The sequence below is a fragment of the Pempheris klunzingeri genome, chromosome 14 (genome assembly GCF_042242105.1).
Source record: "Pempheris klunzingeri isolate RE-2024b chromosome 14, fPemKlu1.hap1, whole genome shotgun sequence".
NCBI classification, from domain to species: domain Eukaryota; kingdom Metazoa; phylum Chordata; class Actinopteri; order Acropomatiformes; family Pempheridae; genus Pempheris; species Pempheris klunzingeri.
This window is the reverse complement of record NC_092025.1, coordinates 5,518,798-5,590,886: the sequence shown is the minus strand read 5'-3', so window position 1 is coordinate 5,590,886 and position 72,089 is coordinate 5,518,798. Positions and strand designations below refer to the sequence as shown.

The 72,089-nt window shown below is 42.5% G+C and overlaps 2 protein-coding genes across 4 annotated transcripts; one reads left to right on the top strand and one right to left on the bottom strand.

Annotated features, from left to right (window-relative positions):
- The first annotated feature begins 27,729 nt into the window (after positions 1-27,729).
- amot (angiomotin) lies at positions 27,730-55,829 on the top strand. Its single transcript, XM_070843618.1, has 13 exons — positions 27,730-27,791; positions 33,851-33,911; positions 35,401-36,415; positions 39,382-39,982; positions 40,268-40,412; positions 44,732-44,824; positions 45,007-45,152; positions 49,173-49,322; positions 49,491-49,687; positions 51,663-51,791; positions 52,840-53,078; positions 53,243-53,497; positions 55,398-55,829. Exons 2-13 carry the CDS (start codon positions 33,851-33,853, stop codon positions 55,526-55,528), a joined length of 3,162 nt encoding a protein of 1,053 aa, XP_070699719.1. The 5' UTR covers positions 27,730-27,791; the 3' UTR covers positions 55,529-55,829.
- Positions 55,830-60,150: 4,321 nt separating this feature from the next.
- On the bottom strand, positions 60,151-70,077 carry LOC139213544 (mitochondrial fission factor homolog A-like). Of its 3 annotated transcripts, none has more exons than XM_070844270.1 (8): positions 69,989-70,077; positions 69,014-69,192; positions 67,560-67,684; positions 67,065-67,171; positions 64,556-64,753; positions 62,402-62,485; positions 61,174-61,243; positions 60,151-61,073 (listed from the first exon to the last, which is right to left on the bottom strand). In XM_070844270.1, the coding sequence occupies exons 2-8, from the start codon at positions 69,186-69,188 to the stop codon at positions 60,942-60,944; spliced, it is 891 nt and encodes a 296-aa protein (XP_070700371.1). In that variant the 5' UTR covers positions 69,189-69,192; positions 69,989-70,077; the 3' UTR covers positions 60,151-60,941. The 3 variants fall into 3 exon arrangements, with proteins under 3 accessions (XP_070700371.1, XP_070700370.1, XP_070700372.1); XM_070844269.1 differs by having other exon boundaries at positions 69,014-69,228; positions 69,989-70,066; XM_070844271.1 differs by lacking the exon at positions 64,556-64,753 and having other exon boundaries at positions 69,014-69,228; positions 69,989-70,066.
- Positions 70,078-72,089: the final 2,012 nt, after the last annotated feature.

The window sequence follows — 72,089 nt, the reverse complement described above, 5'->3', positions numbered from 1 at the left end:
ATAACAGACTAGGAAAAATACACATGCTTTGGGTCAGAGAATTAAAATTGGAAAGTTGTCAAAGTTATGAGAATCCAGTGAAAACTGGAACCAGTGCAGTGATGAATCTCCAAACCTGTGCTGAGTTTCAGGTTGTCATGGATGGATGGAGTTCAGCATCTCTTCAGTATCAGAAGGCCTACACTATAAAAAACCCCCACCAATGTCACTGAAAGCCCAGATGTCCCCACTAGCTCTCTGACTGATAAGGTAAGAAAGTTCTTTGAAATCATCCATGGTGTCTGGTCAGCCCTGTGACCTTTGCCCTTTGCTCTGTGCTCCAGGGTGCAGGTAGGTGATGCTCTGGAGTTAAAACCTTCCTGGGAGACTGACAAGAAGAAGTATGCCTTTTAGGGAAATCATAATGCAAGGAGCAGCTGAGGAGATATTTTTTCTACAGTTCTGTTAAACCTGTTGGCAGAGGGGGGAAAAAAGTTGCATCTGGATATCTGGGCTAAGCCTGTGAAAGTTTCCATAAGTAGGAATGTCAACATTTCAGTGAATGTCATTAATATAGTACCACCTATAGTCTAAAAGGTTTTGTTACTGTTTGTCCCTGCAGAGAATTCCGTTACGGGTTTGGATGTTCCAAAATCCAGCAACTGGATGCTTCGTGAGTCCACTGAACATCATTGAACTCCCGAGGTTGGATAAACAAAAGAAAGGAAAAAATCAGAAAGAAATGTCATGATATTCTCTTGTGATCAGAGATAATCTGGCACCAAGTATCATTGTTTTAATAATGTTTGGATTATGGATTTTGCATTATGAGTACTTTTGTTCAAATATGGTCCTTCCTTTATTCCAGACATTTCCAATATGAACGTTGTGGCTCTCTGGCGGTTGAGCATTTTGATAGTTTATAGCTGAGCTGAATCAAGTAATCAATTAAAGGATAAATAGATGGACAGAAAATCAACCTCAACTACACTCAAAATCAAATAATCATTTCATTTACTTTTCAAGCAAAAATGCAAAAAAAGATTCTGATTCATCCAACTCCTAAAATGTGTGGATGTGCTGCTTTTCACCATTTTATATTACTGTAAACTGAATTGCTTTGGGTTTTGGACGGTTAATCAAACAAAATAAGACATTTGGAGATGTCAATTTGAGCTCTGGAATCATTTTGCAAACATTTTGTAAACCCAATGAATAATCGATTAATAAACTGAGTAAAACTGAAAATACAGTTTGGACACACCTTCTCAATGGTTTTTCTTTATTCTCAATATTTTCTATATTGTAGATTAATATTGACGGCATCACAACTGTGAGGGAACACATTATGGAATTATGTAGTAAACAAAAAAGTGTTCAGTAAACCAGAATCTGTTTTATATTTTAGATTCTTCAAAGTAGCTTTGCACACTCTTGGCATTCTCTCAATCAGCTTCATGAGGTAGTCTTGAAGCTCACTGAGACTTGATTGATTCTGTTTGTCACTGAATGAAAATAGTCAATGTTGAATTTCCCCTCCCCCCACCAGTAAATAAAACAAACAAAAAAAAAACCAACAACGACGGACCAAAAAGACATCAGACATGGGATTCCAAATTTCCAAATCCAGATTTCTTTTCATTTCATATGATAGGTTTTCACAGAGAAGCCAAACAGATAGCTTTTTAAGCCAGTGACCAACAGAAGAACCGTTAACATCCCTTCAACAAAGTGAGAGATCAAGCATTTTGGTTATAATACACCTACAGAAGAATAGACAGTAATTTTCTTTTTTAAGAATTTTAAGAATATACCATTTAGGGAAATTTGGGACGAGAGAAACAAATTTTATAATTTTATTCCAGAACTTTTTTCATCTCATGGCAATTCCATAAACAGTGAAATAAGGTGCCCTACTCTGCATTGCATTTGACAAAGATGTCCAGAATATTTAGATTAATCTAATTCAATGTAATTGGAGTGATATATAATAAGTCAAGTTAACGTCTCCATTAAGGCCTCTCATGTCCAGGATATTCTTTATGAGTTTTCACCAGTATTGGATAAGGGTGTTTGAGTCCTAACAGTGCAATTATTCACTAATATGTTTTCTAATATGGAAAAAGCAAAGGTTGGCAGAGTGTGTCTGTTCATAAATAATGCTCCTTAAATGTAAATATTTAGTGTTTCTGCTATACCATATTTATTTTTAAGTACTTCACGTCCTCAATGGAGTAACGCTTACCAAGATCTTTGAATCTATCCCAAGGATGGTTTATCACTGGATTTAATCTCTGTACACATCAGACTTCAGATACGCTACAGACAGTTGTCACCTCCAGAAGTTCTCCGACAACACTGCCATCATGGGATGTGTGTCAGAGGGGAACGACTGTGAATACAGGGCAGTCATCACGGACTTTGTCGACTGGTGTGAGCAGAATCACCTCCTAGTCAATGCCAGCAAGACAAAGGAGATGGTGGTCGACTTCCACAGGAAACCTTCCAACACTGCACCAGTGAACATCCAGGGACTTGACATCGAGAGAGTGAGGACATACAAGTACCTGGGTGTTCACCTAAATAACAAACTGGACTGGACAGACAACACAGACTCTCTTTATAAGAAGGGTAAATGGTAAATTTGTATAGCGCCTTTCTAGATATTTCAACTACTCAAAGCGCTTTACATGACATCCTCATTCACCCATTCACACATCATTCATACAGGAGGAATGTAATTTGGAGGAGACTATTCTTTCATACTCATTCACACACTGAAGCCATGCTTCAGGAGCAAGTTGGGGTTCAGTGTCTTGCCCAAGGACACTTTGACATGGAGCTGGGGATCTAACCCCCGACCTTCTGATTGAAGGACGACCCACTCTACCACTGAGCCACAGCCGCCCCTAAGGGTCAGAGTTGTCTATACCTGCTGAGGAGGCTACGATCCTTTGGTGTGAGCAGACCACTGCTGAGGACCTTCTACGAGACTGTGGTGGCATCTGTGCTCTTTTATGCAGTGGTGTGTTGGGAAGGGGCTGTTCTGAGCGGGACAAGAACAGGCTCAACAGACTGATAAAAAGAGCCAGCTCAGTCTGTGGCTGCCCCCTGGGCTCCATAGAAGGTGGGAGAGAGGAGGATCTTGGCCAAACTGTCCTCCATCATGGACAACACCTCACACCCTCTGCATCAGACTGTGGGGGCCTTAAGCAGCTCCTTCAGTGACAGACTGATACACCCTAAGTGTAAGAAGGAGCACTTCTGCAGGTCCTTCATTCCGACTGCAGTCAGACTGTATAATGCTGCATTATAGCCTGCTGCACCAATCACAATCACAACCACCACTAAATGCACTTTATTATTACCCAATCATGGACAACTGTGCAATAATCCATAATCCATAACACATAATCCATATAATTTCCATAGTTTCCATCCTGTTGTTGTTTCTTTAGAATTATTGTTACTGTGTATATAATGTTTATTTTGTGTATATAAGGTTTTTCTGTATATATTATGTTTATTTAATTTTCTATTTCTTTAACTGTGTGCTTTGTGTCTGTCCTTTGAGCTGCAGTAACAGCAAACTTTCCCCACTGAGGGATCAATAGATCAGTTGTATCTTTTATTTTTATCTTTATCTTTGTTTAGATCTGTTAGACACAGAAGGGTATCATCATCATATATTGTAATCTGATGAATTCCAATATAAATTGAGGGGCGTGATCTTACCGCTACTGGAAACAGTTCCAGGGCACCCCTGATGGTATGTTTGGAGAGTTTGATTGGAGTTGACATTTAATAGTTGGTGCAGACTTTTGCTATAGTATCAGTACAAAATATCTCAATCTTTTTTTCCAAAGTAGTTATCAAACCCAAAGTGACTTTATCAAATACTTTGCCAGCATCTAATGACAGACTGGAGAATTGCTGAGTGTTTTGAGGCTACTGGTGTGGATGAACTCTCAGACACTGTGACATCTTGCATAGCTTTTTGTGAGGCCTTGATGGTGCATTGTCATATGCAAAACAATTACAGTCAATGGCAATGAAAATCATCTGTCTAAAAAAGAGAACCCAAGACAAAATATAACATAGCAGAGAAGAAGAGAAGCTTGAGACATGGCGACCATCAATGGTGCCATCTTCTCTAGTTAAGTGGTTGTTCATGTCAGTGGATGATGCAGTTAACAATGGACTGCACTACATCCTGCAACACCTCACCTCCCTAGGGACATACACAAGGGTACTGTTTGTGGAGTTTAGCTTGACATTCAACACCATTATCCCAGAAGTCCTCCACTCCAAAATCACTTAGCTCACTGTGCCAGCCTCCACCTGTCAGTGGATCACTCACTTCCATAACTAAACATTGCTGCAGACCCATACTACTCTAGAAACAATCTATACTGATCTATACTAATCTGCGAGTACACATTTACCAAAGTAACTCTTTTCTTTGTTTAGTTTGAGTCCTGACTCCTGGATTCAATTCAATTTTCAATTCAATTTTTCAATTCAATTTATTTGTATAGCCCAATATCACAACAGAGTTGTCTCACAGTGCTTTACAAAGTTCACTGAAATAAACAAGTGTAAGCAGGATTGTCTACTGGACTGCTGCAGGTTTTTGTAGTGTGTAGCTCTGTAATGTGCGTAGACCAGTTTGTTATCCATTATCACAATTTTGCTGTTGTGGACCTTCAGCAGGTTGTTAATTCCAAATGAAAGATCTTGGAGGTGGAAGTTATTTTGAATTGCAACCCCTGGAAACAGAAGCGGCTGTGGGTCAGTGGTAGAGTGGGTCGTCCCTCAATCAGAAGGTCGGGGGTTCGATCCCCAGCTCCTATGGGTCAACATGTCGAAGTGTCCTTGAGCAAGACACTGAACCCCAACTTGCTCCTGAAGCATGGCTTCAGAGTGTGAATGAGTATGAAAGAATAGTCTTCTCCAAATTACATTTCTCCTGTATGATTGATGTGTGAATGGGTGAATGAGGATGTCATGGAAAGCGCTTTGAGTAGTTGAAATAACTAGAAAGGCACCTGCCCTGGAAGTAATGAAAGGTGGTTAGCTAGTGGGATTTGCCAAGGGCCAGAGGATGCATCCAATGTGGAAAACATTTTTGCTTAAAGGTGGGAAACACAAATATTTCCCTCTTAGCTGTTTTGTTCATTTACTTTAGATCATGATTTTACCATTTTCTTTGTGGTGGGGACCAAATGGAGAGCATCTGTGTTGGACTCTATGTCCTCACTGGCTGTGTGTCCAGTTACATCTTAGGTATTCAATTTTTCAATTCAATTCAATTCAATTTTATTTGTATAGCCCAATATCACAACAGAGTGTCTCATAGTGCTTTACAAAGTTCACTGAAATAAACAAGTGTAAGCGAACAAACAATCTAATAAAGAGTCCAGCAGTCGATGAGGCCAATGGATCAGTCCAAGGCATCACCTGCCCTTTATGACCCTCCTTCTTCGGGAAGGAAAAACTCAAAAAACTCAAAAAAGAGTAGGTATGGACGCATGGGACTGAGTCTGCTTTATTGGTGTGTTACTTGATTAGCTCAGACTAGTGGGCAGTCTGGACGGTTTTATCTACTGTCAAGTTGCTTTCTATCTGCCACTTTTAAGAGATATCATGATCAGCCTTGTTAGAAAGGCTCTGGAGTTTAACGCACCGTTATACTTTCTGTAATGTGCGTCTTAAGTTGTATGTTCCTTTAAGACCGGGGCATTCTGGGAGATGTAGTTTGGGAGCGGCGTAAGCTCTCGTTATGCGAGTTAAGTTTCGTTTTCATGTAGTCCGGTCCGTGTTGATGTTGGCGTGTGAGTTGAAGCGCCAGTGTGCGTTAATTGATAAAAGTAAGTGTCATATCAGTAGTTCATTAACAGACAGGCTCAAGTTGTGTTTGTTGTCAGTCATGACATTATACCTGTAACGTTGTTATCTGTAAGATATGTGTGTCTATGGGCGCCGCCATTATGTTGCGCGATGTAGCCCGATGCTATGTTAGCATGTTGATGGGGCACGTGCATGTGCATTGCACTCATTGTTTGTTTACTCATTTACAGAACCACACAAATGAAGAACAATGTATTTGCATATGTAAAGAAGAGCAATACATTTACACACACACACCAACCTGCCTGTTGTTGTGGCCTGTAATCGCCTGTGCCTGACCTCAATATAAATCATCAATCCAACCCATCCTCTCTGTGTACTGTATCCTGACCGATGCCCCGGGGGCGAATAAAGCATATATAAATCACCATACAGTCCTTTACCCTAAGCTCACCAACATTGTGGTCCTTCGAGCCGGATGCTCTATTTACCCCAGGACAACATGGAGTTTGAAGACCATCGCGGAGCAAGGCCTAAGCGTCAGACACGCCCACCAACCTACTTAGATGACTATGAGGTTAACCTTGGCAGGCACAGGCATGAAGAAGAGTGGTCAGCAGAGGAGGGTGCAGCCAAGATGACCGCCCTCAACTCCTCTCACGTTCCACATATGGACCACCGAAGGAGGGATGCTGCTCGAGATGAGGCGGACCTGTACTACCGAGAGCGGCAGATGTACAGTCCGAAACCCCAGCTAGCCCACCTACAGTATCCAGAGCAGGACCCCAGAGAGAGGATGCGAGGACCACCTTCGCTGCCTCACGTAACCCAGGAAGGCTCTCTAAGAGAGGACCTCAGGGCAATAAAGCGAGAGAGCACCATGCTACGACAGCCACAGCACGACATGCATGCCGAAGTGGAGGGACTTCGTGGTGTTCAGGCTGAACTGAAAAGGCTAGCAGACACAATAACCAGCCTTCAATATGCTCCACCGAATTCCAGCAACCACATCGACGAAGCGCCCGTCTCCAGGGAGGATGGAGAGGACTGGCCAGAACCCCCACCAAGCGTGGACATCGGGGACTATGAGGAGCAGACAGATCAACGGACAATAGATAGATTGGATCAGCTGATGCAGGAGCTACAGCTCATAAAGAACCAAACCAGAGCAGCTAGTCGCAGCAAACCATCGCAAATGAGGCAGAGCAGTCACCGCCCGCTAGGTCATGAATCTCTGTCGCCGAGCAGGGAGCCAGATGACTACAGCCGAGAGCGGTATCCATCCTACGGAGGACGCTACGCACCTCAGCCAGCTCCAACCCCTTTCACGCCTACTGCACAGCCTCTAACACAGATGGCGATGCCCTACGTCTCGGCTTCACCATGGCAGCCTCCGCACCAGTACCAGCCTGTGGCCCAGCATCCACCCCTTAGGCCAACATGCTACTATACAGCTTATGGTCCTCAGCTTCCTCCAAATCCCCATCAGAATGAATACTCACAACCTCTACCTCCACGAGTGCCATCCTATACAGCAGCATATCAGCCGCCTCCACCAGCAAAACCCCCAGGCTACGCACAGCAAGTTGCATCGATGCAGGGACAGAACCAGTGGACCCGTGACCCACCAACTGCATCTGAACAGACTTACAGGGGGCCACGCCCAACATTACCCAACTTCAGCCACAGGGACCCCTGCGAGTGGGCAAGATTGAAGATAGCCCTGGAGAACCTCTTGCCGGTTGAGGGGACTGAGCTGTTCAAGTACCAGATCCTGGTAGACCACCTAAAGCTCGAGGAAGCAAGGTTGATAGCAGATTCCTACCTCAACTCCCCCATGCCCTACCGTGACACCATGTCAGCCCTCAACGAGAAATTCGGTCAACCACACCAAATAGCCCTCAAGAAAATAGCCAGTGTCCTAGACTCACCCGATATTCGCCGTGGTGACACTGCAGCCTTCGAGCGGTTCGCCCTCCACGTGCAGTCACTGGTTGGGCTCCTGAAGACCTTAGGCACTGAAGGGGATGCAGAACTTGGCTGTGGATCCCACGTAGTAAGACTGCTAAGCAAACTACCTCCAGAACAAAGAGCAGACTTCCGTCGATGTACCCTCAGAGAGCCAGGGACCGTCCCCAGCCTGATAGATCTCGCTCAGTGGCTACAGTATGAATCCTGGTGCCAGGACTTCGACGGGCAAACGTCATCCCGAGGGCCGAAAGAGAAGCCAGCTTTCCGGTCAGAGAGTCATCAGGGACGAAGGTCCGTTTCTGTCCTCCACGGTGCTAAAGAGAACACCACTACCGGAGGCTTCAAGGGGTTGAAGGGGAGAGCCAAGCCCTACTGCCCCTACTGTGAGAATGAGGAACACTTCCTCAGCCAGTGTACAAAGGTTACAAAGCTGTCGAGAGAGCAACTCACCGAGTGGATAAAGGCAAACAAGAGGTGCTGGCGCTGCGCAAGGCCCCACCAAGCCGCTCAGTGTGACTTAAAGAAACCCTGCAGTCTGTGCCAAGGTAAACATCTACTGGTTCTGCACGAAGTTAACGACAGATCAGCTAGACCAACAACAAAGGAGGAGAGTTGCTTGGTGAGCTCGACCAACGAGATCCTTTACGTCAACAGGCCACCAGAGGCCACTAGGGTTCTGCTCAAGGTCGTCAGGGTGCTCCTTCGTTACGGCAATCGCACCATAACAACCTACGCCATCCTGGACGACGGGTCAGAGAGGACAATGCTCTTGGCAGCAGGCGCAAAGGAGCTTGGTCTCCAAGGCACACCTGAAGACCTGCATTTAAGGACAATACGGCAGGATGTTCAGACTCTTCGTGGATCTACCGTATCCTTTTATATCTCACCTGCTGATCAACCGAAGACTAGCTTCCTAGTCTCAAGGGCCTACACTTCAACGCGTCTTGGTCTGGCCGATCAGTCCTATCCAGTGGACCGTCTACAGAAGAGGTACTCCCACCTAGTCGGCTTACCCATCAAATCCTTTCAGAACGTCAGACCTCTGGTGCTCATTGGCTCAGATCATCCACACCTGATCACCGCCATAGAGCCAGCCAGACTGGGTCCTCCAGATGGGCCTGCCGCTGTTCGGACCAGATTGGGCTGGACCCTTCAGGGCCCTGCGAGGTTCTTACGGCACCCCCTACGACCTCAGCAGTGCCTGGTGACTTCAGTCTCTCCACAAGCTTCAGAACTTTTTAAGCATGTCGAAAAGCTGTGGCAGCTTGACACTCTCCCATACAGGAGTGAGAAGATGGTAACTAGGTCGAAGCAAGACCAGGCAGCGGTAGGACTGCTGGAAGAAAGGACCATCCGAGTGGAGGTATCAGGAGTCCTGCGCTATGCCACGCCTCTCCTACGCAAAGGAGACATGCCTCGTCTTCAGGCCCCCAAAGAAGCTACCATGCCTAGTCTGCGGAGCACAGAACGGCGGCTAGCTAAAGATCCAGAGCGGGCCAAAGCCTACAGCACAGAGATCCAGAAGTTAGTGGATGCAGACTCCGTCACTAAGTTAAGCACTGAAGACGTCAATCAAGGGGGCGAAGAGTGGTACATCCCTCACCACATGGTGAGCCATAACAACAAAAACAGGATTGTATTCAATTGCTCCTACCAGTACAGAGGTCAGAACCTGAACGAATCACTGCTGCCTGGACCCACTCTGGGAGCTTCACTCCTGGGAGTGCTCCTACGCTTCCGGGAACACCCTGTTGCCCTAAGCGCAGACATAAAGGCGATGTTCCATCAAGTCCGGCTCCTCCCCGAAGACCGTTCCCTCCTACGGTTCGTGTGGCGCGACTTGACCAGGGATGACCCTCCAGCAGTGTTCGAGTGGCAGGTTCTACCATTCGGCACCACCTGCAGTCCCTGCTGCGCCACGTATGCCCTGCAGCGCCATGTTGCAGACCATAGTCAGCAAGGGGACAACGTGATGTTCTCTGTCAAGAGGTGCTTCTACGTAGATAACCTCCTGCAGAGTCTGCCGACGCCGGAGGATGCCAGACAGCTGGTAGACAAACTAAGAGGACTCCTAGCATCCGGTGGTTTCGAACTTCGTCAGTGGGCCAGCAACGTTCCCGGAGTTGTGGAACACCTACCAAAGGAGGCCAGATCTGACAGTCTTGAGCTCTGGCTCGCTCAAGACAAAGCTGACTCCCCTGAATCCACCCTAGGACTCAGCTGGCACTGTCAAACCGACACAATAGGCTACAAGCATCGACCTATAGAGTACGGGGTCCCCACAATGCGGAACATCTATAGGGTCCTAGCCAGCCAGTACGACCCCTTGGGGTTCATCGTACCCTACACCACTCGAGCCAAAATGCTGGTCCGACGCCTCTGGGAGAAACAGAGAGACTGGGATGATCCTCTACTCCCCCAAGACCTTCTACAAGCCTGGAACGACTGGATGGAAGAACTACAGTTTCTGCCTCAAGTCACACTGCCACGAGCGTATGTGCCGGTTGCAGTGGACCAGGCCAGTGTCACCCGTGAAGTCCACGTGTTCACTGATGCGTCTGAACAAGCCTATGGTTCTGTGGCGTACTTGAGAACAGAAGACAGTCAAGGCCAAGTCCACTTGTCCTTCCTCCTTGCCAGGTCCAGAGTTGCGCCAAAGCGGCTCCTCTCCATACCCCGACTTGAGCTGTGTGGAGCGGTCACCGGAGCTCAACTGGCCAAGCTCCTGGAGAAAGAGCTTACGCTGAAGGTTGACCAGATCATCATGTGGACAGACTCCACAACAGTGCTTACATGGCTACAGTCGGAGTCCTGCCGGTTCAAGATCTTCGTCGGGACCAGAGTGGCAGAGATACAGGAACTGACTAGCCCACAAGCCTGGCGCTACGTGGATTCAGCTAGGAACCCTGCCGATGACATCACCAGGGGCAAGACCCTGTCAGACCTCGTGAAGCCTAACAGGTGGAGTCAAGGGCCTCCGTTCCTTCTTCAGCCTCCAGAGGGATGGCCTGTCAAGCCCAACAGCGAGCCCGCTGAGGACACCTCTGAGTTTCGGAAGTCTACATTCTGTGGTGTCACCTCTACCACCCTCAGCACGATAGGCACAGAGGTGAAGCAGTATGTTACCTGGAAGGAGCTGTTAGAAGCTACAGTACAGGAGCTGCATGGGGCGGCAGAGCAGACCGGCACCTGTACAGCAGAAGATTACCGCGAGGCAGAGATTCTCATACTCCAACGAATCCAGCACGAAAGCTTTCCAGATGAGCTACGGCTTCTGAAAGCCGGCAAACCTGTCTCATCCAGCAGCAGATTGCTCACCCTGTCACCTGAGATGGATGAAGAGAACGGGCTCATCCGAGTAGGGGGCAGACTCCGTCGTGCTGTAGACCTTGAGGAGACCGCAGTACATCCTATTGTCTTAGATCCTGGTCACCCATCTACCAAGCTACTAATCCAAGATTTTGACAGTCGCCTGCACCATCCAGGACCAGAAAGGGTGTTTGCTGAGATTCGGCGTTCGTACTGGATCTTACGGGGACGCGAAGCAGTACGTCGTTACCAACACACGTGCGTTGATTGTCGTAGATGGAAGGCCAGACCCTCTGTACCTAAAATGACAGACCTGCCACCTGCCCGCTTGCGTCTCTTTAAGCCGGCTTTCTTCTCTACAGGGATGGACTGTTTCGGGCCACTTCAAGTTAAAGTGGGAAGGCGTACGGAGAAGAGGTGGGGGATCATATTTAAGTGCCTTACCAGTAGAGGGGTCCACTTAGATCTCCTGAACACCATCGATGCTGATTCCTTCTTGATGGCTCTAAGGCGATTTATCGCCCGCAGAGGGACCCCAGCTGAGCTTTACTCTGATCAGGGAACAAATTTCCGGGCAGGAGAAAGGGAGCTTAGAGAGGCGTTTGCTGCACTGTCCCCAGAACTGCAACAGCAACTTGCTCAACGGAAGATCGGCTTCCACTTCAATCCGCCTGCATCACCCCACTTTGGAGGAGCCTGGGAACGGGAGATCCGTTCTGTGAAGAAGGCCCTATACACTACAGTGGGAGCTCAGCCAGTCCCAGAAGAAGTGCTACGGACTGTGCTGATGGAAGTGGAAGGGATACTTAATTCCAAGCCATTGGGGTACGTCTCATCTAACATCGCTGACCTAGATCCGGTGACACCCAATGTATTGTTGATGGGGCGGCCAGATGGATCCCTACCCCAGATTGTGTATCCAGAGACCGAGCTTTTGAACCGCCGTCGCTGGAGGCATTCTCAGATTTTGGCTGATCATTTCTGGTCCTGTTTCCTGCGGAACTACCTGCCCAGTCTACAGACTCGCCAGAAGTGGCACTCTACACCAGCCGATCTTGCAGAGGGATCCGTCGTGATGATAGTGGACCCTCAGTTGCCTCGGGCTCAGTGGCCAATAGGTCATGTCATTAAGATCCATCTCAGCGCTGATGGTCATGTCCGGTCTGCGGATGTGAGAGTCGGCGATCGTGACTACACCAGACCAGTGGCAAGGCTGGTAGTCCTGCCGGCGGTTCCAACCGGCAACGAAGACGACAGCACAGACATCCACGCCACCCGGCAGTGAGACGCCAAAGGACCGTGCTGCCTTTCTATGGAGTGAATGTATTTCATACATTCGGGGCGGCTGTTAGAAAGGCTCTGGAGTTTAACGCACCGTTATACTTTCTGTAATGTGCGTCTTAAGTTGTATGTTCCTTTAAGACCGGGGCATTCTGGGAGATGTAGTTTGGGAGCGGCGTAAGCTCCCGTTATGCGAGTTAAGTTTCGTTTTCATGTAGTCCGGTCCGTGTTGATGTTGGCGTGTGAGTTGAAGCGCCAGTGTGCGTTAATTGATAAAAGTAAGTGTCATATCAGTAGTTCATTAACAGACAGGCTCAAGTTGTGTTTGTTGTCAGTCATGACATTATACCTGTAACGTTGTTATCTGTAAGATATGTGTGTCTATGGGCGCCGCCATTATGTTGCGCGATGTAGCCCGATGCTATGTTAGCATGTTGATGGGGCACGTGCATGTGCATTGCACTCATTGTTTGTTTACTCATTTACAGAACCACACAAATGAAGAACAATGTATTTGCATATGTAAAGAAGAGCAATACATTTACACACACACACCAACCTGCCTGTTGTTGTGGCCTGTAATCGCCTGTGCCTGACCTCAATATAAATCATCAATCCAACCCATCCTCTCTGTGTACTGTATCCTGACCGATGCCCCGGGGGCGAATAAAGCATATATAAATCACCATACAGTCCTTTACCCTAAGCTCACCAACAAGCCTATTAGCAGTTTGTCATAGATTGCTTCTCCTTTATAGCTCCAAACTCGGTGTTCTGCCAGCTCATATAATCCTCTCACCAAAGCTTCCAACGACTCACTCTGCTGCGAGCCCGGATGTACACTTGCCTGCTGGTCTGGAGCATTTCTGTGGGGTGCTTCATTCACCCAGTCAGCTCCCAAATGGTCAGAGATAATAGCAACTTCAGATCTTCAGATGTAGGTGAACTGAAGACAGGTTTTGCATACTCTCCATCATGTAAAGCAGTGGTATATCCTGCATCACACATTCTCATTTTGTGGTGATGTGAACACAAAAAAGCCTGTTTAGCCAGCTGACAAAGTAAAAAAAAAGGCTTTAGAGCTCTGAAGTCTGACAGGCTTTCACTGACAGGGATTCTTGGTTAGTGGAATACATACCATTGTATGTGTCTTTAACTCTGCATTAATAATCATTAGTAGCTCTACAGCAGCATAGCAGCCCCTCTGCTTGAACCAGATAAACTTACTGTATATATAATATGGAGATCATGGGAAATGTATTACAGGCATCAAGGTGTCCAGACAGGGGCTTGGCTGTGATTCCCCTTTAGTCAACTGGCTAGTGCTTTTGAACACATAGTGTAGTTCTACTCTGGAGCAATATTCAATCAATTGGCAAATTCCGACATTCCAGAAAGTACTTAAAGGCAGCAAAGGGGCTAACAGAATGCTCAAATTCACAACTCCCCTTTGTCAATTTCATTTTACACTCCTCCTCCTTCTTCTTCGACAGTCTGTCTCTCCTTCTGAGTTCCTGGCTGTGAATGGACAGGCACAATAAACCAGATCAACGCCGTATCAGCGACTCACATCACATCTGTACGGTTCTGCCCCTCATTCTGAGAAAAACAGCCCAAAAGCCAGCGGCGGAAAATGAGCCTGTCTGTGTGAACACATCGTCTTATTTCATGGCCATCATCTACTACTCTATGTGTTTAAACCTAACCCACACTTTAGATCAATATTCCTTACTTCCACTGGCTGCTCTGTTCGATAATAAATAGATTTATTCGTTTAAACACAGGCCAGAGGAAGGGAGGAGGAGGGATTTCCTTGCTCCAGAAAAACTTTTTCCTCCAGTTTCCATTAGCTGGAGGAGAAGAGGGGGCTGGACATTCCTCTCATACTACAGAGCAGGCAGGGGGGAGCTTCCTGCCACTTCTCCTGTACCGCTTCTTTTTAACGGTTAAACATGACATGTACGGGGAAAGATGAACACTTTGTGGCCACGAACAAGCTCTTTATCCCGGAAAAAGAATTAAAAGCCCCGGCGGGCCTCCGGACGCGGCCGAGCTTCTTACTGTAGGGAGGGCTTGTGCACCAGGGAGCAGCTTCAGCCCCACAGGAAGGAGAAAATAACAGAAAAGAGATGTTTCCCTGGGTGGAAGGACGGCCAAAGTAAACGGAAGAAGCTCCACAGAAAGGTAAAACTGTGCGTTTACTGCCGTGTAAGGAAACTTAAAACGATGAATAAAAATGTTCCCCCTGTGGCGTGGTGGAAACTTTGAGAGATAAGGTTGTAAAAGAGAAACTTTGTTCTACTACGCTTGAATCGTGTATCGTGAAGGCAACATATCAACACTGGTGAATAGTTTTAGAGAAAGCTTTGTGTGACTGTCGGGGCCAGACTGCAGTCACTGATGGCCGCTGTCTGTCGCAGTGGCTCCAGTAAAGTGGTTACTGGAGGATAATGCCAGTCCTGCTCCTTGTATCCTTCAGTGTATCCTGGCCAGTGGCACCGTGTTCCTCTTAGCTGCTTTCTCAGCTTCAGTTTTTAGATTTTTAAGTGTGTGAGTAACACTAAGGGCCCTGAAGTGGTTCCAGGGGACATGAGGAAACATGTAGTTCTGTCACTGGTAGGGCACACAGCAGGCTTCACTGAGATCCTTCATGTGCTCACTGTAATCTGCTTAATGTGCTTATCGCATTGTTTACACAGTTCACAGTAACATGATTTTGTCCAACAGGCTGCCCAACAAAGCCTTGGTCTGGTCTGGTGGCACTGAAACATGGTTGTCATCCAGGTCTCAACATCAGCTAACCTTTGACCTGGAAAAATACACATTACTGGATCAGAGGCAAAGGAATTCCATGTCTTTGGAAAACTGCACAAATAAGATTTAAATAGAGAGATAGCCGAATTTGATGAAGATCAAGAAAATGCACAGAGTAATACATTTTCTTAACATCAGAAAGTTTGAGTCATCCCTCAATGCAACGTAAAACGTTAAGTGCAGGGGGCGTGGGGGGTTAAAGCTGGGGACCAAAAGAGAGATTACCTGAATTTTATTAAAGTTGTGTAAAAACAGGGATGTCTAAGATGCATTTCATTAATTAGAAACATTGTTTTCGTGGCAGTTTGCCATCCGATGCCTGCAGCTCTGACTGGAGTTAATTTACTGCTCTGTGGGGGTTATGATGCTTATAACAGTAATGTTTTGACATAGATATGTATACAGATATGCTTTTGGTATAGCTGATGTTGATATTTCTTGACTTCTCTCTTTTGCACTTTATCTTTACTTCTTGGAAACAGAGATGCATAATATCCAAAACAGAAGACACAGGCTGTGTGTGTGTGTGTGTGTGTGTGTTAATGGCAAGTGTTTATTCAGTATATTTTTTCAGTAAAGACATGTTTGCAGTACATTCAGCCTTCAGCCATGTGAATGACATTAAAGCTGTTAAATCTGAGGCATTTCTCCGTGTTGATCCAGCATGTGAGTGGCAGCTGGCGCTCCATCTTTTTCGGAATGTTAAGGAGGTAAAACCATGGCATGTGACCTCAAACACACCATGGATACTGTTTAAGGGAAGACATTCCCTGTGCAGCCTTTCAGAGTTCAGGTTAAAGGAGCAGTCCTTCTCCATCTCACTACTGCCAGAGTTAGGATAGTTTTGAAGGGCTACACCTGGGGGTTTGCATGCTTTAGCTCATCAACTACAATTAGCATACATGTTGCGTAACTGCGGACCATTTCCCGAAGTTTACCATGAGTTTTTACCGATGGGGTAAAATGGCTAATCTGCTTGCATGGCAACTACTGGCTGTCATTACCACTGTGTTATCTGATGGAACACACATGCTGGGAATTATAGAGGGTTGTATTACTGTTTATTTACAGGAATGATGCAGAGGACTTCACTTGGAATTTGTTATTCTTTTAACCACAAGTTGTGCCTTCTTCGTAGAGGGCACAAGTTAATTCTTTGTCACAGTTTGAATGAACTTTATCATCACAATGTTATCTGATATTTCTTTAGCCAGATATTCCGAGAAGGGCTGCTGGAAGTCTTAATGCTGCTAGATGCACACACAAAAGAATTGAACCTCTGTAATAGCAGAGATTGGAAAGTAATATCTATTGATGTTTTTTTTCTAAACCTTTTAAGAAAACCCATTCTTGCATTTCGTTTTCGTGAAGGGTATAGTGTCATATTTTGGAAGGGGGTTGCTGCAAGTCTTTGCAAACTTTACTGCATTTGTGCCTTTGTTGTAGACTTTTGTGTCTTTTAGAACACATAGACAAGTTGGTAAGGTAAGAGAAAATCTGCTTAGTGATGACTTTGACTGTTGCCATCTGTGAGGTTGCAGCGGCCCTCAAGAGTCTCCCTGTATTTCCATGTAGGAAATACTTGAGTGTGAATGATACCCCCTCACAGATAAGAGAGCGAGGGGCCCACTGGATTTGACTCAGAGCCTAGAAATTCCTCTCTCTGCTTGGTTTCTCCGTGATATAAACACTTTCTTTCAGCCTCTGCCTCTCTTCGTCTTGTCTTCTTGCTCCTCACCGTCTGCTTTTCTCTAACTCTAAGCCTTTCTGACTTAACTAAATTGTGCAGTAGAAAGAAGGCTTTTCAGATCATCACCAGTTTGAATGGGACGGTATGTAAACAGATTTCCGAAATGGAATATCATGGAAATCAGGGGTGTTTAATGCACCAAAAGTCAGAAAAGTGCTCTGATTAGTTTATGGAAAGTGATGGAAAGTCAAGTCACACCCACATGTGGAAAACCAGGCAGGCGAATATCCAGTGAAGGCAGTTGTGGCTTTCACAGCACACATTCCATCGTATGTGTACTCAGCTAACAGGATGTTGATGTGGGAAGTAGAGGTGCTGAGGGGGCTGCATCACCATCGAGACCCAGGCATAGTGAGAATCATCAGATGATAAAAACTTGTGTTTTACTGGGGAATATGTAGGCCATTGGTATTTGTGGCAGGAAAGAGGTTTTACTCTTTATTTTTTATTTTTTTCTGTCATATTGTCTATTTGTGTGTTCTGGAGAGCTTTTAGTTTGTATGAGTTTGACAGCTTCAGTTCAATCCAGCCAGCTGTAGCTGGAGTACATGATGTGACTGCTGCTGTATAGTGACTGAAGTGTATGGTATGTAATTTGAGATTATTCTTTTCATTTTGTTTAAACATCGTGTGTGTGTGTGTGAGCGAGAGAATATGGACAGAAATGGAAGAAAAACTTTGATCATCTGGCCCACCTCAGAATAATTCTGTGGTTTATCACTACATCACTTTATCACTTATCACTACACTGCAGCCTGTTGCTAACAGTGATTTTTTTTTTTTTTCCTCCAAGTCTTCATGTCGAAGTGTCCTTGGGCAAGACACTGAGCCCCTTGCTCATGGAGCACAGCTTCAGTGTGTGAATGTGTGTGAAAGAATAGTCTCCTCCAACTTAGATTCTTCCTGTATGAATCATGTGTTACTGAGTGAATGAGGATGTGATGTAAAAGCACTTTGAGTAGTCGAAATGACTAGAAAGGTGCGATACAAATACAGACCATTTAGCATTTTTGCCATTCCCTGTATGAAAGTACTGTATCCTCCCTAACCTCCATTATTATTAACTACTGCATTCTCAAGAGCTGTTTCCCTCAGCCTTTCTCAGTCCCTCAGCACTCATGCTTGCTCCAGTTTTCCTGCCAGTGTAGTTGCTGTGGCAGCTTTCTCATAACTTGAACACATCTGTGTTCAAGATAGCCAACTGTTGTTGTGTAAAATGCTGTTGCATTGTTAGATATAAACTATCCTGCAAAAAGCACGAGTGTTGCGCAGCATTTAGATGAGGTCATGAAATAGATGGTATCAGAAACTTGTTTTTTTTTTTTTTAAATGGCTACAGTCTTTGAGCTGGGAGACTTAAGACTTGGTCTCTGCCTACACTTCCCTTCCTCTTGTTAGATTAGGAGGTGGAAGACAAGGAAGAAATGCTTGAATTAGACTCAGCCAAATTCTTTGGAAATGTAAAGTTTTGCCAAGTTTTTGCAGACTGAGATCCAAACATGCACCTCTGACCCATATTGCTCTGGAAGCACCCCACCTAAAAACTGAGCTCTTTCAAAATGACAGTAGACCGGCCCAGCTTGTTCTCCCTCCTGTCATCTCATATTTTAGATTTCAGTATAGAATAGTACAGCTGTTGTCATTAACCTTTATTGTAGTCTATGTTGTAATCTTGAAATTATGCTGTAATTAGCACTACATCAGGTAACAACAGGTAGTATATGAGCTGCATCAAATCACCATTTCATACTTGCTTATGCATGATTCTGTTCTGTAAGTCATTGCTGAACTGGATGCAGGTGCTGAAGTTAAATGTAAGTGTCATGTTGCCTCAGCACGCCCAGGTCTGTGCAACTAAATATGTTATATGTAAGTTTTTTTCCAAGTCCAGGACACAATAAAAAAATATGTGGGTAATGGGTGGAAGTAAAGCAATTACTGCTTCAGTTTCCATCAAAATTTCAGTTGTAAGCTACATAAAGCTGATATTATTATAGATGTGTTTTACTTACCTATTGTGTGAATGTTATGTATGTATTATTTCTGCAGGCTGTACAGTATTTTAATCAGAGTACAAAATGTATAACATACTTGTTTTCAAATCAAAAATCAAGTGAATATACAAAATAACATCGACACGCCCTATTTCCTAAATCACAAATTAGATGAAGTCATCAGTTTCTTGTCAGGATGTTCAGAGGCTCATCAAACTTTCCAACAGTGACCTCAAAGTGAAGCCAGACTGTGAGGTTTTCTGTTTCAAAGTGGTGGTGGTTTATATCGACAGAGAAATGGAGACAGAAAGTCAGCTGGACATCTATTTTATCCAAATACCAGCCTCTTTCCTCTCTTACCAGAAGTTGTGGACCAAAGAATAAAAACCTGAAAAAAGACAAACTGTATATAAGGTATATGAGGTAATAATAATTACCTCATTTGTCATTTGCATACATGTTGTGTATGTTCAGGTTGTCAGTTGCAGTCAAAGTAGCCAAGCATGTGTGATCAGTATAATGTTTAACTATTCTTGACCACCACACTCCCCTCTGTCTTACTCCAGCTTTCAGGTAGAGGGAGTGTGGGCCACTCCTCTCACTGAAGTTCATAATAATAATCTCATTCCTGAGCCATAACAACGCTCTCACTCTCAAAGCAAAGGTCCGGAACATCATAATGTCTAACTTGGGTTAGTGTGATATATGTTGATGTAGCCTAGTAGTTGTATCAACGTCTGCATGTAATCAATAACTGACTGTCAAATCAAATAAATTCAGTATGATTCAACATTTTGACAGTATTTATTGTCACTTAACATTTAAGTAAACAGATACATAATACTGTAGATAGGTATAACATTCTTGTCTCATTAAGTAAAAGAAGGGCTGCATTTAGAAATAAGAGAAAATAAGTAAAATAGTTTTTGAATGACATGCATCTTAAAATAAAGTTCATAACTTGAGAAAAATAAAGTTTAGCAGCAGCTTTTCCCTTTTTCTTTAACTGTCACATCTTGACTGAACAGTCTCAACCAACTTTACAATATATAAATCTCAAATCCACGTAGTGTCACGTGGTATGGCTTAACTCGAATGCAATTGGTCTGTGTGTTTCCAGATCTGCTCAACCAATACCGTAAACACTAGAAAAGCTGCGGTTACAATAGAAGCGTCTCGTCAAATTTAAAATCCTCTTATAATATATTGATTATAGGTCCTGGGCCCGTATAGGATGGCGTCTGGGTCCAGACCCGGGCCGTGGTCCGCGGTCCGCGGTATGGAAGCTGTGTGTGTGTGTGTGTGGCTTGCACTGACTACATCTCTAAAACTATCTCAGTTCCTAGGTCAGTGTCATTACACTGATTTCATCTGCAGGTCAAAGGTCATTCAAGTGGCTTTCAGGCTTGGTTTGCCCAGGAATATCCTGGAGCAGCTGATTGTACCAGGAGACCAGAAAGGTTGCAGCTTGGGTGGAACCTGAAGCAAAAAAATAGATTTGGGAGAAGAGGGACTTCTGAGCTTGCCTCAAGTAAGTTCTGATAAACTGCAGACTCAGGAAAGGAAAACAGGGCTTGGTTAGGGCTGTGTACAACAGGCGAGGATAACTGCTGGATAACAGGGGACCCAAATGCAGATGAGAGTCACCCTGACCAAGGAGGTAGGGGACAGTGCCAGTGGAATGGCAGACCAGAGTGATAGTCTCATGTTTTAAAAAGGGTGATTGGAGGATGTGCTCCAGCTATTGGGGCATCACACTGCTCAGCATTACTAGAGCTCACAGATTGTCAAACCTCAGATCCAGGAGGAACAATTTGGATTCCGTTCTCATCATGGAACAGCAGAACAGCTCTTTACCCTTGCTGGGTTACTAGAGGGGTCATGGGAGTTTGCTCATCCAGCCTCCCCCAGGGAGTTTCGTGGGTGTACAGGATTATGGTGTTCTGGGGCCATTGCTATGAGCCATCCAGGCCTTATATAACTGCAGTGAGACCATATTCTCTGCAGGTAGTTCAAGATGTTTTCATTTGGTGTTGGGCTCTGCCAGGGTTGTCTCTTGTCCCTTGTTGATTTTGTTTGTGATTTTATGGGTAGAATCTTAAGACACAGTAAGGGACGAGAGAGTCTGGCAACCTGAGAGTTGCTTCTTTGCAGACAGTGTGGTTCAGTTGGCTTCATCAGACTGTGATCTTCAGTATGCGGAGGGGTGGTTTGCATTTGAATGTGAAGAAGTTGGGATGACACACCTTGACACTGTTTGTTGAGTTTAGCTTAATACATTTTCCCCTAAACTTAGCACTCAGGGCTTGAGTGCTACACTCTGCAACTGGATATTGGACTTCCTCACAAACAGACCCCAGAAAGTCCTATAGGAGGTGTAACCGCCAATCCAATCTAGTGTAGGTCATGTAATGGTCTATCCCATCCAATCATGTGTTGAACACCAGGTCCCTGGGGATGTGTGCTCTGCCACCTCCTGCTCACACTGTACACCTACGACTGCAATCCCCAACATGGAGAGAGCTCTGTTGTGAAGATTGTGGACTACACCGTCATCATCGTCATCACAAACAACAATGAAAATTCAGTACGTTAGTTTCTATTCGCAGCACGCACATTTAGTTCTGTGCAGTCACTTTAGTAAATGGACTGTACTTAGTGCCTTTCTAATCTTTTCGGCCACTCAAAGCAAACACTTTCACCTGTCCACACAAGATGTATCTAATTCATCACTTCACTTCATTCAACAGGATGTGGCCAATCAGACAATTGCCTGCTAAATCATGGGGTGAATAAGGAGTTATTGAGTTAAGTGCTGTTTAGGGGACATCTTTTATGGGTTTATATTTATGGGCTTTTATGCTATTATATTGTATATTTTGTAATATATTGTACTGGTCAGTTCGTACTGGTGACAGTGTTGTTTATAATACCAGTCAGATTATCTCATTTTTCCAAAAGCTGACTTAATTAAATTGAACCATTAATTGAACTTATGAACTGTGAACATCTGCTGCAGTTTTGACCAATGTATTTATCCAACGTATGCTGGAGCTGTAGGTCACGTAATGGTCTGTCCCATGCTTTTTCTGTCATGTATGAATCAGCTGTTTGTGTCATCATGTAAAGATTCGATGACTATCTCAAGAATGTGTCTTTGATTTACATCTTTTTGCTCTCCTCCCCTGTGTGTTAAATCTGCCACAGGACATCATGTTGAGATGTATCCTTTTCTTGAATGAGACTGAGTCTTTCTACACCATGTCACACCATGTCTTCCCTCCTAAAAGTTCAAGGGAAATCAATATTATGCTAGAAAACACAGCGGAGAACGAGCAGAAAAACATCACCTAGCAGTGCACTCTGCTGTTGTTGAAGCCAAAGCAGTGAAAAGGAAACTTAAGTCTTGTGTATTTTTTTATCTTATTAATGTTTGGCAGAGTAAGTGAAGCAGTTACACTACTGCACAGGTATGAAGGAGTGGCTCAGTGCTGAATGGCTAAAAGGTTGCTAGATCCTTACTTCCCAGCCACACCTGTTGGAGTGGGGGTGGAAGGCATGGAAAGAGAGGTGCACCGCCTCAAACCTTGTTTATCCACTCGGGTTGATTTTAGCAGAAGATACAGCTATTTTTGAGGAAGCCACACAGGTAGGAGCATTTTAAAAACTATGAGCTCATTTTTGACTCGTGACTCTCAGCATCAGGACACAAGTTGAATTGAGGTTTATACTGTGAAGATGAAAAAAAGGTGGACATAGTCATTCAATAGAGTTCATAGTTTCACCAATGATGGTATGGTGGCCTGAGATGCTTGATGCACTTCATCTTGTGTGCCTTGGATGTGTTGTCATTGAGGTATTTACTCTCCTATTACTGCTAAATCTATTTTCTAATTCATAAATGGAATCCTTTTCAGGAGCAGAGGGTAATTTGTTTGTCAGGTAAAAGGCTGAAATACAAATCTAAAAAGTTTTAAACAGAAACAATAACCTAACAGTAAGCCAATGATTTAAATGATTGATGGCCATGGAATGCAGCAGTGTGGAAAGTCATGTGTATACTGGCGTCTAAAGACTGACAGATGATATCCTCAGCTGACTATGGTTTTACATTTTGCTTTGTGAACACACTGCATGACAGTTCACAGTGTTAGCCAGTTCAAAGTACAGCCCTAACGCCTGCCAAAGTCCACCCTTAACAAGTAGAAGTTGAGAAAATAGCTGTCTTAAAACAGCAGGGGTCTGTGCTATTTTCTTACCTGAGAGATGAAATCTGTTCAACACTTAACTCGTCTGTTTTCTGGTTAAGTATTGTCTGCAAGGGTGACTGTCCTTAGTCTTTTGTGAGGGAGGAACCTCTAAATGAGATGTTGTGTTGAGTAAGTTGCACGTTGGAGTTATGGGACATTGAGAAGATATTATTGCAGGAATACATTTATCTTTGACCAGTCCAAAGATCCACCCACACGCTACCCTTTACACTGTATAATTACAGTGCTCAAAAAATTAAGGGAACACTTAATCATCACAGTATAACACCAAGTCAATTAAACATGGATATCAATCAAAACAAACCAGTCCAGTGAGGAAGCATAAGCGATTGTGAATCAATTTCACCTGTTTTAGTGCAAATGAAAGTGACAACATATGCACTGGAGAGGCAACAGCAAGACAACCACCAAAAAGAGAATGGTTTTGCAGGCGGTGGCCACAGACAATTGCTCTTTCCTTATTCTTCCTGACTGATTCTTCTCTAGTTTTGTGTTTTGCTAGTGTCCTTGTCACTACTGGCAGCATGAGGCGGTACCTGCAGCCCATTTAGGTTGCACAGGTAGTCCAGCTCCTCCAGGATGGCACATCCATAAGTGCTGTGTCTCACAGTCTCAGGAGCATGGAGGAGATACATGAGGAGAGCTGGACAGGGCCGTAGAAGGGTATCAACCCAGCAGCAGGACTGGTATCTACTCCTTTGTGCGAGGAGGAACAGGAGGAGCACTGCCAAGGCCCTACAGAATGACCTCCAGCGGGCTACTACTGTACATGTTTCTGACCAAACTTTCAGAAACAGACTCCATGAAGGTGGGATGAGGGCCTGATGTCCTCTAGTGGGACCACTGCTCACAGTGACAGTGACAGAATTGGCAGGTCGGCCATTAGCGCCCCGCTCTCTTCACAGATGAGAGCAGGTTCACACTGAGCACATGTGACAGACATGAAAGAGGCTGGAGACGCCGTGGTGAATGTTATGCTGCCTGCAACATCACAGCTTGACCTGTTTGGCTTTGGGTCATTGATGGTCTGGGGAGGCATATCCTTGGAGGGTTGCACAACCCTCCACGTGGTAGCCTGACTGCTGTTAGGTACCGGGATGAAATCCAGACCTTACGCTGGTGCAGTGGGTTCCACTGGGTTCCTCCTGGTGCAGGACCATGTCCGGTGCATAATGGCACATGAGAGCCATACACACTACTGAGTCACATTATGAGAAGCCGTGATGAAATTCATACAAGTTGGATCAACCTGTGATTGCAATTTTTTGTTTTTTTTTCTCAACGAATTACGCATTGTACAGTAAAGATTTTGATCTTGAATATTTAGTTTTCATTGAGATCCCATGTGTGATTTAAGTGCTCTCTTAATTTTGTCAGATACTATGTAGCCACAGTGACTACGTGCAAAGGCCCCATTGCTATATGATAAACCCTAATAAATCTAAAGTATGGCTTTAGATGCATGCAGAAATGCAAGTTTACATTCACTCACACATATCCACACACACACAGTGGGTGTCAAGCACAGAATATTGCGACAAACGGAAATAGAGACTTGTGAACATTAAGACCTTGGTTGCTGAGTAAACTGTTTATATGAAGGTGAGTATGTAGTCATAGCGATATTTGGGGGGGAGGAGGTGCAGAGGGGGAGTAACACATCTAGAAGTGATTATTTTTCTTTTCAAAAGAGGAGGGGGATTAGTTCTGTTGAATACTGATTGTCTTACTCATACAGTCTTCTGTCCTCTCAGGATGTTTACATGTTACCTGAAATTCCATTTTGTGTGTGTCTGTGTGTGCGGGTGTGATTTAATGTTGTGCTTAAACTTGTGCTTTATGTGTGTTTTGATTCCTGTAAACTTTTTGTGTGACTAATATGTTCCACCGAGACACTTTTTCTTGTCTTCTGAATATTTTGTGCTACTTTTTTTTACATCTGTTGATTATATTTAATTGAATTAAAAGACTTAAGGGTCACTCATTCCACTTGTTGAGAGGCAAACTGAATCAGTTGCCAAATACAAAATCAAACATCCATCCATTATCTTTACCGCTTATCCTTAAGGGTCGCGGGGGAGGCTGGAGCCAATCCCAGCTGACATGGGGCGAGAAGTGAGTTACACCGTGGACAGTTGACTGTGGGAGGATGTTGAAGTACCTGGAGAGAACCCACACAAGCAGAGGGAGAACATGCCAACCATGAAATGAAAAAACTTTTTACTATATTTCAAATGGATTGTGATGAAAACAACACTTATTTCATCTTGAAAAGTTTTTAAAGGTTGAAGTTGTGAAAGGAACAGTGACCATTTATACAAAGTTCATGACAGTAAACCCTTAAAGATGGAAGTTAAATTCAAGGAACACATAGATGCCTTTTCCTTGTATTGATGAGTATTAATGATTATTATATTACAAATGTGGTCTCAGGGTAAGAAAAACTGTGGAAATCAAAAACAGATGGATATGATATGAGAGGAAGCAGAAGAGGGGAAGAAAAATGGTAAAAAGGAGAGAGGCAATGACGATGGTTGTCGTGTGATTTGTCATGAGCCAAAGAGCTGAAATCTGTTCCCTCTGCTTTGTCCATGAACCCTGACGAGCCTCCTGGAACGTACACACACACACACACACACACACACACACACACACACACACACACACACACACACACACACACACACACACACACACACACACACACACACACACACACAGACAGCTGATCTCTCTTACTCATTGTTTAAAACTTTACCCAAATTCTCCTCCTTCCTTTCCCAAACCAAAGTAGAGGCAAATGCTAATTCTTGCTTTGACCAGTAGTAGATTAAAGTCAGTGTCTTTATCTGAGTGCGCTGGTTATTGTGTAAATGTTCAGCGACATTCCAACATTAACTCCAGCCTACAGACATCATACATGTTGATAAGGATTGTCCAGTTTTGAAAATATGGCAGACGGACCTGCCACATCTTCTGGCTGTACCAAGATTAGTCGGCTATAGCTGTTGGAGGCCAAGGTGTGCCATTACATCCTCCAGCCAGTGTTTATGAGATGATGCTGCAGTCTTTTCCATTTCATTCCATTTTCCATTTGAGGGGAATATGCCATTGAGCAAATTATGTGGAGAGGGCCAGAAACTGCAGCTTGGTTAGTGGTGGTCTTTAAGGGACCACCCCAAATATGTGCTGTCAGAGGACTGGGAGCAATGACTTTGCCACATACTGTACATTTGAAAGAGTAAAAACCTTTGTTTGATTTATTCAGTTAATTTACAGTTGTGACTCTTTTCAAAGTGACTCTTGTTCCAGGAGTCTGGAGTCTTTATGCCTGAGAAACTCAGGCATAAAGACATGACTGTGTCCTAGTAACTTATGTGTAGACAACAAATCTACCTTAAGGTCATTTGTCATTCTACCATACAGGGTTGCACAACACACCTATGCCTAGATAGAACCTATGTACAAATAATTACATTTAGAGTAGAATCGGGATATTAAAACAAGATGAAATAGTAAATAAACTAAATACAGTTATTTATATACAGATGTACATACACATGTACTGTATACATTCATGAAATAATTCTGTAGTGCATTGTTTTAAATGTATGTCTGGTGGAATGTAAACAGCAGCAGCAGGATAGTGATGATAAGGTCTTCATCTTATTAGAATTTCAACATTTGGGAAACAACTTTGAGTGCGTTTGAGCACAAAGCATCACTGAGAGAGTGTCACGTTCACAACAACTGTATCATCATAAGACATGTTTACTGAACTGATGGAAATCATAAAACTTGCACAGTATGCCCCCCCCCTCCTCCGGATCACCATGATGGCACCAGCTCTGATTGTTGTGAGATTTTAATCCGTTAACATGGTGGGTCTTGAATACTCTTCCTGCCGTGGTGCATTATATTTTAATATGTTTTAAGTTGTGGGAACTCTCTGAGCCCAGAAGCAAGTAGGAGTCTACGGTAAATGTTAAGGGGTTTAAGAAGACTGCACATCTCTGCTGGCTCTTTAAAATCTCATGAACCTCATGAACCACAGAAACAAAGTTTCCAGTTTGAACTTAGACCAGTGAAAGCCCAGTGGCATTTTTGTCAGGGATCATGCGAGGAGCCACCTATGGAGTTACAAATATGGTATTTAAGTTTTCACCTCCTTGATTGCTAGCAGTGGGTGGAAGCTAAAGATGATGCTATTGAGAAAGCTATAAATACAATCTGGAGCTTAAATCTGTTTACTTTAAGATTCTGGGTGGATTTTGTTCACAAATTCAAAAATGCAGTAAAAATTAACCTCACTTATTTCCTCTGCAGAGTGTTCAGGCCTGGACAACGCTGATCAGCGCATCTACATCTAGGAGTGCCTTAAAGACCAGCTGAGCCCGCAGGGAGGCTAGAACCAGGAGTTGAACCACCTTCAACCTCCCAGGCTATCGCCACCAGACCACCTCCGCCCACACAGACATCACCTTCCTGCTCACCCACCCCCTCAAGCCCTGCAACATGAGCAGCTGTTGCCACTGACACCCCCAGGAGAGTGCAGTAAGAACAGCCATACAGGTAGGTATGGGAGGGAGAACACTTAAGAGATCTGAGAAAGAAAGTTGGTTAATGGAAACAGATAAAGTAGATAAAGTTTAAAGGAAAGTAGAGGAGTCAGAGAAGAGGAAAGAAGAGAGGAGTTGGTTAAGAGGACAGAGGGACAGAATAGAGATGGCGAGGGGGTGTTTGGAGTGCAAAGGAAGAAGAAACCAGAGTAACAAACGGCACACCACTTGATAAACAGCACAGATAAATATAGGGATTTAAAAGTGCATAGTGTAATGTAGTCTTCAATTCTTCTGCCGTCTGATTTATACACCATTTTGTTTTGTGCAGCAGACACAAGAGGACAGATGTTCTAGTAGTCTAGTTGTCTGTCAACCACTGATTAATTGATCAGTGGGTATGAATTACAAATAACACCACCTTAACCCTATCCATCCTCAGATCTCCCAAGTCCAAATCATGAGAGCGCCTTCTCAGAATCTCCTCATTCTTCGTAATAATTTTTAACCACAAGTTAATTCATCTATTACCCAATTCCATTAGGTCTTCAATTAGTGTTTTGTCTCCTAGACGTGCCTGTATTAGAACTACTCCGGACAGGTTTTCCTCAATTTCCTTCCATCTGGCTTGGTAATCAGAATTGCACCAACAAATTAAAACTCTCAATTGGGCCAAAATATAGTATTCCATTAGACATGGGAGTGTAAGCCCTCCCTTTTTCTTTGCCAACTGGAGGGTTTGGAATATTATCTTCGGCTTTCTCCCTTGCCAAACGTGATAGTATTTTATCCCATTCATTATATTGTTTATCACTTATTCCAATTGGAAGAGTTCGAAACAAATATAGTATCCTAGGTATATAGTATCCTACTGATTCAATTCATGATTCGAAACTTAATACTGGAATTAAATTCCATCTCTTGATGCCCTCCTTTATTCTCTGAATAGTTTAGGAATTGAACTCTGGAGGTGATGAATAAATTAAAATATCGTCCGCAAATAAAGACATTTTCTGAACTCAACCTAGAATTTTAATACCTGTGATATCATTATCCTGACTGATCCCTTGACCCTGATCCCTGCAGCCTTTAGGGTTTTAAATTTGATATTCCCTTTTTTATGTCCTCATCTGTGATTTCCCTAATAAGAAGCTGGTTTTGTTTGTCCCTCACTTAGGTAATTTTATCTAGTAAAAAATCTATTTTAGGCTGTGAATATGAATTTTTCTAGAAGGTTTCACATGATTGTTGTATAATTTCTAATTTGGAGTGTATTGAATTTGTTTTAGGGGCTCTTATTCCATAACTTGTGTTCTCTGCTTGTTGCTTCTTTAATTTGTAAGCAAGTAGTTTGGCAGATTGTCCTCCTGCTTCATAAATGTCTTCGTTTTGGGAAGATCAGTTATTTTTCACGCCGTTAGAGTAAATTTAATTTAGTTCATTTTTCTTCCTGTCTATTCCAATTTTTATTCTTTGATTCAGTGTATTTTTATGTTTATTCTCAAATTATTTTAATTCAGTTTGCAGCTGATCCAGTTTTCTGGAACTGAAAATTTCCTTTGCTTCTTTACTTTGGAGCAATAGCCTATAATTTTTCTTTTCACGACAGCTTTACATGCATCCCAGAGAGTTGGTGGAGACACTTCATTATTATTCTCCACTAAATAATCTCTTATCTGTCTTTATTTGCTCCCTCATTTGGTTCAGAATTCCTGTGTTCAGCCTCCAGATGGTGCTCTTCTTTTCAGACCCCACTATCAAATCCAAATATATTGGGGCATGGTCTGATAAATCCATGGTCCCAATATTCCAATTTACTGCCCTGTGTAAATCTTTTTGAAAAATAAAAAAAAACAGTCAAGCCTAGAGCAGACAGAGTGTGGGTGAGAGAAAAAAGTGGGGTAAAGTGTTTTATTGATTTTATATTTTGGGTTGTTTTCTTCTCTCCTGAATAGGATCACACGGTTTTGAAGTGTCGAGGGTCGGATTAAGTGCCTCTGCAGATTAGGACACCTTATTTCTTTGTACAATTTCCATTTAGATCCTGGAGGGACATAAACATTCAGTTTAGTGACTAAAGTGATCATCATCACAATCATCATCTTTCTTTTCGCATATAAATAAAGATTGATTGATATATGCACTCAAAGTTTAATTTGCTACCCCTCTTTTTGAACCCTGACTGCAGGAGGATGAATATTTATTAAATTAAAAAAGTTTTTCATGTTCCAGATTTGTTAAATGGGTCTCCTGAAGAAGACCTCCTTCCACCCCCCTCCCTCTTCAATTTTTGCCAAAACTTTGCTCCTCTTGATTGGATTTCCTAGACCATTTACCTTATATGTAGACACTATAATTGACTGCATTTGTTACCTTTAGGAATACACGATACATTCAAGTCAAATCTGTATATATACACACCCCTGGTGCCACAAGCAATAGTAACACAAACATTGGCTTTAAACAGTAACACCATAGCATAATGATGAACCAAACCCCCCAAAAACAATATTAAACCAATTAAACCAATATTAAGGCCTCTTTTATCGCCCGACCTTACATCTATTACCATATGCCATTATCACCTCTGATATATTGTAATTAGCAACAGTACTTATCGAGTGTCTAGAAGCCAGGATGCTTGGAGACATTCTTTAAAGCTTGGCTTGGAGCAGGTATTCTCCCGGCTTCCTTGCTTTCCACGTGACCACCACGTAAATTGGATTATCTGGTCCAGCAGGGTAGTTTTTTCTTTTTTCTTTTCAGAACCATCACTGGTATCCCCCTCTCCGCCATATTTGCAGTTGCCTCCTCTGCCGAACCATAGATCACAGTTCCATCTTCATAAAACACTCTCAGTCCAGCCGGGAAAGGGGTCTGGAATCTGATGTTGCTCTTCTTATATACACCCCAAACTGTAATTGGCTCAGTTGGTTTTCTTAGGAAGCAGCTGTCAGGCAGCACAACATCAAACCTCTTGGTATCTAGATGTTTGGACAGGGTTGTAGATCAGCCAGATTTGTCTGTAATGTTTTGACAGACTGTATCTTACTAACTAAGTAAAAACTCCTGTTGACTTCATTGATGAGGGGAAAATGTAAAATATCTGTGCGAAAAGACAAGCACCAAAAATTAGATGTAGGTGAAACCTATGTAAAACACATTGAACAGAGCAGGAAAAGACTCCAAAGTTACTAAGAAACTTTTGATCAATTACTAGGAGCTTCTCAAGAAGTTAGTAGTGTACATTTTTATTCTAAATATCCCACCTTGGAGATACATGTCCAAATCTGGATAGAAGTTTACACTCCCAGATGCAATAGAAATATGTCACCCTATTAGAGTGGCATTTAATGGGGAAGGCAGCAATTTACTTTGTGCCCGGTAGCAGGGGTGATATGCAGCCTGTGAAGAATCTTGTGTTTTTTCTCCCTCAGTGTGTCACATGAAAACATGGATCTGATCAAATGTATAGCCACCTGCCAGTCATCATCTATATTCAATACCTAGATCTCTGTGCCATTTATAAGGAACATTTGTCAGGAACTGAAAAGTGAATAAAATGTATTCCATTTTAGCAGTCCAAGATAAATAGATCTTATCGCTGAAGGGGAGAGTAACAGGGAAGGAGGTAACCTGAGGTGGTATGAAATGTCTCGTTTTCAGATAACCAAAGAAATTTTGTTTGGAAATGTCAAATATCTCTTGTAACTGCTGGAAGGGTAGTATTATCTTTAAATAAGTCACCAAGAAATGAATCCTGAGAAGCTGGATGAGCTGATGCCTGCAGGGAAGTCTAGATTTTGGACTACAGCTATTGTATAGTGACAGTTTCAACAAATATGACAAAATGATATTTTTATAAAATGCACCAAGTGCTGCTTTAAAGAAGAGACTAACCCTGGATTTGAATACATATGTGTGATGTGAGGGGGCCTTCTAGCAATGTTTGGTAGAATTCAGATCCTAAACCATCTCGTCTTCTGCCTTACTGACATAAATCCACATTTTGCTCATCAGATAGGAATGGGAAATTCATCATATCAACACATTTTTGTCTGGCCTTGGGAGACGATGTGCTTTCTGAGCTATTGAAACCTTTATAAAAGTCAATAGCTGGGCTGCAACATGGGCTGCATCCATGTCTTTTGATAACTGATAACTGTTGCAAGACAGCCTGAATTCAGTCTCCGGGCTATATACTGTCTATATAAGATATAATAGCATGTATGTATGTATGCGTTTGCAGATTCCCACAAGGTAGAAGGGCTTGTAACTGGAATTTCAAGATCCTTCATGCACGTTTTTTATGTACAAAATGTGGCAGGTGATAATTGGTAACTGACACGCACTGGAAAGACGACAGGGCAGTGGCAGTAATCATATACACAAGAACTGTAGCATAACACACACATAGTAAGATGGAAAATAACATAACAAAAGAAGCTGTTAAAGATGTTCCATCCTGTTAGTCAGCCCCAAAGCTGCATCAATATGTTGAAGCCACAGTCAGTTCAAAGTAATAGAATATCTTTGAGAAAAGGGAAAGGGGTAGCATTTACATGTGTACTATGAGGATTGTCTGGCACTGTTTTTTTGCCACACACATTACAGCTTGGTTCTTGCTCATTAATCCTCCACATGGTAAACATCAAGTTTTAGTGTCTAAATCAGATCAGCTATTCCTTAATATCAGCACTCAATAGGGTCTATTCCTATTGCGAAAGTCATCCATCTCGTGGCCATTCGAAGGTGTGTTCTTCCTCGTTAAAAGTGAAGCATAAGCTGACCAGATAGCACATAAAAAACCATATTCCTCTCTGGATAAGCTGTTCAGATGTTCTGTTGTATTTGTCTGTCATTGAAATTATGCAGTTTTTTTTTGCCAGGTTTTCTTTGAATTCCCATGCTTTGTCTCCAGTCCCAGCATGTCTGGAGGCCAGGTTTTTGTAAAAATCTTATGACCTGCCACCCTTCTACACCTTAAGACCAATAACCTGCATGTCGTCTTTGTCACTTCTCTCTTTCCTCAGCTTGCTTGGTTAAAGTCTTAACTCTTTGCTCAAGTTCAGTGACCCAGTGCGATCTTCACCCTCTGTTTGCAATATTCTTTTATTGTTGTCTTCGGTGTTCCTCAGTCTGTCCAGGGTGGGCTGCAGTTCAGCAAATTTCTGCTCCATAAGGGCACTAATCGTCTCTGCAACATTCTGAGCAACAATGCGAGCAAACGAGACATAGTCACCATCATCCATGCTAACCTCACATTAGGCTATGCTAAACTCTTACATGTCGGAGCATGTTCTCCTCAGAGTTTCTCGTGAGTTGCTGTTTTCTTCAGCTCTAGACATGTTTCTCAATAAAAGTTCCTCAATTAATTGTGGTGTAATCGATCAAAAAAATCTGTCAAAAAAATAGTCAGAGGCCGGCAAAGATAGTCTTCTCACTCTGAGTGCATTACATAACCCCATCCGATGCATATTTAAACACATCGACAAGTTTGAGAGTGTTTCATTACATGTTCATTACATGTCAAGATTCACAAATACATACAGTTCGACTTCATCAGCATAGAAATGAAGAGACACAGCCAAATGGGCAGATCATGCCCTAAAGAGAGCATATAGGGGGAGAAAAAGACAGGTCCAGGTTTGACCGTTTAGGAACTCCAGGTCAGAGGAACACAATCAGACACTTTGTCAGCAATGGATACAAAGTACTGGCAATGTGATAAATAGTGGGTAAACCTTAAAGAGCTACATCAGATATCCCAACCCACTTCAGACGATATGATAAAGTAAAATACAAATTAAAAGATTTAAAGATTAAAAGAAGTTGTTTTCTGTGTGACTGTGAAGAGAGCAGTCTTTGTGGTAGGCCTCTGATCAGTCAGGGATTTTTGTGGACGTTACTTATATTTAGAATTTGTGTTTGTGCATCTGAATTTCCACTACCCTAGCCATTTTAGACATAATACTTTTTTCTTTTCTGTCTCTCAATCTTTTCAGTTTGAAGAGAATTGGCCATTTGCTGACTTTTCTCCTTTTTGTCTCATATGATTTTATTTACCTACAGATGTTTCGGAAAAAAGCATCTTCTTCCTTGAGAATGAGAAGAATAACAGAAAGCGCTAGATGTAATGATTTCTTTCTTTACTCTGTAGAATTAAGTGTATGTGTTGTAAAAAATGTAAAATGATGGTAACATTCAGTGTTGTCAAAGGAAACCACACAAAAACAAATGCAGCCCCACACTGCCCCCTAAAACAATATGACAGATATTATGACTGAGAAGGAAATTAACCTTTTTGACAACACAACACAGCAAATACATCCCAGGTGGTTTCAGTTTGACAACGCTAGATGTTCACCTGAACACGTTTTGCCTGTCTTTAATGCTGTGTGAACATTTTAAATCAAACTTCTTGGGATCGCCTGTGAGCATTTCAAATTCCCTGGGTTTTGTTTCCTTACAAATTTGTGTAGTTTTTTGTAAAAATTATTATTTCCCTGTTGTTTTCTCTTAGGCTGGGTAAAAAGGGTAAAATGGAATCACAATGAACCCCTCGCGGTACTCAACACTTTGATCCTGGGGTTCAAACACATGTAATGACTTAATGTTAATCCATATAGCCTGACTACTGAAAGCAGTGTTTTGTGACTCATAGTGCCAGAAAAATATATTTTGGTTGAAACAAAAGCTTGAAATCAGCTTTGCTAACAACAATAAAATGATCTATCTATGCCTGTAACAATCGTGACCAAATCAAGGATGGACAGTTTACCGCCCCACTCACCTGGTCCTGAGCCTGGTCAAGACCACCTGGTCACCAGGTCAGATTGACATTTTTAACATTAGCCCTTGTCATGATGGTACATTTGAACACTGTCATGGAAATTAATCAACAACAGCTTTGACAAATGAATATACTTTTCAGTTTTTCATTCACATATTGTGTCACATTATGTGATGTTGAAATTTTTACTTTTTGTCCTTCAACAACCAAAAGGCAGAAAATTTGCAATGTGAGAATTTCTAATCTCCAGGCACTGTAGCCATTGTTTAGTCATCAAACCACAGAAGTTATTGTGCAAACAGAGCTAATGTCTTTCTGCTACCTTGTGTGGTTTGTGTTCAATGTCACAAGGGCCAAGTAAACCATACAAAAATGTAATAATCACTTAATCTCGTCCATATCAGTGTTTAGTCATCACACAGCTGTTACAGACTTCATTCTTAGGCTTAAATTGTTCACCTATATTTATTTGTGGTTTGGGTTTGAGGGTTTAAGCTTTTGTTGGTGATTTGGCCCCTTTGATTTTTCAGAAGTTCCTTCCTCTGTTCTCCTTCTACTGTCCCATCATGCATCAATGGGTTTTCCATGGCTTTGAAGGGGTACAACACGGATGGTGTTGGATAGTCCATGTGCATCTCTGACCTTAGTGTTTTTTGTCTCTTCTCTCTCTTTTTGCCTTGTGTTTGTGGAATAAATTTACTTGTTCTGTCTTTTCTGTCATGCTCTTGGCTTGTTTCTCTTTCCATCTTTTCCCCCTTAAAAACTCCAATCCCCATCCCTTTGCCACTCTGCTTCCTTTTCCTCTTTCACTCTCTCCTGACCCTCTCAGGGAATATTGACCGTGGGCGGAGCTTGTCCTTCCATGAGGTGCGTGGCCACCGTGAAGCAGGGATGAGGGCTGCAGTTGAGGAGTCATCCAACAGCAGCAGTAGTGTAGGAGGTGGTGGAAGCACCGTTCTGCAGCGCCTCCTGCAGGAGCAGATGAACCGCAATTATGTGCTGCAACAACAGCAGCAACAGCAACAACAAGGCGGAGGAGCAGGTGGGGGAGGTGGAGGAGGTTACTCAGGACAGGGACAGGTTGGCTCCTCTGATGATCACTCCATGACCCCCCACATTGCCCGTCAGGAGCCCCAGGGACAGGAGCTGCAGACGGACAATGGTCTGGAGAACCTGAGCTCTACCAGAGTTGGAGGAGGGGGTGGGAGCAGTGGAGGAGGAGGTTTAGGAAGTGGAGGGGGAGGCAACAGTGGAGGTGGTGGGAGCAGCCAAGGACAGTGCCCGAACCCAGAGGACCTCCCTACATATGAAGAGGCTAAAGTGCAGTCACAGTACTTCCGTGGCCATGGTCCTCCTCCTCAGCCTCAGCAGCAAAACAACCAGCCCCAGCAGCCTTCCCACCCCAGCTCGGTGGGCGCCGCCTTTTACGTCACTGGGATGACGAGTGCCAAGGTGCGCACTGAGGGTCGCCCCACGGTGCAGCGAGTGAGTGGCACAGGAAAGGTGCACCAAGATGATGGGCTGAAGGATCTGAAGCAAGGACATGTTCGGTCTCTCAGCGAACGACTGATGCAGCTCTCCCTAGCCACCAGTGGTGTGAAGGCTCATGCCCCCGTCACCAGCGCTCCTCTTTCCCCCTTGCTGTCCCCGCCAGGACCGCCAGGTGACTACTACAAGCCGCAGCATCGCGGCCCACCTCCAGACTACCCCTTCAAAGGAATGGGCTCGCCTATCAAGCAGCAAGAGCCTGGAGGCCATTTTTACCAGGAGCAGAGAGGGAGGGACCAATCGCGGGAGATGCCCCACGTCCGATACCAGCCCCCACCTGAGTACGGCTCATTCAGGTAAGGAACACACACAAATACACACTTGAAGTTGCCTATGTTGATATGAAATATTACTTTAATGAAAGGAGCCATTCAAAGGGACATTTTGTGTGTGTGTGTGTGTGTGTGTGTGTGTGTGTGTGTAAAAAATAAAGTCTAAAATAACAGTATAACAATCTGTGTATTTTGTCTATTGCAAGTAGGGGTTTATGCAGTTGTTCAGTATGACATGCTGTATACAGTATCTCATGCAGAGACACTCACACTGTACACAGATGGTCTGTCTGTAAGACCTCCTTTGCATTTTTTACATTTCACTGCTAATCTCAAGTCACAAGTTTGTTTGAATGGTTACTTTCAGCAAGTGCAACTAACAGATAGTAAAACTATCTGACCCACTAAAGCAAGCTATGAAGGGAGCATGAGCTGTGCCCAAGCACGTCATTGAATCCTTGCCAACTCCAGGAAAGTTCCTCTGACCTTTGACCTTTATACAGGGGGATTTGTCAATGGAGATCATTAATGAATTAGCACAGTTCTTATAGTGGTTAATATTAAGCCAATTTTTCTGTGCTGTACATGTAGATCTTACAATCTTTTATTTACTTTTTTGTCATCTGAGTGGTTTCCACAGCAACTACAGGATCACACTTCCTTTAACTGAAGTGTGAAAACAAGAAAAATTACATTATCCACAAAGACACATATTCATTATTGCCTTTCCGTGGTTATCATGTAACTCTATTCTGACTTTTACAACTAATGAAGTGAAATGATCAATCATTCGAATGGGTTGCCTGGCGCCAGCAGGTTTGCTGTTCTTCCCTTGGCCTTCTCCACACACAGATTTCCAAGCACAGTGTCACAGACTGAAATAGACAAAACCGCAGATTCATGAGGAGTTTCATTGTTCGGTTATGACCTAAATGCTGCTTCAGGGTTTGTTTCCACTCAGTCAAGGACAACATTATGTAACAAAAAACTGAATGCTTCTAAGTTTTCTTGACAAGCAAGCTGAAAACATTACATGGTTTCTCAATCGTGTTTTTGGAGAATATGAGGACGGATCCTGTTGGGCCTGTTCCACACCAGCCAGTTTACCTAGGAGGAAACGGAATCAAACAGCCATGAATACTGCAGAATTTTAATCATCAGGGCAGGACAAGTTAGGACATGTTCTGCTTGGCTTTGATGATGTTCCTTTGAGGGATTAAGGCTGGAATGCTTGCCTTACACAAAGCCATTTGACACCTGGTGTTTTTCCACCTTGCTCAAAAACAACAGGTGAATCAGGCTGAAGGACAGATATGTTAAAAGCAGCAATGAATTCTTTACCTTTGCTGCTTAAAACACTCACTGTGGGTCAGTGTTTCAGTTGTGTTTTAACTAAAGAAACTGGAAATGTTGCCTTAAAATGTACCTTTACCTTACCTTTACTAAGTTTAGAATTTTCAGTTTTTGTTGAGACACATAAATTATTAAATCTATGTTTATCACTGAGGCCATAGTTAAAGGTGCTAATGTACAGGAGTGCAAACGCTGCAGGTGTCCAGTGCCAGAAGAAGCAAAGCAGGCCCACAGTATCACCGAGCCACCGCCATGCTTCACTGTAGGCAGGGTGCTCTTTTCAGCGTGTGCCTCATTCTTCTTCCTCCAGACATATCGCTGATCCATAGACCCAAAAAAGTTCCAGTTTTGTTTCATCGCTCCACAGAACAGAATCCCAGAACTTCTGTGGCTTATTTATATGGTTTTGAGCATACTGGGGCTGACTTGTCTTGTGCTTTTGTATCAGTAGTGGTTCAGGCATTGAGGCCTTCAGTGTTTAGTATGTGTCTTACTGTAGAAAGTGAAACCTCAGTGCCTGCTGCCACACTTTTTGCCCACCTCAGAAATCCTCAGAATCCTCAGAAATCTGGTGGCAGCTGTTGATAGTTCCCTCTTTCTGCCACGTCCAGGTAGTGTAGCCAGTGTTCCTTTAGCTTTTAACTTGCAAACTATGCTTCCAACAGCATCTCTACAAACATTCAGTGCCTTTGCTATCTGTTTGTATCCTTTTCATTGTTTGTGCAAGGCAATGATCTCCTTTCTTAACTTTTTGGACAGTTCTCTCAATATCTCTAACATGCAACCAAACGTCACTGTGAACACTCTTCTAGCCAGTCCGGGTATTTGATGTGTTCTGTCTCAAGCACATCTGATGCAGCTAATGAGGCCCTTGATTAGTTGCATCAGCTGTGCTTGAGACAACACCTCATTTCCAAACGAATGCTCTTATAAGGGATTCTATTCAGGGGGTTGAATAATTTTGAGACTGCAGTAGTCATTACAAGTGGCCTTTTGTGTTGAATTTGGAGGAACCACTTATGACATTAGTTGTGTTGAGCTATTTTAATTGTTCTTGTCTGAGTAGTTCATTAAACACCGCTGAGAGTTTGTACATTTTGCAAGCAAGCAGCAAGTTTTATGTAAATGTGATGGCACTGAGGCATAGCAAACCTTTAATTCTTGTTTATGTTGTTAACTGTCTACTGTATACATGGCAACTTGTAATTCTGACTTTCTCAGTTCACTTACATATCAAATGTGGTTGTACAGTGAAAAGAGTGGAGCTATGACTATGGATTCAGGTTTGTAATGAAGATATCAAACTTTTATTTCATACCAACTGTGTTTGCACTTCTAGCAGCTGTGTCACTATGCCTGGGACCAGAATCATCTACAGTGGTTCATTAAAATGTGTTTTAGATGCGTTTTAAAAATCAATCCATCTACTATTTTCTTTCTCTCCTGAAATATGCTGTATAGATAAGGATTATTATTCTAATTATTATTCACATGGAGCAGCTTTTCACAAAAGAAGCTTGTTTGTCAGTAAACAATTCTTAGCCTATAACACTGTTAGTGACTGCTAGTGGAAAACATTTTCAGAATTCTGTACATCAACTGAGAATCATGTAATAACACAGCTCATCTCCCTTCAGGTCCAGTAAGGAAGGCTCAATTCACTCCCAGAGGCCCCTTCACCAGCACAGTCCTACCTCCTCCGTCACCTCTGTGGGTTCTTTGTCTCGCACCCAGTCCTCCATCCTCAGCAGCATGCTCAGTGCCTCCCACTCCTCTCATCCCTCCTTCCCTCACCAGCACCCTCAGAACCAGGGAGAGCCCTACCCTACTATGGGGTGCCGCAGTCCACAGGGTCCCAGCTCTCACCAAGCAGGGGAACCCTTCAACCTATCACCTATTCACCCGTCAAGAGGTCACGGTTTCCCTCCTGACCCCTACGGCTCCACATCGAGAATGCACCAACAGCAGCAGCACCATCAGTACCAACTACAACATCAACAACAACAACATCAACAACATCAACAACATCAGCAGTTCCATGGACCTCAACCTCCCCAGCCCCAGCCGCTGGGCCAAGTAGGACATTTCCCCCACCCCCCCTCCTACTCCCACCTGCAGGGGGAACCTTTTGCTTCGATGGCACGTGCCCATCAGATGGTGGATGTGCTGACGGAGGAGAACAGGATGCTGAGGCAGGAGATGGAGGTCTGCCGCGAGAAAGTCTCCAAGTTGCATAAGGTAACATCTCCTGCAAAAGAGCTTTAAAGGATAGGTTCAGTAATCTTCAAACAATACTTCCATGCCTATATCTACACTGCCTTCTGTTACCAAATGTTGTAACATTCGGGAAGGCACCAAGCTGCACCTGTTAATATAGATGCAGCAGTCAAAATACTATTATTCTTGTTATGGCTGTCTGTGAGCGCAGTTTTTAGCCATGTTAAAATATATAAGTATATATATTATGGTTTGATGCATCTTCTGCACTACGATTCCTTTCATCCCTCCTGTCTCTGTGGGCAGTTGGAAACAGAGATCCAGCTGGTGTCCGAGGCATATGAAAACCTTGCTAAGTCCTCATCCAAAAGGGAGGCCCTGGAGAAAACCATGAGGAACAAGCTGGAGCTGGAGGTGCGCCGGCTGCACGACTTCAACAGGGATCTCCGAGGTGAGAGAGCATGGAGGTGCCAGAGTCACGTTCTACTACGTACTGCAACTGATGCAAATTCAGTTTCTGGGGCTGTGTCCTACAGTAGTACAGTTGCGCTCAAAATTATTTATCCTCCTTTCACGTGTATTCAATGAATAACTCAAACAAGAACAATTGAAATAGCTCAACACAACTAATATTGCAGGTGGTTTCCCCAAATTCAACACTAAATGCCACTTTTAATGACTACTACAGTCTCAAAATTATTCAACCCCATCTTCACAAGCATCTTTAGTGTTTAGTATGGCATCCTTTTTCTGTTATGTCCTGCTGCAAACGAGAGGCATAGCCAGACACCAGATTCTGACAGCGTTCTTGTGGAATCTTAGCCCATTCCTCATGGGCAATAGTCTCCAGCTCTATAATACTCTTGGGTTTGTGTGCTGCAACCACCTTCTTCAAATCACACCAGAGGTTTTCTATGAGATTCAAGTCTGCCGGCTGTGATGACCAGAACTTTTTCTATGAGCCTTGGTGGACTTTGATGTATGTCAACAGATTGTCCTGTTGGCTGGCATGGACGGCATGACATTTTCTCCCAGGATTTCCTGATGCATGATTGAATCCATCTTGCCCTGCAGAAGCTGCAGGTGTCCAGTACCAGAAGAAGCAAAGCAACTCCAGAGCATCACTGAGCCACCGCCATGCTTCACTGTAGGCAGGGTGCTCTTTTCAGTGCATGCCTCATTCTTCCTCCTCCAGACATATCGCTGATCCATAGATCCATAGTTCCAGTTTTGTTTCATCGCTCCACAGAATCCCAGAACATCTGTGGCTTATTTATATGGTTTTGAGCATATTGGGGCTGACTTGTCTTGTGCTTTTGGATCAGTAGTGGTGAACATTTTGGAGTTCAGGCATTGAGGCCTTCAGTGTTTAGTATGTGTCTTACTATAGAAACTGAAACCTCAGTGCCTGCTGCCACCAAGTCTGGCTGCAGGTCTTTTGCAGTCACTCAAGGGTTTTTGGCCTCCTGCCTCCTCAGAAATTTGGCAGCCTTTCATAGCTTCCTCTTTCTGCCACGTCCAGGTAGTGTAGCCAGTGTTCCTTTAGCTTTGAACTTCTGAACCATACTTCCAACAGCATCTCTATAAACATTTAGTGCCTTTGCTATCTTTTTGGATCCTTTTCATTGTTTGTGCAAGGACATGATCTCCTCTCTTAACCTTGTGGACAATTCTCTTGACTTACGCATATCTCTAACATGCAACCAAACGTCACTGTGAACACTCTTCTAGCCAGTCCAGGTATTTGATGTGTTCTATCTCAAGCACATCTGATGCAACTAATGAGGCCCTTGATTAGTTGCATCACCTGTGCTTGAGACAACACCTGATTTGCAAACGAATGCTCTTATAAGGGATTCTATTCAGGGGGTTGAATAATTTTGAGACAGCAGTAGTCATTACAAGTAACCTGTAAACCACCTGTAATATTAGTTGTGTTGAGCTATTTTAATTGTTCTCATCTGAGTTGTTCATTGAATACAGCTGAAAGTTTGTAAGTTTTGCCAATACACCTACTTTGCAATGGGGGTTGAATAATCTTGAGTGCAACTGTGCATGTGCTGCTTCTGGCCTGTGGGACTGAGTTTTAGTCGCTGCAACTACCCAGAAACCTAACCATATGGACACCTAGAAGGAAAAAGGCGCACCCATTGGGTGTAATCAGGTTAGAAGGTGTTGTGGGAGTGTGAATACGTGGCACTGAATGAATCAGGATATGCTGAAATAATTGTTCCGATAATTTAAAAAAAATAACGCTTGACCCTTTTCCTCTTCAACTTATGCCAGCACACACACGCACACACACACACTGGAGAGAAGAAAGCTCTGTTCATGGCTCACAGCCCAGACTCAGGTCCACAGGGAGCCACCACAAAGGCTTTTTTCTTTCCTGCCATCTCTCCCGCTTCCTGCTTCCCTTCTTTTTCCTCCCGTCATAGCTTTGGCAGACATGTGCACATGAAATGGATACTTTGCTCTACTTTTCTGGGTCAAAGGTCAACATGTACTCACTGTAGCTATTGTTCTAGAGATCTTCAACAGCAGTAAAGAGTTTGTGCCCTGATGCAACGCTCGAACAAAGCTGTGTGTTTTTACTGCAGCTGTCACAATGAACTAACAATGCCCAGAATCAGTCTTACGTGAATAATGTTGGATGATATTTAATGAAATATGCAAAAGACTCTTGTGTTTTGCATATTTGTCTTGTCTAAACAATAATCAATCCAAAAGGTGGAGGCTTGTAACTGTAATACAGGTACTGAAGTTGGTAAAGTGGTGTTGCAGTTGCAGTCAACTTAATCTTGTGCTTTTTCAGTCAAAGCACAATTGCTTCTAACTCAAAAACTTTAAACCAAGTACCCTTTGTAATAGCCGAACATCACATTTGGTGTGATTCTGTCAGCAAATAGCTCCCAGAAGTGCTTTTAATGTGGAAGAAAACAAGACAGACATTGTGCAAGAGAGAGAGCGAGTCAGAGAATGTGTGTGTTTCTCTTAAGTTAAGAGAACAAGCATGTTAAAGTAAGAGGTTAAATGACAATGAGAGTTCTGTAGTTGCAACAGACAGTGTGAACACTGCATATAAGTGAGCCTTTATTCACACAACAGCTCTGCAGGAGGCAGACACTATGTGTCCTCTGTGGACAGTAATAAGTAGGTGAGATGAGTAAGAGTAGCAAAGAGTGTTTTGTATTATTATGTACTTATTATTAGATTTTTGGGTTGTCCGTACATCTGATGTCTTTACATCCTTATATCCTGCGTCCCATTCTCGTGAACGCAATATCTCAGGAACACCTTGGGGGAATTTCTTCTTCTTCTGTTCTTCACAAAGCATGTTTTTGGCTATAACCCGAGAATTCATATGCATACATGACAAACACTTCACACATATGTCTGATGACATGATGAAGTGATGGCATTTTATGTCCAAAAGGTCACAGGTCAACTTCACTGTGACACCATAATGTTCTGCAAAAAACCCTTTTCTGGCTGTTAATCAGTGCCATCACTCAGGACCAGGATGTTTTATGTTTTGTCAGATACTAAATTGCTGACACTAATCTTGGGTCTCGAAAGACATGGATGGAAAATGCAATTTAACTTTTTGGCAGTAAACCTGTGAGGCAGTAATTCTGGTTTCTATTATGTATTGGTAGGTCCTCTTTCAAACTGTACATTTTCCGTTTAACCAGTACGGAAAGTGCAGTAAGTCCTGCAAAAATCTCACATTTGGACTCATCAGAACAAGGTACAGATTTCCACTGGTCTAATGTCCATTCCTTGTGTTTCTTGGCCCAAACAAATCTCCTCTTCTTCTTGTTCTTCCTCAGTAGTGGCTTCTTTGCAGCAATTCGACCATGAAAGCCTGATTCACACAGTCTCCTCTGAACAGTTGATGTTGAGATGTGTCTGCTACTTGAATTCTGTGAAGCATTTCTGTGGGCTCTGATCTGAGGTGCTGTTAATTTGTGGTTTCTGAGGCTGGTAACTCTGAACTTATCCTCTGCAGCAGAGGTGACTCTTGGTCTTCCTTTCCTGGGATGGTCCTCATGAGAACCAGTTTCATCACAGAGTTTGATGGTTTTTGCTACTGCACTTGAGGATACATTCAAAGTTCTTGAGATTTTCTGGACTGACTGACCTTCATGTCTTAAAGTAATGATGGACTGTCATTTCTCTTTACTCAGTTGAGTGTTTCTTGCCATAATATGGATTAGAACAGTAGTAGAATAGGGCTATTCACTGTGTACCAACGCTACCTCTGCAAAACACAACTGATGGTCTCAACCACATTAAGAAGGCAAGAAATTCCACAAATTAACTCTTGATAAGAGAGAATGCCGAGAGTGTGCAAATCTGTCATTAAAGCAAAAGGTGGTAAATTTGAAGAATCTAAAATATAAAACATATTCTGGTTTCTTTAACACTTTTTTTTTTGTGTTCCACATAATTCCATATATGTTCCTTCATGGTTTTGATGTCTTCAGCATTAATCTGCAATTCAGAAAATAATAAAAATGAAGAATAACCACTGAATGAGACGGTGTGTCCAAACTTTTGACTGGCACTGCATATACTGGGGGATCAGATCACACCCATATGCTCCAATCAATATGAAACTTCAGAAAAGCCTCTAATACAGATGTTCTTGGAGAGAACAGTAGACTTTAGAAATGTTTTTCTACCAGGTCCCAGGTAACCAGGATCTGTGTGATCTATGTGTGTTTGTCTCAGCTCTGAGCATGTGTATTGTGTGTTGTTTTAAAGAGCGCATGGAGACAGCCAATAAGCAGCTTGCTGCTAAAGAGTGTGATGGCTCAGAGGACAACCGCAAAACCATCTCCCAACTGCTCGCACAGAGTAAGAACCACACACACACACACACACACACACACACACACACACACACACACACACATATATATATACATGAATGGATTCAAATAACTCAAGAAGTTCAAGGAACTAGCAGATCTATAGTTTGCCTCAATAACTTTTTAAAAAGAAAGGAGGAAAGACATTGTATGTGTACATGTGTTCAGACAAAGAGACGCTGCGTGAGAGGGAGAAGCTGGAAATGGAGCTGAATGCGCTGCGCTCTACCACAGAAGATCAGAGGAGACACATCGAAATCAGAGACCAGGCGCTCAACAACGCGCAGGCAAAAGTGGTCAAGCTGGAAGAAGAGGTAAAATCTTCACTTGTCCCTCTTAATATTATAATATTGGTTGGTGGATTTGGGTTTGCTGCTTGTTGCTGTCTTTATCAGAGCAAGGAAATCCTGATTGAGATTAAAAAGATGGATAAAGAAGCAGAGTAACACCTTCACTGAACGTGATGAGTCTGTACATAACAGAACAAACCCGAAACAACTGCTGCCGTGATTCATAGTTCTTAATTAAACAAGAGTCACATTACGAGGGCTACAATCTTAACAGCTAAGAGCTGGAATGACGTATTGGATCAGCCATGTCTTCAGAACATTCAGATTGCTTAGTCGGTGCAAAACACACTAGCCAATTTAGCCGTGCAACATGCTAACACCTAGTTCAATAGATATAGAATTCTATAGAATAGAACAGATGGTTCGCGCAAACATACAACAGTTTTCCCGTCCATGTGGGGACGTTTCCATCAAAAATAAAGTAAATCCACAGGGTCTTGACTTCCTCAGACGATGGGAGACCGTACCTCATACCTTCAACATCTTCTTCTCATTACCAGCAACCATCATTAGCGAGGTAACATCAATGGCAGACAGCCAGGTCGTTTCAGGTTTTCAGTGGGTGGGGACCGTCACCTTCCTGGAGGAGCTGGAGGAGGGCTTAGGTTCAGCGGCTCTCCACCTGACGTCAGGAGGGGAGCTAAATCTAAACGAAGCATTTTTGCTGAATTTAAAGATTGAGCAAAAACAAAAGAGAGAGGATGTTTTTTCTCATATTCTATCTCTATAGACACACTGGGGACACAAATTTATGTTAACAAGACATTAAAAAGTGCATTTTGCACAATGTGGGACCTTTTAAAGCTCGAAAACACACCCACTGTATAAAAAAGCTGCTCTCTGTGAAGAAAATCTGAAAATCAAGCCCTTTTATTGTTTTTGTTGTTGTTTCTCCTGGTTACCAATGTGTTACCTTAGTGGGAAATCAGTCAGTGCCCCTGCCCCCAGTGTCCTGCCTGCTGTCAGACACCAGTGTCTCCTCACAGACCCCTGGTGGCTGTGGGTGGGAATAGCAGCAGAGTAATGAAGCACGGGTCTTCACTCGTTACTTTCATGTGTTAATGTGTTGCATTATTCACCAAATACGCTAAATGTACAAGGGCCATCTTAGACGCTGGTGTGTGTATATAGCTCACACTCATCCAGGCACAGTAGAAAGTTTGATTCAAGTTGAATATAATCAGAACAAGACAAAACATACAGAGCAGTGATGTACATTTGTAACTACACTGTCCATCTATATATATTAATTCTAGTTTATTACAACTTTACCATGATGTCCATCACTTATGAAACATTAGTTGATCAGACAGGTTGTAAACAAGCCAACTGTTTATCCTGAAAGTGAGTCAGCAGTAATCTTTCATTGCACAAGAAAGCAGGAAGAGTGTCTGAACTGATGTGTTTCCAACGGAACAGTTTGGGGCAACATTTTACTGTTGACTTTCATTTTCTCTTCTAAAACTGACTAACTCAGGGGTTTGTTCCTAATCTGTCCGAGTACTTGTATTTCTTGATCTGTAGACTTTTCAGTGCTCGCTATGTTCCCACATAGTAAGCATGGTGTATACAGTGTAATTATTATTGATTGGATTGATGGGGAAAACTAAAATTCAGAGTAACTTGCACTTGTAACCTGCAGTGGGTTACAGTAGCAACAAGCAATAGGAGCAATAGGTCACGCCAAAGACATGCTGTGAAGTTTGTTGCACCAGGATTAAATCCCACATCACTCATCTCTGATTTGTTCCTCCGCCATGTCCCGGAAAATATCCTGATACAACGCTTCATGGCTTAAAGCTACTGCTAACGCTATATGCTTTATGTGTTAGCCACTGCGCTGCTGGGTCACTTGCGTTTCTTGCCCTGGTACCAGCTTATCTTATTTAACTAACTAATTTTACTAGCATGAATTTAACATTAACAGTTGTAGACTAATGTTACTGCCACAGATGCTATGAGCCACATGCAGGGCAGGACAGTGGCATCCTCTGATTTTTATGCAATTATTAACTGCCTTGATTCTGCAGAGGTATGAATCTTTTTCCGTTTATCTTGCGCTGTCTTTTATGAAGACACCATGTCAAAGTTATATATGAAGTAATTTAATTCAGGTAGTTTTCTATTGGCATTGTTTTGTACTGCTATTCTACAGTAAATTCTGGGGCAAGTGTTGTTGGTTTTTCCCCAGAAAAGGGCTGGAACGTGTCTGAATTCACAAATCTGCTAAAGTGATCTATATTAAACGGGTTAGCTTAGTGTGTTAGCATGCTAACATTTACTTAGTAGGTTTTGACCCACGGTTCAGCTGAGGCTGAAGGGAATGCCATCATTAGCTGTTCATTTTGCAGGTGTTTGGTCATAAACCAAAGGACACGCAAACAATGTTGACCTACTGGTGGTGTTAGGTGAGAGGTCAGAGGATCATCGGATAATCAGGATTCATTCTTTGGGGCGCCATGTATGTCTATCACATTTCATGACAAGTCACCCAGCAGTTGTGAAGATATTTTATTCTGGACTGAAGTGGTGGACCGGCCCACACTGCATGGCTAAAAAAGAAGACGGCACTAAAGTTGCCCAGGAGAGGTAGGTTATATGTGAAGTAGGAAATGACCGGAGATGGATCAGTTGCACTAAAAAACCTGCTCCCTCCAAGATGAAGCTCTTCCTGTTTTCCTTTTCACATGCTTGCAGTTGAGGTGATCACCATGGTCACCGTGGACATACACAGGACAGAACAGGAAACGGGTTGAAGCTGGGCCAAAGCTGGCCTCTGACACACAATGCCTGTTTGTTGTCAGAACAGAAGAGCTGCAAGCTTTTCTCCTGCTCTGTCCTGCTCTCCACAAAAATGAAAGAGCCTTCAGATTCTTGGCCCTCCGCCTGCCTTTTCTCAGCTCTGTCTCCCTCTCTTCTTTTCTCTCCACGCTGTTCTTTTTTTTCCTGCTTTTGCTCACATCTGATCTAAATCGGTCTGTTGAGCAGCAGCAAAGGCTGCAGTTCAGAGCAAGTGGAGGGATTTAAGGGATATGTGCTGTGACCATGAAAAGAGTGTCATCTGTAATCTGTTCAACAGTGAATAGTTGGACACTCAACAATGCAATGATACTGTGTCTTATAGCACCTTCAAAAACATGTTATTAAGGCAGGTCCTTTCAGCTCAGACAATTACAAAGTGTAGCACAGGCCTCAGATATCCATACTGTATGTGGCCCGAGGGTTTGATAACGAGACAGAAGTTGAATATTGTGCTTATAAAAGAAATGACCAGAGACCACAAGAGGGAGTTTTCAGCGGTTGACTTTAAAAAAGTTATACTTGAATAGCTAAAAATAAAACCACATAGATTAGATTAGATTCAACATTATTGTCATTGTACAGGTGAGTACAGCACAGTAATGTATGGAATGAACAGTAAGAGATAGATATGAATATGTTCAGATATATACAGCAGGAACACAAAGACACAGTGCAGGTTTAAGCACAAGTATTAGTATTACTGAGTGTCAGATATGAACACATTGTAGGTGAGCTAATAAGATAATGATATGCACAATTTCTCTGAATCATGCAGTAATCGTTTAAGAACTTAACTTGTTTTACAACAACATTAAATACATATTGCTTTTTATGATTCTGACGAGTCCAATCTTGCAAAAGTAAAACTGAACTACTACTACTATTACTTCGTTGCAGCAGATCTCTGAAACAATTCTGTAAAGGAATAGCACCTTAAGTCTAATGATGTCTGTTGTACAGAAGCATCCTTGAACAGAATCTCTGTGGGTTTTTGGCCGGATTTGGTATACAAAGGAAAAAGTTGACAATAAACATTCTGATTGTGTGACAGCAAATTCCTGCTGAACCACTAAGACTGAGGAAGCGTTTTAAGTTTCTCCGTCCTGGATAACTTCTTGGTATGGAGCAGAATTTGCCATATCGAACCATCAAATGAGCTTACAGTTCTGTTTGTGTGTGCAGCTGAAGAAGAAGCAGGTTTACGTGGAGAAGGTGGAGAGAATGCAGCAGGCTCTGGCTCAGCTCCAAGCGGCTTGTGAGAAGAGAGAACAGCTGGAGCACCGTCTCCGTACAAGACTGGAGAGAGAGCTGGAGTCCCTGCGAATGCAGCAGGTAACACACCAGGCCCGTCTCCCGTTAAAAATGTTTTAGTTGTACACACACGAACAACATTTCAAACACTTGATGTGTTATGTTGCCATAACAGAAAGACTACATTTGGAGGGTAACCAATGTCAGCAATATAATGAGTTCTCTTCTGGTCTCTGCTGGTCCTCCCAGCGTCAGGGAGGCTCTCAGAGCAGTGGTGCGGTCCCATCAGAGTACAACGCCACAGCACTCATGGAGCATTTGAGGGAGAAGGAGGAGCGGATCCTGGCTCTGGAGGCCGACATGACCAAGTGGGAGCAGAAGTATCTGGAGGAGAGTGTGATGAGGCAGTTTGCCCTGGATGCTGCTGCCTCTGTCGCCACTCAGAGGTATGTGCATACACAACCCAGTCTCAAAGGAGTTTGTGAAATGGTCACAAAATGTAATCAATGAATTCGTATCCCTGGACATGAATTCCTCGTTTTTTTGTGTCCCTGAGGACAAATGTCAAAACTATGTATTTCCATGGGATTATCTTTTCGTTTCTGCATCACATCTTTTTTTCCTGTCAGTAGGACTTCAGCTGTGCTGTTATCTCTCTCTTTTTTTTGTAACTATAACTGCTACATTACTCAACATTTAACCATGAGGTTTTATCCTTGTTTTCCTCTTTATTTTATCAGTCCACATCAGTCCACATCAGTCCACTTCAGTCCACATCAGTCCACATCAGTCCGCAGCCGGTCAAAAACGTGTGTTTGATAAGTCAACAATACGAGCGGTTAATGCTATGACCATCTATTTCAATTTCTCCTGAAATTCATGTTTTTTGTCAGTGTTTGATAGCGGAAGTGGCTCGACTTTTTCATTGGAAGGGAAGACGCTCTGCTTTTCTTCACTGTTGCGGCTTCCTATTAAACGTTTCAGAACAAAAAAACACGACAGTGTCCTTGATAGCTCAACAATATGGCGGACTACTATTAAGGCCAATAGAATTTTTTCCTCCTTGATTTAAAAACAATCAAGTTTTCATAGCGAAAGTGGCGTCATTATCCATGAACTTCATCAAACGCTGCTATGGAGACGCACAAATACATCTGCTTTGCATTACGTTACAAAACTAGTATTATTGCTACGACACTAATATATCATTTACATTACTGAATCAAATCATATATCATCTATATTCAGTGTCATTACAGCTGTGCTAGATATGTCATATACTCGATGGTCGTATCTTTAAAAAAAGTACGCCGTGTTTTGGCCGCGTTCTACTATTGTTTTGGGCTCCTCGCCGTCAGTTGGCTTCATTTCATTTAGAATTGCCGCCGGTTGGCCATAAGCTAATCCAAACACTCTGGAACTTTTGAGAAAAGACTTAGTCATCCATCAATTGAAAGGTCTGGTTTGATCCCCAGCTCCCATGGGTCAGCATGTCGTAAGTGTCTTTGGGCAAGACACTGAACCCCAACTTGCTCCTGAAGCACAGCTTCACTGTGTGAATGTGTGTGAAAGAATAGTCTCCACCAACTTATGAACCACCCTATGCTTGAACATGGTGTTTGTTAGGGCCAATCCATGCCGAGCACATAAGTCCAATAACAAACCACCATTCTGGTTCAGATCAGGCAGGCCGCTCCTCCCTATCAGCCCCTTCCAGGTTTCTCCATCATTACCCATGTGAGCATAGAAGTCCCCCAGTAGAACTAGATGGAAACCCTTCCAGAATCCATCCAGAGACTCCCAACTATACTCTGAATTGCGGTTCGGTGCATTCTCGTTCATCTCTCGTTCACCGGGAAGAACTCCATCACAGTGACTTTCATCCACTCGTAGTATCCCCACACCTGCCCGGCACCTCTCACCCTGGGCTACTCTGGAAAAGGAGAGTCCAGCCCCTCTCCAGGAGTTTGGTTCTGGAGCCAACACTGTGAGTAGGGGTGAGCCCAATTATATCTGGCTGGTACCGTTCAGCCTCCTGCACCAGCTCCGGCTCTTTCCCCGCCAGAGAGGTGACGTTTCACGTCCCTAGAGCCAATCTGCGATTCCGGGGGTCGCCCGGCTTCTATGTACCCGATCCCTGTGACAGCCCCTGTGGGTGGTGAGCCCATAGGGTGGCAGCTCCATGTCAGTCCTTCGGGCTTGGCCTGGCCAGGCTCCATGGCTCCAGGAGTGGGCCCCAGTTTCCCTACCCTGGGTGAGGGAACACTGCTCTTTTGGCTCTGCTTCATACAGTAGTTTTTGAAGCCAAATTTGAGTTTGAGCCATGCGTTCAGAACAGGTCAGCAGTTTAATGTGATGTGCCGTTGATAAACCACTTTTTAACACTGCTTGGTGTAACAGAGCCCCCATCCTGTTATACAGGGATACATCTGCAGCAGTGATAAGCCACTCTCCTAGTAGCAGCTATGACACGTCGGTGGAGGCTCGGATCCAGAAGGAAGAGGAGGAGATTCTTATGGCCAATCGCCGCTGTCTGGACATGGAGAGCAGGTAAAGCACTTTGCACATACTTGCATGAAAAACAGTTCTGAAGTGTTGACTGAATCGTCCAAAACGACATGAAAAGAGTTGTTGTAGTTGTTGTCATCCATAATTCATTGTACAGTGGTACTGCACCACACATACCCCATAAAACACATTGAATAGACTTTTTAAATCTGAGTTGTTCCCTCGCTGTTACTCCTGGTTCTGGTGCATCCATCCCAGTTGGAGGACTCTGCCATTTTATTGTGTCTGCACTACAAGACCTGGCAACAATGGTATTTTTTAGAACACAGTTTTGAGGGACTTGTTTTAGCTCCTACTTCAGGGTAGATACTCTCCCAGCACAAGAGACCTTGTGTGATGTAAGTATACGGTTACTGGTTGAACTCATGTGCCTATACAGCACTGGTGACTGCCATTTTTAGAAACCGGTGCAAAACATAAGCTATGTAAACAACCCAGAGAACAAGGAAAAAGGAAGATAACAGAGAAATGGTCCGACAGCGAAGTCCAGGCTTTCCTGAGGGGCTTCATCAGGCCTGCTGTCACACCACTCTGAACGGACCCGTTGGGAAGGCTTTTTAAGGCAGGTGTGAAAGCTGATATGGACCCAACAACTGGATGGAGAAAATGGGGGTCTCAGTGTGGTTCCACGTGGACTCTGCTGCATTTTGTCTGTGGTGTTCCATATAAGCAAATCATTTGGTAACCATGGTACCAGGTACCAGGATACGAGGTCGATACGAGTTCTTTCTTGTTGAGCTCTTGATGAGCGACACCAGACCTGGTCTCTAGACTTTATCTCTCCACCCGTGTCCATGTGGCTCTGAGGATGTGGGATGATCACCAGAACTGTTAGTCCATATGACTTCATGTTTGTGCTTCATGAGCACAAAGTGGACCAGAATTAAAAAGCAATTATGTGTTTTTTGCTTAGTCTGGACCAAATAAAGTGAACTGGAGGTTTAAAGCACTCATCTAGCTCTCATGGTCTCACTGTACTGCAGTAACTGTGGCTCCATTCTGCTCCTCCCTGTTATTCTGCTTAATCCAGGATAAAGAATCTCCATGCCCAGATCATAGAAAAGGATGCTATGATCAAGGTGCTTCACCAACGCTCCAGGAAGGAGCCCGTCAAGTCAGACGCACCATCAGCCATGAGGCCTTCCAAGTCCCTAATGTCCATTTCCAACACGGGCACTGGTGGTTCAGGACTGCTCTCGTACAGCCTGGGACTCAGTAGCTCGCCCATCACAGAAGAACGCAGGGACACGAGCTGGAAAGGCAGCCTGGGTAAGAGCCAGCAGTCCTTACTGCGTATTTACCACTGTGGTGCTTTAATGAACGGTAGCTGATACTACGGGTGAGATCAGCCCGGATAGTTACTGTGCTACTTTCAATGTTTTTGAGTGCTGATTTTTTTGTTTCTTGTTTGTTTTTTTCTCATGTTTCTTCAGGGGTTCTGCTGGGTCCAGAGTTTCGCACAGAGTCTCTCAGGACGGAGTCAATCTCATCATCCCCCTCCCCAGTGCTTCCCTCCACACCAATGACTGCAGGTCATTCGAAGACAGGCAGCAGGGACAGCTGCACACAGACAGAGAAGGGCCAGAGCCAGGACACCAGCAAACCCAGCACTCCAGCCCTGCAGAGCATGACGCTGCCGGCCCGCCTGTCCAGCCCCAGCCCCGTCTACATCCCTGACCGCATAGCAGGTTAGCTCCCACCCACTGTCTGTCAGGCACGTCTATATGAGCAGGGAGGTGTCTTCGGCTCTGCTCACATCTGCTGTATGCCTCACGTGTCCTGTTGTAGATGGACAATAACTAGCCGGCTCAGTGTTTTTCCCAAAGAGTCACATGAGTCTTAGACCACCTCTAAATGTGGGTTTAGCATTTAATCCCAGTGCTTCCAACAACTAATTCATTTGCACCAACATGCTTATTATTTTCTGTAGTTTATAAAATGTCAGTGAAGAAGTCAAATGTCTTTATTCGTCCAAATGAAAGAAATGAGCCCAGTAAACGTTCACTATGGAAGTGGTGGAACCACAGGAAGGTTTTCCTTAAATGATAATTGATTAATTTTCTAAATTGTTGTTGATGATTATATTTAACAATATTAAAATTCTGTTAATCAAATGTTTCAGCACACCAGCTGAGAGATCAAGAGTAAAATCCAAACCTTGATTATTGGTTCTATTGAACAAATTATCATCAGATTATCTCACTGACCTACTTACTGACTTTGCACTTATCACATTTTTGATAAATGAATGAATAAAACATTTGACTAATAAAAGCAATGACATCCAAAGTTCAGTTATCCACGGCTAACTGTGTGTCCGGTGTGTACACTTCATGACACGAGGGATTCAGCATGTCAGTCACTGTTACTGTGGTTTTTCCTGATGTACTCATCAACCACATCTATGGCCGTTATAAAGCTGTTGTAATTATATTCTCAGAAATACTCAGAATTATTGTGAGTTTACATGAGCAACAATGAATAGATAACATTCATCATGTTAAATAAAGAAACAATGAAGTTAATTTAAAGAATAGTCTCCTCCAACTTAGATTCCTCCTGAATGAATGATGTGTGAATGGGTGAATGAGCATGTGGACGTAAAAGCGCAAAAAAGCGCAAAATGACTAGAAAGGCGCAATACAAATACAGACCATTTACCATTTAAAGGTACAAATATGTTTAAGGAAATGCTTTCTCTTTAGGTTGAACCCAGAAAATCAGAAACGAATAAACAAGTGTTGAACATACACACATTTTATAGGACATCTACACGTAATCCTATCCTATATCCTCTTTTAACTTGAGGATTTTTTTTATGAATAATTATTTTATTTTTGTGAACATAATTAATTGGGTAGCTGTCTCCTAGAAGTTTTCTTAAGTGCACAGAAGCACATATAATGCTGGATACTATGAATGATGGGTAATTGTAATCGCCCTAAGCTGTAATGACTGATGTGATGCAGGTTTCCCATTGGCCTTTAGAGTACTACAGTGATCACATATTGTTGCAGACCAACCTGGAAGCTCAAGGGATTTTTGCATTATTATTGCATTATTGCAGTGGAAAACAAAGGTTTATGATACTTACATCACTGTTAAGATTTTTTAAGCATGAACATGACTTCAGTGTCACCACCGTGGAGCTCTAACAAAAAACCTGTTTAAAAAAAAAAAACCCACTGACTTCAAGACAAGGGAAGCTGAAGCACAAAAACTCAAGTAATTTCCAGGTTTCAGGACTCATTCCTGCAGCTGTCCGTGTCTGTGTTTAACATTGTGGATAGACATGATTGTAGTCCTTGGCTGTGTCCCAGGTCACTTCCTTGTTCACTGGCTCAGTACTTCCCAAGTAACACCAACTTGCATTGTCACTTACAGGAGTTGCACAGTGGTAATTTTCCCATCTATGAAATGTGACACATTGCATTGTGCGATTTCTTGCAGAAAATAGTGGATATTACATTTTTCCTGCTTAAGATTCCATTTCGAGCATCAAACACTCTAATGGCAGACACGTGCCACCTACGTGATTCGAGGCTCGAGTCAGGATGCTGACTATTTTTCTTTGTCATGTCTTTGTAGATGTGCCAGTATTTCACAGCAGCACTCTGGAACGGAGGCTCCCCATCCAGTCCCACCCACAGCAACAGGCCCCTCCTCCAGCCCTGCCCCAACCGGAAGTGGACAACGACATGGTAGAGATCCTCATCTGACACCACCAAGAAAACATCATCCGAACAAGCGGATGGCAGCTCGATGAGACAAACCTAGCGACAGACATGTTCATTATCCCAGTGTTTGACTGACCCACGCCAAGAGACATGTTCTTATTCTAATGTTTACATAGAGATTCAAACACTTCCGGTCTGACGGGAGTTTTTACACATTTCCTTCATTCACTGAATCACTGTTAATCATCCTTTTAGGAAAATCCAGTCATCAGTAGCAAAAAGCAGAACATCCTGTTCCACTGCTTTTGCAGTTTTCCTCACGTGTTAATATGAAGTGATGACTGGAACTTGTAAAAAAAAAAAAAAATTGTAAAAGTTCATAGCCTCATATTTATTATTCTGTTGGAACTTTGTAAGATGCCTTTGGCACTTTCTTTCTTTTTCACAGTGATGGTGATGGATTTAACTTTGGTGTTTGAAGTTGAAGTTTGCAAGTGAATAAGCTTGAGAGGTTAGACAGAATCTACTTTAAGAAAAAATAGAATTTATTCTGATACAAGTTGACACGGTTAACAGAAATGAGATGGAATAAAGTTAGCAAAACTGAATGCCAAAATCTTTTACTATAATTCAACGTAGAGCGCCTCCACACACACACACACACACACACACACACACACACACACAACACACAACACACACTAATGTATTTTTAACTTTTACATTAAGGTGAAGGATTTCCGTTGCGCCACAGCTGTATGACTTGCTGGGGGCTAAGGCTTTGTTTAAATGCACTACTTTTTTGACCTGGGGGGTTTAGTGACATTGTTAGTGTGGGTATAGAGTAATAGGGAACGCATTACTAACTGCAACACCAAATGGCATTTCAGCACATTTAGGAACATTTTCAAAGCTTAGCATTTAGCATTCAATTACTTTCCAACATGCAAGCAAGTGACGAATGATCAAATAACTGGCCTTGCTACAAGGGTTTAACTGTAAGAGGTAGCAGCTTGTTCCTCGGACAGGTGATGGACATCTGTAAACTCTCCTGGACAGGCTGGTTAGCTCCATTGGACCAAATGCATTGGCTACCTTTTATTGCATTTATTGCACTACTTATTTTTATGAGTCCATTTCTTTTTTGATATAATACTTTTAAGACATCAGACATTAAGTATTGTATTTATGTCAAATGTTTTTTTAACCTAGTTAGACATGGCACTTGGGTAATCAGCAATGATTTCAACTATAAAACATTGAAAAAACTGTAAATAGGGTAATTAGATGTTGTACTGTACTGGCCTGTCTAAAGGTATGCTGTGGAGCAAAGCCTTTCAGCTGTGTTACATTTCTAGACCTATTGAATTATGGAGTTGGGATGTTGCTTTTTAGGTGGTGGTGCATTGTTGGTGCAAAGTAACCGGCATCTTATTAGCCCTGCTTGGCACTGCTACAACCATCACATGGGTACTAGAACATTTTGTGCTGGTGACTTTTGTGGCACATTGACTTCAGGCAGACATATTTCTTCTAGTTAAACTGATAAATCTAATGAGCTGTGCCCCTTTTTGTTTTCCAGATGACTGAACCCTAACTGGTTTTGCAATATTCACAGTTTAAATGTTGCTCCTCTTCTATGGCTCCTCCCTGTGCGGAGATCGTGGCCTATTGTCAGAAATGATATTTCTTTTTGGTGGCAGAAAAGGTTCAACAATTTCAAAAAGACGATCATACTTGCAAATCTCTTCATGGCCATCTGAAGTTAAAGTGCTGCAGTGGTCAGTAAGAACAAACAGTGCTCACCAGATCTTTCTGAAACATCCTTTGACCAGTGCACTTATGCAGGTTGTGCTAGATCCAAGAGGCTAATGCCTGACCATGTCCTTGTGTTTTGGGAACATAGAGCCCACTGAACAACTTCGATGTTGGTTTCCCTTCGCTCCCTCTCCTTGCTGGTCTGACGAGACCTGGTTTTGTTGGCTGCCTGCCTGCATGACCCCACTGGCTGGGGTCACTCTCAAATAGCACACTATTAAAGTCATTTCATGAGTGTTTCACTTTCCTTCCTTGAAGAACAAGATGGAGGGATCTTATCTTTTAGTATTTTTCTCACAAAATTAACATAAGCACACTTTGTTGTGAATATTATATGAATATTGTAAATGTTCAGGCACTTGTACAACAGTATCTACCATTCATCTGACTCACTAAACAAGCAAAACATACCGTGAAAAGTATTTGAAGACACCATTTGATTGAGTTGAGGTTTCATTGGAAATAACTCCAGCTTCGAAGAGTTTTTGGGTTTGGATGAGAATGTGAGAACTTGTGCACCAATCGACAGTCTGCTCTTCCTTCTTATCATTCCAAAGTATAATTGTGGCCATGACAACTGCATTACTTAAAACTTTGCATAGTGGTTTCAAGAATTTTATTAATCTCTCCAATAATTCCAAGATATCGCCATGTCACACCGTCATGTCCAGAAATTAAATTGTCTAATTTAATGAGTGTACATAGTCCTGTTCGTACCTGTGAGTGATTTTTGGGTGTTGCTGGTTCAACCTGTTCAGCGCTATAGCACCAATGCAAAAACGTTTGAAATCAAGCCACAAAGTCAAGAATGCCTTTGAAAAATCCGATTACTTTACTTTTACTTTTTTTTACTTATGTGGTTAAGTGTTACATTTCCAGCAAGGTTAATGTTGTTAGATTCAAAATGTCTACTGAAAACCAAAAATGTTGGGCCAAAGAAGCTAAAAATGTAAGTGCAGAGGGTCTGTGGGATTACTATTATCAGTTTTATCAGAAGAATTTAATTAAGAATGCACTGATATGTTGGAATTAGCATTTAGCTTGGAATAAGGACTTTCAATTACTACACCAGCTAAAATAAACGGTGCTAGTTTTCTCCACTACAGGAATCTAAAATCACCAAATCATTTGAAAGACAAGGCATTACTTAGCTTCTTGGTACAGAACTTTATCTGATTTTGACTGAAATGTGATTACGGCTGCCAGCACCTCAGTCCACTGTTATGTTGGTGTCAAATCCCATATTAGTACTGGTTGATCGCTAAAAAGAAAGTTCCTGGTGGCTGTAAAGGTCTGTTATTGGTTTGACGTGTTATTCATGGTTGTGTGAAAGGCACAGTGCCAGTGTTAATTAATACGTTATCATTTGTGTTGGTGGGCTCAGCCGAATTCTGTGGGAGCTAGCCTCAGGTGGGACGGCTTTATGTTTCTGATGGTAGCTGCAACCTTCAAAGTCCTCCTCTTAAAAGCTGCTTTATTTATAGATAGATTATTTCAGATAGGTAGACATAGATTATAGATTTTTGAAGTTGTGACCAGTGGTCATTTTGGCATTTGTGTTTATTGACTTAAAGAAATAACCAGTTGTTCCTTCAATCAATCACTAATTTAAAATGTTTATTGTTGAATCAGCAGCACTCATTTATTGATGACCATCTGTAGATGGTAACTGATGTGTGCTGTCATCATCCCACCTGAGAGCTCTCCACAGGCCTCCATCCTGCACCAAAGTGTACCACAGTCATGTCAACATGTACTCACAGACTGGACTGCTTTTTATATATGTAAAATGAAACTTTGAAGCCATTCTCTTCGCCCCATTTCTATAACCTATGCAGTTAGTTTGACCAAGTGCCTCTACACCTGCCACCGTGCAGATGACTGGAGTTTTGTGGACATGTTGACATTTGAGGTTGAGTCTTATTTGTCTTTACCAGGCATTTGTTGCAAAATGATTGTGTGCTGGCACTCAGTTAGTAAAAGCACTGTTCACTCTTTAACAGTTTTTCCATAATGTGACAAATGCCTGGCAAAGAAAAGCTCAGTTCAAACTTAAGTGTTTTTTTAAGAGGTTTTCCAACTGAAGCTGAAAATGTTAACTTGGAGCAGTTTGTCATGTTTACTAGCTGTACAAATGTCATTGTCTGTATTGTGTCATTTTGCCATTGCTGTACAATCATAATACATGTAAAAGCAATTTTTCTGATTAATCAAATGTTCTTTTACAACATTCATCTCATTCAGTTTCTTGTATTATGGTATGAAGTCATTTAGTTTTCTTTCTGTATACTTTTGCTGACAAACTCCCAAAAAAAACAAAAGTGTCCAAATGTTTGTTTCATAAACTAGTTAACTTAGTATTAATGTAATTTTTCTGTTAATAAATTAATGCTGAGACTTTGAGGTTGTTCCTGGTGTAAATATTACACATACTGTGGGGACTACTATTTGGAAAACAATTGGAAGAAATTTGTGTTTGCAACAACAGAACATGCAACCATTAACCCTTTATTGGGCGAGGGACCATATTTGGTAACTTAAGTGGGAGTTCAAAATGCCGCCCCTTGCCTCACCATGAGGCAGTAGAACTACCAGATTTCTCCAAACCAATCAGGCTACATGACAGACTGGCAAGAAACCATATATGGCAACTTCACTGACCTTGATTTTCACCATAACATTAACATTTTTTTTGAAAAACTCACAAAAGAAAAAAAGTCTTGGAATGACCACCAGTAATGGTCTAGGGTTGAAATTTTGAATTTCTAAGTATTTCAATGAGTGCCCTATAAAGGGTTAACAATCAAAGCACACAGCACTGAATTTAAATAGGAAAACTACTTTTATTAAATAAACATACAGATATGATGGTGCAGCTGGAGGAACAATAAAAAAAAGACAAATGCAGCCTGTGAGTGACATGATGAGTATAATATTCAAACTCTGCAGAAAAACCAAAAACAAAAGAAGAAAAGAGCTTCCTCTAAAGCGATCACATGTGCACTGCACTCAGAACTATGACCTCCAGGTATTGCTCACTGGTAGTCATGTATTTTTCTAATTTGGACGGTTATAACCCTTATGTAAAGAAATGTATTTGTAACAATCAATCATATGTGAACTGTTTTCACTCCTCACTGTTGTTATCACTGTTGGATAACAACACTGTTCACACAGCATAAATAAATCAATAAAACACTGAAAAAAAACCACTGCGATCAATCACAAATCAAGAACTTCTAAATTCTAAAATGTTTTAGAATTTGAAATACATTCTTCCCACAGCTACACCTTTTCACTCTATTATTATTATTATTATTAGCCCTGACAGTCATTACACTGTGCCTAAATACATCACCATAGTGTATTATTGAGTCATACTTATGCATGAGATAGTGTCCAGTCTACTGTCGTAGCATTGTTTCTGCACAGCACTGTAACTGTCCTCAAAGACTTCAGTATTAGGGTGCTGGGTCAGAGCAAGAGGGTTCTGGGTTTCAACCTGCTGGCTGGTTGGGGCCTTTCTGTGACTATGAGCATGAATGGCCACTCGGATTGGTTTATTTCCTGTTACTAGGTACGATTGGTGTCCCTGCATGATTATTGACCATCTGATGTAGCCAGAAGTCGGTGTGTGTTATCTGCGGATCCACAGCCAAACGTTCAGCAGGCAGGCGGAGAAGAGCAGCGAGAACAGAACAACTTCAGTGTTCCTCCTTTCGGAGTTGTGCCTCTCAAGTGCCGCCAGCCGGCGACTCATCTTCATCACCTGCACGGTCGGACAGACACAAGGAGACGGACAAAGTGACAGTGAGGGAAAGAGATGAGATGAAAACAGATGTTGAGACGCAGGCATTTCCCTTGCCTACCTGTCTCCTGAGGATGATGAACTCAACTGCAGCTCCTCCCTCTTCTTCTGGGCTCCAGGTCTCCATTGGCCTAAACACAGACAGGAAGTCAGGACAAGACGAGTAAGAGACAAACAGACAAACCTCACAAGCTCTGCCATAACACCTTTTCGTATCATGTACCAGTGTACATGACTGGATATTTAAGTGCACAAACCAACAAAGCACCACATCACCCACTTTCACTTGTAAGGCAACCAGGGAAGTGTGGAAATGTAGTAAAACACAACATGAAATACAGTTGCCCCACTAACTATGCAGGAACTCATGTAATCCATTGCCCCACTGCACGCTGGGAAATCTTCCCTCACTGCTTTATTTTTTTTAAAGTGCTACATCTCAACCTGTGTACTTTATGTTTTTATTTTTTTATTTGCTGCTACGTTTGTTCAGAACAAGTAATTATACATAATAATATAACATATTGCATTCTGGAGGTATTTCTTTTTGAAAATGAGCCTGTATGTGCAAAAGTAGATGGATGCTGACCAGGTGAGACTTCTCACTGTCTAATGTATGAAGTAGTGGTACAAAGGTTTAATAAATACATATTTGCCTGCTGCCTAGTAGGGATTTTTGTTTCAGGGGGGCCCGTTAAACATCCATTTGTTCAGGGGTTATCAGACGCAGAAACACAGCAGTTCCAAATCTCCAGACAGTTATCACACCGACAATCATTTGATCCCTTTTCAATCATCTGGAATCTACCAGAGTGAGCACCTACACATATCTGATAAGACAACACAGAGTGGTGTCTGATGATGTCATTGTATTGCTTCCAAAGCTGTGCCATGTTCAGCTTATTTGTCGAACAACCCAGAATTAGTTTGCCTGAGCCCTCGGTCAGGTCTCACTCACATGACTAAGTGGCTGTGTGTGTTTTTTTCTCACACTGATAATGTCAGTCTGGGCTCATCACTCATCATCCAGGATGTTGAATTTTGTTTTAACCTGGATGTTACAAGTGGAAGCACTGGTCAAAGTTTTAACCAGCTGTTACCAGACAGGAACCATGCCACAAAGCATTGATGCATTCAAGTGGCAACACCACAAGACTACAATTCCACAGACTGCAGAAAAAATACACAGCCTTAGTGCAGAAGTTACCTCAAAACTTAGAGGAAAAACGAACTGTTTGAAAGTGTGTTTATGTGCCAATGGTCATGCTGTAATGTACTCAGTCAGTCACCTTTTCTTGCTGTGCTCCACATGTGCTGCAGCAGGGACCTCGGTTATGACTCTCCCTGGCGGTGGCTTCTCTTGGTTGCTAAATCTTTATTCCAATAAGACACAAAGAGAAACTGCTGTCTGCGCTGATTTTTAGTGGCTAGCAAGGGGTACAGTTAGCTGAGAGCAAAGCAGATAATGAAGCATACGGTGAGCGCAAGGCGTAAAAGTCAGCGGCGGTGAGTGCATGCACATCTGTATTAGAGGCAGCTACTGGTTAAAACATGATGGAGGGCCACAGAATTCTACCCCGACATCACCAGACCAATTCACAAATATGAATTATTGTGGGATTTTGCTGTTTTCAACAGTAGATAGGTTCGAACCAAAGTCTTAGTTCGTTGATCGAGGACGTAGGAGACCAGCAACTCCCATTTCTTCTAGGTGAAACTGCTGTTTCTCTCACTGAGTCTGGCAGCTTCAAGCTGAAGCAGAGCTTCACTTCCCCGTCAGAAAGGACTGTCTGATGGCAAGGCGAGGCTGCGAAAATATTCTGGATACATACTTATGATATTAATTTTTTAATCTTTTATCATTATATACAGTCAACAGGGCATTCCACATCAGTGGCAGCCATGTTAGTTATGTAGGAAAATGCCTCAATAGTGCTCCTCTGTTAGTCAATGTGTGAAACGTGCCGGATATTAGAGGTGGTTGTGATTGGCCTGATTATGGCCAGCATGGCTGGAAATCTACCTGAACAGGGGAGTGGGCCAACGTCTCTGCCAGAGCAAATACAACAGGAGGTTGCAGATTCGTCTGGTTCCCAAGCTAATAGAATTCACCCCTGACAAACATCTGTTGACTCCACTGAGCCACATGGAAAAACATAACAGGTTAAAGCAAAGCAGAAGCATGCTGTCTTTTTCTACACACACTAGCTGGTTAGTTCATTAACTGCAGACAAGACATTAAATACAGACTTCTGTGTGAGTAATTCATCAGCTGCAAATATCTCTTAATACAATTGGCCAGAGGAGAGAGACAAGAGCCAAAGAAAAGCATGAGGAAAAGCATGTGGCTAAGAGTTACTGTGTACAAGTGTAGCTGAGGCTGAGAGACCATCCAAGTTAATAACAGTGGCCAATAGCAAGTCATGGAAGACAACACATCTACGACTTTAAAAAAACTATAATAAAAGAGGATACAAGCAACATTAAATAGTTACAAACTAGCGCTGTCAAGTTTAACACCTTCATTTTGTCATTAGTTTGAAAAACTGAACGCATCAACGCAGCTGAGTTTTGTTCATACTTCCTGTTTTGTGGGCAGCGAACGGCTCCAGACTCATTTTTCAATGCATGAGTGTATTTCTGACCACTGCCCCTAAATCTGTAGTTTACAGGAGAACATGTGTGTTCAAAGTTAAACGGATGCTATTTAACAATAGTATTTGTACACAAATACACTTACTTTGTGTTAGCGCTACATTTATTCTGTGATTTTACATCTAAGAAAAGAAAAAGCGATTAATAACAAATAATTTTAACATTATAAAAATAACATTTAAAATCGTTACCATTATTGTTGTTTCTCTTGAGAAGCACTGTTTGGTGTGTTTACTTGTCAGTGGAGAACTACTTCAATGTTTTTCTCATCTCACCTCAAACTGTAAGAAATCCACATTACTGCAGGCTCACTTAAGTTTGTGACCGTTTGCACTTGGTTTTCTTCCGAATATGCCAAAGATTGTAATTGTGGATATGTAGAAACTGTTAATACAGGGAGCAAATAAGTCTCATAAAATATTGGTCCATGCAGTTTCCAAATCTGCCTTTATGAACCTCTAGCTTACGTAACTAAGAACAACATTAACACCTTTCGCTCTAAAATGAAATTCCTGTTATATTATTAAGAAGAGGTGGGTCTGACTGAACTGCAAAAGGGAAAATAACCCTCACATTTCTTTTAGCAGCTTCCAAAGAGCACACTACCACTAGGACTAGCACACTACCACTAAGTCCAAATAACTACATATGCTGCCAAGCGATCCTCTAATCCCCAAGATCATGCCATGTAATGAAACATAAGGTCATGTGGAATAATGTGGCATCAAAACAAGTTTCATTTTCAAGTGTTTCTCATTTAGAGGGGAATCTCTACATAGACCTCAGACCTGTATTTCTGGCTGACTGCCTGCAGGAGGCGCTGTGAGGCCTGTAGGCCCAGCTGCTTGGCTGCCTGCAGAATGGACTGTGGAGACAGAAGACTGAGGTGGGTGGAGGGGAGAAGCTGGGCCTGGGCCTGCGGGGCGGTGATCTCGGTGGAAACAGGGGCAGTGGACTGCTGGTGGAGAGGATGACGTGAGCCTCGACTGCAGCCAGCGAGGACAGGTGAAGGAAGGATAGAGGGAAGGACATTGAGAGGAGGGGGGAGCGGAATGAAAGGAGGAAACAGGGACGCAACCATCACCAGAAGATGATGTTAAAGACAAGAGACAAGGGAGAGAAGATGGGTGGAGGGACAGTAAGGTAAGACAGAAAGAGAAGAAAAAAGATGGGGAGAGAGAAGAACAGAAAGTGGAGGGTTGGCGGTGGGGAACAGGGAGAGAGGGGGCAAAAATTACTATTTGGGGAGGTAGAAGCTAATAATGGTATACAAGACAAAGAAATCAGATTCGCCATCAGATTTCAAAATATCATCCAGCCCAAGACCTGAAGGAGAGCACACATTTGGGTCCCTTTATTTGATGCCTTTTACTTTTAGAAGACCTCTACTTTTAGTTAGGGCGAGGAATCACCTGAATCTTTAAATCTGAGCCAAAATGATTCTACAGTTTTCAGAATGATTCCAATTTTTTACTACCTAACATGCTGTAAGCCTTTTTCCCACTGAACCAAGGCTGGTTAATGCATCAGTGTCAAATAAGTAAACAGATCCAGTGCTGAATGATTAGTTGATTAATGAATTAGGTCGAACAACTGAATATTAATCATCAACGCATTTAATTATGGACAGATCATTGGATCATTGAGGTCATTTAACAAGCAAAATGTCAACTGGAACCAGCAAAAACATTTGTTGGTTCTAGCACATATGTAGCCTTCTGGACTATTGGTTGGACATTAACTTGGATTTTTTCTACAATTATCTCACACTTCATGGACTAAATTGATTAATCAAAGAAGTAAATTATATAATGATCGATAATGAAAGGAATTATTAGTTGCAACCCAAAACAAGTTTAGTGATCTGACCAAGTTTTCATGTCAACTTTGGAGATCTGCTACTTGATGGGATGGACCCACTTTAGTCTGTATCTCATAAAGTGCTGAGGCCGACGTCAAGCCCTGCTCTTTTGCATCACTTTGTGTGCACACTTGCATCACTTGGAACTGCAAACTGTCGATCTGAAAGTTATTCCCCAAAGTGCTATGAGGAATTGACAATGTTAAAGGGGCATGATGCCACCTCTGAAAACAGTTGTGGAATTTCTAATTTTTTGGCTCTGGAGGAGCTTTGTCAAGTGTGATAAAGTAACCCCCTGAATGCCATTAACTTCATTTTAAATTCAGCTTGACCGCTTCACATTTTAAACAAAAAGCCTACAACATGCCCTGGGGATGTGGACTTTCAAAGACACAGGTGTTTACGAGCCAGGGAGGGTCTATCAAAAGACACTATTGTTGTAATACTGTGGATTAAAAGTCAAGATATTTCAGTCTCTGTTGCTCGATTTTACTATTGTTTTTAATCTGTCTATTGCAAGTCCCCCAATTTCAGTTTGGCTGGAGTACCCCTTTAATTTGCAGCCATGGCGCGAAGGTTGAATTGTTCTTTAAAGGCAACCTGAAGCTAGTCTTGCTGTTTATTTAATGGTTGCCAATGAAAAAGACAACTACGAATGCTGGATTCTCAACTCTAATCCCTACTAACAGAAGCTTTGAGGCCACAGATGCCATATATAGCTGTAGTGAAACTCACATGACTGTGACTGTTTAACTGGAGATCCTGAAAAAGTAGAGCAGGAGTCTGGCTCTCCCTGCAGGTACACAGAACACTGCAGGAGGACCGAAGGCCTCCACAGCCCTGAGCCACAGAATCCACTGTAGCACTACATTTCCACCAGTCCCTACCATTCCCACAGCTACGGTTTATACACAGGGTCACACTGTGGGAAAGACCACAAAATTAAAACTCAAAATAAAAAAAATAGAGCCTGACTTCACTGACAAGGTGGTCCTAGTGTAGATTAAACAAAGGACATTAACTAGACACGTTTCCAGCTTTGTTTCAACAGAAACAGTAATTACTGTCGACACTGAATGTCATATCTAGGAACATTAGCCCTACTTTATTATTACAGTTACAGTTGTTACATTACAGTTGTCTTCTGTCACTTTCCCATTCCAGAATCTTTCTCATATTTCCTGTTTCTATCATTTAAAGTGTAACAAAAGGCTGATTCACCATGATGATACAAAGGGAAATGATAAATAGATCCATACAAAAGCTCATGAACCCTCCCAGCTGACATTTGTGTAGTCTATGGTTCCTTTGCTGTGTGGTTCTATTGGACGGGCCATTTCACCAACAATGACAATGTCACTGTTATCTCCGCTAAAACCCCTGGTACCATGATCCACTGCTGATACAAATCTCGTGGATAATCTTGCAGTACTCACGAGCTGAATGGGTGTCTGGGCAGCGCCAATGCCTGTTTGAGCTTTGTGGGTGTGCCAGGCGGTGTCCTGCCAAAGCTCTGGTCACTGTAAGATCTCCGTATGGGACTCTATCACACAAGAGGAAACATAGCAGGCAGGGAAAGTTCTTTACAGCCATGACACATCTGGAGGGGTCTGAAAGAATCAACGCCTGCTCTTTATAAGTGGTAATAAAAAAACAAAAGCTAAGACTAGGGGATCTAGTTTTACAGCAGAACGGGCTGGCAGACAAACCTACAGTGTTCTCTTTATGTTTAAACTGTTTCTCACAAGAGGGACCCACATTTGTAAATAAAATCCTCAGGTCAAGCACACGGAAATGTAATGCAGACAATGGCTCTCTTGCTTCTACTAAAGTTTTTGAGACTGATCTTGTGCTCAGGAGGTAGAGTGGGTCGTTCAGTAATCACATGTGATTCCAGGAGTGAAACCTTGCTGACCCTCATGCGTAGCTACCTGCAGCACTTCTCTGTAGAACACCTCTCCAGATGGATTCTCCCAGCATGGTTCCAGACCCAGAGGCCCACTAACAGTTGGTTTGAACGGGGTGAGCAGAGGTGTGGGACTCATTTCCGGGGCTTCTGTGGGTGACACAAAAGACACGATGAGACTCTGAAGTACAGACTATGTATCTCTAGGTTTCAGGTCTCAACTACATGAATTTCATTTTAATACAACTGTGGACAACCAACATACATTTTCAACAATAGAACTGCAAAATCAAGTCTAATTTGAATTAGAAAAGTAGACACAATAGATATACTCCAAAAAACCTGAACCTTACAATCAACAACAACTTCATTTGTAAAGAAACTTTCTAAAGAACTTCATAAGTAAGGATGAATAAAAGAAAGCAGGAAACAAACCAAATACATATTCACAATCAATAGAGAGAAATAACAGAGCAAACAGCTGAAAGTGAAGGTGCCTTAATAGATTAAATTAACACTGAAGCAAAGCAGCCCTGACAGCAAAAGCCCTGTCACCCTCTTGGTCTTTAGCCTTGACCAAGGATTAGCTAGAAAGGCCTTATCAGACCTCAAGCTACGAGCTGATGAGCAATTAAAGTTATAAGCTCAGCGCCATATCATGCAGGGCCTTAAATGTCGAGATTAAATACAATTAAAATCAATTCTAGCTGGCTTCATGAAACACTGCTGCGGATCGTGAGCTGCCGACACTTTTTACTAATATTAGTCATGTTAGTTATTACTCATATATTAACTATTGTCGTGTTTTTCACTGTTGCCATATTGCTCATTGTCATATTCCTATTGTCAGCACTATAGTTGTTTATTATATTGGTTGTTGTTTGTTGTGCAAGAGTTTGATCTAGACATGCTCTTTATGGAAAGTGTCTTAACACTTATGAATTGGCGCTATATAAATAAAGATTCATTGATTGATGTGACTCAGCCACTCTCAAGTGGAACATATTGAGAGCGGCACCACAATCGAGACCACTGAACTGAGTGACACACTTGCTTATTACTAATGCCATACAAGTTAGATTTAGATTTCTCATGTAGGCTACTTCTCCTAATAACACAGATTTACTAAACTCCGCCTCACCCCTAAACTCTCTCCGCTGTTATGGTTGGATGACTGTTCCTTGACACTCACTTGCCAGACCACGGTGTCACACAACACACAAGTAATCGTAAATACACTAGTTTATTTGTCAAAAATCTGGATTGGCGTAAATTTAAAGAATTTGTCTGATAAAAGAGGGCGAAGAAAAGCACTTATTCACTGTTAAATAAGGTGGGCAAACAATCCCACTGCATCCCCATTTCCCTGCCACTGAAGCAAAAACTTCAGCCTTCCAAACTTAAATGAGGAATCTAAAAAAAAGCTCCTACGTTCTCCATACATTGCTCAGACTTTGCAGACCATGTTAAAAACACTACCTGAGTATGTCAGTCTATCGGGGACCTGCATGGCGTACGTAGGTAGAGGCTCTTCTGGTCTCCTCTGGGCCTCCTCTCCCTCCGCCCGCTGTCCCAAGCCGACACTCAGCCGCTCTGGAACACGCATGTTTTTGTTGATGGCCTCCATGTAAGCAGAATCAGGGATCTGGGGCATGTCTCTTGGGTACAAAGTGAATGCCATCATGTGAAAACACCTGTACAAAATAAATTTTCTAGTTAGCCTAAAGCAGTTTATTTTACTTCCATTATAAAGAATCTTCCTCATTTGTCTTTGCAGGTGACTGAGGAACACTGAGGATTTTACATGTTTCATGCAGTCCAGAAAAATGCACTTTGTAGTAATCTCATATATCTGTTGACTTATATGTCATTATGTTGTCATATCTTTCAACATCCTGAAAACACATTTCACAAGTTTTGAAATCGACATTACAATGGTGAGAAACATAGAGAGTCTTTCCATTATGTCAAGGCTGAGTTCCACTCTTCATTCATGACTTAGGATGGCCGTTAGCCCTGGTTTTATTGTCCTTACTGCTACTTTATGGATGAGGACTAGTTAGCCTACGTTAACCATCCTAGACAGCAGGACACACTGAGCTCATCTAGTCAGATTTTTAATTGAGGTCACCATGACATCTCTATTTAGCAGTTATTTCTGTTCAACAAATCACAGTCACTCACTAGTGTGAAGTTAGTTTAGTCAAATGCTCATAAGAGCATTGCTGGCGGGGTCTGAATCGTCCCATGCAGCAACTCTAATCTGCGCACTGTTTACATGCTGAGAAGCACCTGAAGCCTAGCCGGCTAATGTTAGCTTAGCTAGCTGGCTAGCAACAGGTTGCAGACGATAGCCAGAACGTTTCACAAACCACGACAAGAAACACAGCAAGTGTCATTAAGTGCAAGGAAAAGTAACAGTAAAAGTCCTTATGAAGAGATAAAGTAACTGACCTTGACGAGTTACTTTATCTCTGTATTGAAGACATCAGACCTTTACTGAAGAGTGCGGAATTCTTCTTCTTCTTCGTCCTGACAGTTTTACGGCAGGTCGCAACTAACGAAAACGTGCATTACCGCCATCTATCGTGTTGTTAAGTTAACTATCTATCTATCTATCTATCTATCTATCTATCTATCTATCTATCTATCTATCTATCTATCTATCTATCTATCTATCATAAATAAAATCATAAAATAAAATAAAAATAAAGAAGCTATATGTCACCAAACACTAACGTCTTTTGATCAGATATAAATATATCTATATATAGATATATATAGAACATTTTTATTTCTAGCAGATCTGCTCCCTATTCTGACCCTGTTAAACTTATACTCACATTCAGTATCTTTTTACACTTGGTGTTGTTATGTCTCATCGAGTTTGTTAAGTTTAGTTCATTTGTTGTGTATCTCCTGTTTTATTGTGGCATTCATCTCTTCCCTCTTGTGTCTGTTTTTGGTACCTCGTCTTTGTTGATTGTGTGCAACACTCAACTGCACCTTTTTTACCATCTCCTCACATCGAGCATCTGAGTCCGTCTTCTTGTGTGTGCTTCTTGCTTCGTGTGTGCATGAATCTTTATCTGTGCATCAACAAATCTCTTTCTAGTGAACATGACTATTTTGGTATTTTACTGACTGTGCTTTCCCCTTTTCCACAAGTCAGCAAACTACTGTATACCAGTCCAATGAGAAAAAACCCATCCAGTATCACAAGAGAAAAGAGTACAAGACTAATGATACTGGCCTGAGAAGTTCCATTATCTACCATGTATCTTCTTGATAAGGCTGACCCAATTCTGCTTTGTGTAAATCTATTATATATATATATATATATATATATATATATATATATATATATGTATATTAGTTAATTACTAAACTAGATACTAAACTACCTCAATCATTGAACATTACATAACATATAACATCCTTCCCAGATGATGTCAGTCCCGATCTTACTATTCCCTTCATCATTGCTTCTAAAGTAAATGGAGCATCCATGGCACTCTGAAAATCATCTTTCCTCTCCGGTATACCAGGATGAGCTGATCAAGTCAGTGTCCTTCCTCTCTTACCCTTTTCAGTCAAGTTATCACAACTATGGATTTGAGGAAGTGCCTTCACTATCATCTCCACCTTCCCTCCATCAGACACTGTACTTCCTGCCACGTTGTGTTGTGTTGTGTTGTGTCCGACAGGTCTTCATCTGCCAAACTTATTATGAAAGTTCCCCCTGCTTTGCCTTTTTGCTTTACATATAATTTACTTGTAACCAGCTTTATTCTTTCTTTCACTACTTACTAGTGAACCACATTCCTCTTCATTCTTCCTCTACCTCTACAAACTGACTGATTAACAGCTTGTAGTATGGTTTGAAACTTATTTTTATCAATCTCCTCAACATCTTCAATCTATTCTATCTCTTCCTATCTCACATAAATCCCTAAACTTTTCCAATTTTGCAAAATTTCTAAATTTGCATTGCTAAATTCCCATTTCCTCAATATTTCTGCTTGTTTCTTGCTCCCTTGTATTAATAGGCTAGATGCAAAATGATCACTAGCTGTTGATGTTTCCTCTGATACAGCCCACTTACACATCCCCACTAAAAATCCAAGAAACTACAGTCAAATCTGTTACCGCAGTTTTGCCAGTGTGCACATCAACCCTAATTCCTGTACACAAACCACACTCTTTTCTTCTATCTTTCAGTTACCTCACCATTAGCATGTGTGTCTCGTCCCCACATTCCAGCACCCTGTTGCCAGGGTCCATCCTTCAGTTTATCTTAAATTACTCAAATCTGATTTCCTACAAGGACTGTAATATTAACAATTGCAAACTCTCCCCCACCTGTCCGTATCTGTACCAGTTACCTATTCTTGCTCGTTTCCTACACTCACCTAACCAAAGTGTGTCCTTTGAAAATTGTTGTCCTTAGTTCTCCTACTCCGTCCCTCTTGTCACACCTAACAGAAACACATCAGATCATTCTGAAACCCATATTTGGTCTCAGCCATGTTTCCTACACAGAAATAGTTTCTGA

Bases quoted from the DNA above. Each gene is read 5' to 3' on its own strand.
- amot (XM_070843618.1), top strand. From the start codon at position 33,851: ATGTTTCGGAAAAAAGCATCTTCTTCCTTGAGAATGAGAAGAATAACA. The intron at 44,825-45,006 runs GTAAGAACCACA...ACATGTGTTCAG, and splicing joins CTCCCAACTGCTCGCACAGA to ACAAAGAGACGCTGCGTGAG. The intron at 45,153-49,172 runs GTAAAATCTTCA...TTGTGTGTGCAG, and splicing joins TGGTCAAGCTGGAAGAAGAG to CTGAAGAAGAAGCAGGTTTA.
- LOC139213544 (XM_070844269.1), bottom strand. From the start codon at position 69,218: ATGATGGCATTCACTTTGTACCCAAGAGACATGCCCCAGATCCCTGAT. The intron at 64,754-67,064 runs GTGAGTACTGCA...CGCTGGCTGCAG, and splicing joins CCCAGACACCCATTCAGCTC to TCGAGGCTCACGTCATCCTC. The intron at 61,244-62,401 runs GTGACTGACTGA...GTCTGTGTTTAG, and splicing joins GTGGAGCACAGCAAGAAAAG to GCCAATGGAGACCTGGAGCC.